Here is a 72,089-nt window from a genome sequence, read left to right on the forward strand (position 1 = left end):
TACTGCTCTGCAAAGCCTATGTCTATGGTCTACTGCGTTACAGCCTCCCTGTCCTCCAGAAGCTCCCGCCCACAAGCAGAAAGCAGCGAGATGCGGCAAGAAACAACTGCATCCGCATCTGCCTCGGCCTCCCGAAAGGGTCGTCGTGCTTAGGTACGATCGCTGAGGCTGGCTGTCTCGCCTCTGGACGTGATTCGACTCCAGGAGACTGTGCGAATACATGTGCGTTATCGGCTGCGCGCCAAAAGCCATATACTAATACGCGTGGTTGAAAATGGTGAGTGTTCATTGAAAATGAACACTCCTCCTAGTAAGCGGCTGGGTCACATGATCGAACTAAAGAGAAAAATAACAAAGAAAAGTGTCTGTTTTATGCATTACTGCGCTGATTGAAGTCCAGCTTGACGAATGAGCGAATCGGCGACATCGGTAAGCTCCGCGGTTGTCAGGCGTAGCGCTTCGCTGCCCTTACGCGTCATACAAGCGATGGCCGCGGCCGTCTTTTTCAATGATCACGCCATTAACTTGTAACCTAGCAGCAGATGATAGCGTGGCGGCGGTGGCGGCCGGGAAGGTGATAACGCAACAAAGCTTGCATTGAAGCAGCGAGCTCAACTATTCTATTAAAAACGATTGAAAGAAATAAACCGATACGGTAAAAAAAAAAGGATTGTGTGATGTTCTTTAGCTCAAAATCCCCCTTTCGTTCGGTTTTGGATCAACGTTACTCGATCGCCTTGTGGCGTTGACGCCAATTTTACCTGCAGAAATGTGTTTCCGAAACCCCAAATCTCTATAAGTGTTGAACCCGTACGATATTGTACTCTTGGAAGACCACCTTGGTCGACCCTAGTTAAGGAATATTTTCAGTATGCCGAAGGACCTTTTTTGGCAAAAGAAAAATTTTATTTAGGTTATTTTTCGTTGTGGGCGTCCAGACAAGACTGCACTAAGCTCTAGTAGTTATGAAAACTTCTTACACAGCTCTTCTACGTGCGAATTCCAGCGTACGTGAGCGGAACAAGAGACACCGAGTATTTTGTGTTCATCTACTACAGTAATGTTATGATCTTCATATAAAATCGAGGTTGCCAGTTCAACTGATTTACCTTTTGTATGAAATATAACAACTTTAGTTTTGAGGGGATTTATCTTTATTTGACTGAGGCTTGACCATAAAGACAGCTTTGAAAGTGTGTTGTTACATTTAGATACCAATTCATTTACATTCAGGCCAGAAAATAGTGTGGTGCTGTCGCCGGCGAATGTTATAAATTTCGCAGATTTATCAATATTGACGAGATCATTGATGTACAGGTTGAACAGGAGGAGACCTAAAATACTCCCTTGGGGTACACCTCTTGAAATAGGTAGAAATGACGACTGTAAAACCTGCAAACATACGTGTTGCTGGTGGTTGTTTAGATGGGATTTCTGCAGCCCCAAAGGTTTTCCGCAAACTCCGCATACGTACAATTTATAAATTGTACGCATGCGGAACCACCTGGAAACCGCCTGGCCATATAAATAAATATGGTCAGGCGGTTTTAGGGCATAAACATTTGATGAAAATTTGGAAGGAATGAGACCGCTATGAAAAGGCCGCTTTGCGAGCCGATGAGTACACGTTTCAGCAATCCGTCATGTTTATCATCAGACGAAAACGCCGCGTTCACAGAAGCGCAGCCACCGAAATCACAAACCCGTTTGCCACAGCTGGTGAACAACACTGCTCACTCGGATCGAAGCAAGTCCTACGTTGCACTTCCCAGAGATATCAGAGCGCAAGGAATGAGTCGAAGCGCTAGTTATAAGCCAAAGCTGTTAAGAGCTAAACGCGCCTTTATGCGTGATTTGGCTGTCGACAATTCCCTTAGCGGAGCACGAAGGTTGAAAGCTAAGCAACACATGCACCGAAGCACGTTTTGGCGCCCATTTCTCTCTTTTCACCGTCACTTTTGATCACTCGGAGAGCGCCGTATTGTTGAGAGTTCGAATACTATATGCTGTGGCTGGGGCCCCACGTGCGGAAGGTGCATACCCAGAGGGGCCCGACGGCCTGATGCCGAATTCCCAGGGGCGCGGACGGTTTTCATTGTTTGCATCATGGTTTACATGCCCATTGTGAGCTGTGTATGAAGTTTGCACACAACGGCTTGAGGAATCTACGGCGTTTCAGTTTCAGTAGCGTGTTCGGGAGCGAAACGTTTCGGCATCAAAGGCTGTTGGAAACGCATCCAGTGACTTTTTGCTTTTAATTGCCGAAACAGAATACTAAACATAGGGCTATTACAATATAATTCGAGCCTATTGGATAGGGGCGATGTTTGATAAAAGATCCGTTACAGAAAAGATCTCTTCAATTTAATGCAACACAAAGTTAAAATAAAAGTTTTGACTGCAGTGCACTAAAATGTATTTATAAGTAGACAGAGGAAAGAAACGAGTACAAACAGCTGGTGCACCATAAAGAGCTAATTTCGAAAAACAAATTTGCGGCTAACTTTGACAAATGTCATGTACCTCGTTGCGCGCACTTTACTCTGCGCGTGAGACACTGCCCGCAACAAAAGCCCTTTTAATTCGATTAGCATCATTGGTCAACTTCACCCTCTTTGCGGCATATCTGTCACTGTCTAGCCCCATTGCCAATGGTCCGTGGGAGCATTTCAGGGGTCCGTGAAGCCCGTCTCAACTCCTCCCCTTCTTCACTGTTCGCCAAAGCTTGCTGGCTATGAAAAAAGGTGGCTTCGCTGCATGACTTGTACGTTTCATTTCTATGCATAGCACTTGTTTTAGCGTTGGCTTTTTGCACAACACGTCAGCTATGCAAAAAAGCCAGACTCACGAAACGCCAGCATACAGATGTTTGGTGACTTTTAAACTGAAAGGGCGAATTGTTGGACAGTTTGACACGCAGAAGCATAAATGTCAGACAAAAAAAATCAGAGCTGCTTTCTTAAGAGAAAGATGGTTAGAGCACGTCACTTCCTCCCCTACAGCCTGAGTCAAAGTGAGAGACCCAAATCTAAACTGCTTCGACCGTGTCGGAATGGAGCAATCGTTACAGACGTCGGCTTCATAACACGAGGGACCCAGGTTCGATTTTGACCACGGGAAGCGTTTTTTACCGCGAAACAGTATATACCTCTAACCAACCAAGGAAATGTTCGTGTCCGCATCAGCCGGAAAACTCCCGGGCTACTACTGGCTACTGGGTAAACCCAGGCTACACAAACAAACGAAGCTTCGCTATGAATTCTTAGAAAAGAAATGCGCGACTTTGAGGCCAAGATGGAACGGGATCTCAGAAAGGAATTAAGAGATATGAAGGCGAGCTTAGATTTCTTCAACAAAGAGTGCGAGAAAGCTAAGGCTGAGCGCTTTTAACTCGCTTAAGTAAATAAAGCACTGAAAGAATCAAACGAAAAGCTTGCGGAAGAGTGCCGAGCGCTTAAAAAACAAGAAGTCTAAGCTAGAAGACAGAGTGACTGCATCAGAGCAATACTCGAGGAATCGCAACCTCGAGATAAAAGGAGTGCCTTTGACTGAAGATGACTGCATCTGTGAGATAGTGCGGCAGATGGGTGATGCCCTAGCGGTATACCTATCGAAGAAGGTGAAATTGAAGTCTGTCACCGCGTCCCTGTCAAGAATCCTAGGGCACCGCCAAACATTGTTGTGCAATTCAAGAGCCGTACCAAGAGAGATGCAGTGCTCAAGAAAGCAAAAAAGATGCGAATATCTACTGAAGACCTCGGGTTTTCACCCAACTCGCCACTGTACATTAACGAGCACCTTTGCCCAGCACTCAAGCAACTCCTAGGTATGGCTATTGAGCGAAAGAAAGCAAAGGGCTGGCGTTTCGTTTGGTCGTGTGACGGTAAAATTCTTGCCAGGAAAGAGGAGTCGTCACCAATCGTGCATATCCGCAATGCGCAGGACGTGGAAAAAATTGCATAGACATCCAGTTTCTGTAAAGTTAGTTGGTCTTTCCTGAAAATGGCTGAATGCCCGGTTGCCGTTAACAATGCATACATTTCGTCTGAAAATATAGGCCTTACCTGCGTTCACCTCAATATTTGATCAGGGCGGCATAAGGAAGAGGAACTTCTTGTTTTTCTCAATGAATGTGTTTTCAAATTCGATATAATAATGCTGACGGAAACAAGGTACTCATCGAACGAGGAAGTTTGCAGATTTGAAGGTTATCAAAGTTTCTTCATAAATAGGCAGCAGAAGCAAGGTGGTGGTATCGAAATCCTTATAAGGAATGAATTTCAATGTGAGATAATTTCAGAGCTTTCTTTCATAACAGACGATTTCGAATGTCTGGCTCTGGTGTCTAACAAAAATATTTACAGCGTCATGTACCGGCCGCCGAACAGTCAGATAAGCAATTTCATTACCCACTTTGAGCGCCTCTGAATCTACGCGACTGAAAATCATCTTGAATTAATACTTGGTGGGGACTTCAATATCGGTATACAGAAAACTGGCCCAGCGCAGGAATCGTTCCGGTTAACGATAGAACCAAACGGCTTCGCGATTTGCAGTGAAACGCCAACACGCGTCACACTTCAGACAGAAAATGTACTAGATCATTTTATTACCAATACAAATAGAACCAAAGTGTTATCTAGCGTTGTTTGCTCCAGCATAAGGGACCATTTCCCCATTTATCTTTCTTTAGAACGTCATGATAACAGGACGCATGTGCAAGCAGCAGTGACAGTAGGCTTTCAGAACATAACACAAGATAATTTGCATTCTTTCCATTCGTGCCAAATGAACGAAAGCTGGACCAACATATTATCCTGCAAAACTGCCTATGCTGCGCACGACAAGTTTTTATCAGTTTTTAAACGAGTTTGCCTAAAAAGTTATAAAAGAATAACTTTTAAAACGAACGGTAAAAATCGCAAAACTTGGATCAACGAAGAATGCTTCAGACGAACAAAACAGAAGAATAAATTATACAAGAAATTTCTTAAAACAAGGCAACTTTCAGATATAAAAAAGTTTAAGCAATATCGCAACAAATTGAACTCATTTTAAAAAAAACAAAAAGCGGCGTTACTTGCATAGTCAGTTTCAGCAAGATGCCTGCAAAGGCAGTGCAGATGTGTGGAGGAAGATTAACAAGCTACTTAATCTGAGAGTACATCCCCTCCTGTCGAGGAACTCGTTTCTCAAGGCCATCGTGTGCACGGAATAGAACTTGCCGTACAATTCAATACATTTTTCAAAGAAGTTGACAGGAGCACGCATTGCCCCCCACCTACCTGTCATGGAATACCTAAAAACCCCAAAAGCCGATTTTTTGAACCAACTGATGAAAGTGAAATTGAGACAATATTTATTTCTAGCCCGAACATTAAAACTCGTGATGTTGACGACATGCAAGTCGGTCCAGTCAAATACGTAATTAACACTGTCGCCACACTTCTAAGTTTTACCCGCCGCGGTGGCTCAGTGGCTAAGGCGTTGCGCTGCTGAGCACGAGGTCGCGGGTTCGATTCCCGGCCGCGGCGGCCGCTTTTCTGATGGAGGCGAAAAGCAAAAACGCCCGTGTGTGCGAGATTTCGGCGCACGTTAAAGATCCCCAGGTGGTCAAAATTAATCCGGAGCCCTCCACTACGGCGCGCCTCATCGCCTGCGTTGCGTCGGCGCGTTAAACCCCCACAATCAATCAATCAATCAATCAACTTCTAAGTTTTATATACAATTTAGCATTATCAACAGGTTGCTTTCCGAAGCTCATACAAGTTTCAAAGGTTGTAGTGCTTTTTAAAGGTGGTGATAAAAATGATATGTCCAACTGTAGACCCATTTCTATTTTGCCGTTTTTTTCAAAAGGATTGGGAAAAGTAATCTATAAAAGACGCGCTAGCTATTGTAACAAATTCGAACTAATAGGTCCAGCGCAGTATGGCTTTCGTCCCAAAAGGTCCACTGAAACAGCTCTGCTAATGCAAAAAGAAATAATCTTTGACGCATTTGAAAATAAACAACTGTGTATGGGTGTATTTGTAGACTTTTCGAAGGCTTTTGACCACCTAAATCATCAGACCCTCCTCCAAAAATTAGAGTTATATGGCATCCGTGGCATCGCGTCTGCTCTTCTTAAATCATATGTAGAACACAGGTTGCAATGCGTAGCAATAGGAAAGAGCCTCTCTACTCTTCAACAAATAACCACTGGTGTTCCGCAAGGAAGCATTTTAGGTCCGCTATTATTTATTCTGCACGTGAATGACATAACGTGTATTAGCGACAAACCACATACATTTTATATGCAGACGACACAACCCTCCTATTCAAAGGCACAAATATACCTTCTCTAATTTCAAATATAAATAGCGTTTTAGAAAAGTTGAACTCGTGGAGTACAGCAAATTCCTTACTCATAAACAGTAAAAAAACTAAAGCCGTGTTATTTCATTCAAGACAGAGTCTTGTTTCAGTGGACCGCAGCATAATAATGGATAACACTATTACAGAGGTCGTAGACACCGTGAAAACATTAGGAGTTATTTTCCGCAAGAATATGAGCTGGGACCATCACATAAACTCTGTCCTAAGTAGGTTAGCAAAATCTGTCGGAATACTCGCCAAAGTTCGCTCCTTTTTTCCATTATCTGTAAAACTCTTATTGTACAACGCGTTGTTCGTATCCCATGTGAATTATTGCTTCCTTGTCTGGGGCAATACAACAAACTCTAACATACAGAAAATGTACCTGCTCCAAAAGAAAGCAGTGCGTCACATAGCTAACGTTGACTACCTTGCGCACACCAGGGAGTTCACGCGTTTTAAAATTGTTCCTGTTCCTAACTTATATAATTTTTGCCTGGCGACGCGTTATAAAAAATATGTTGCTAATTGTGAAGAAAGTTTCTTACAAATGCTATCCCTTAAACCAAACGCCGTAACTTACACGTTTCGAAAGCAACAATTTTGGTACTTTCCATTTTGCCGTATTGAGCATGGACAGCAGATGATGAGGTATGCCTTACCGAGGCTGCTAAATGATTTCATTTCAGACGGTTTCTCCCTAGAAGGAGCTAGTGTTCGCGCTACACGAGAGCACTTCCTGTAACATTTCTTTTACTGTTTTCAAACTGCCACTTGTTATGACGATTTTGTTTTCATAGATATTCCTGTTGTGCATTGCTATAAATTATGCTATATTACGTTTTATTTCTTCGTTGACTCAGATCATGTATGAGTGTCTAAGTAGTGTCTAAGTAGTTGTGTAATAGGTGTTATTTTATTAAGACAGTGTTTTTAACCAATCTGTTTTAACAATTGAGTGCATGAAGCGCTTGTCACATGAAGCGCCTGCATTGCTGAGGGGGGGGGGGGGGGGAGATGTGCCCTTGATGTATGCCTTGTACACAAGGGGGGCTCGGGTTTCCTCAAGTGAAAGCTGTTCGCTTTTTGCCCGAGCCTGCCCGCATCACTGTGATGCAAAAAAACTGATTTGATTTGATTTGACTATCGCCGCCAGCGATCGAGCCTGTGCCCGAAGAGAAGCGGAGTGAGAGCCCGTCGTCTTGCCGACTAAGCTACGGCCACACGTGGAGACGGGGAGACAGGCGGGGGTTTGGATTCAGCGTCTGGGGAGGGGGAGGGCGCTTTTTGAATGCGACAAATGAGATAAAAGTGAAGGAGAGGCAGTGAGCCGCCCACTTCCTCGCCCTTCGAAAGGCGCTCCCCTGTTTTCTTTCTGCCGACGCTGCTGCGTTCGGGACACCACCGAGCGAATCCCGGGTACCGGCTGGCAGAGTACGGTTTTACTCTTCGTAGAGCCACGTGTTTGAATTCAGGTGACGCTGCATGGGTAATCGTTGTGGGTGTCGTTTACAGCTTCGCAGTCCAACAACCTTCACAGCATGGATTGGAGCCTTTTTTTTTTTTTTTTTTTTTTTGAGGCGCTCGATGTGCCTTTGCTTATAATCATCATTGTTTTGTGAAAGCCACACTGCAAAGTTGGATTTTCCGCAGTGTGGTCTGCGCGGCGAACGCGGGCGAATTGGGCTCCAGACACAAATTGTTTGACATTATGAAACGAATCAGCACAGTTCATCGTGGTGCCCGCCATAACTTTCGCAAACTCGCAGATGGTCCCCGGCACACTCATGATTTCTACGGCGAGCTTCTACGGCGAGTGTAGAAATTGAACTGCCGACAAAGAGAAATTTCAGCACAGTTACTGCCAGGAATCGACCCCACGCCTCATGCGTTCGAAACAGGAGCACTACCGATTGAGCCATTCAGGGAAATATGACCCGCAGGTAGGTGTTCACAGGAATGAAAGGTACTCTGGCTGAACGACATCGTGCAACTGCCGTCGCGCAATGAATGTATGCAGACATCTTTATTAATGAGGTGAGAAATATTGGCCTACTTCCCCCCCTTTGCGGTATTCCCGCCCGTGAGTTGAAGCCTCGGGGAAAGTGGACAAGGGGAAAGAGTGGCAAGGGCAGGCCGCCGTCAGTGCCTCTGCTCCTCTGTCCCGTCCTTCGTCAGAAAATTTTCGCGCTTTGATCAACGGTGGTTGAGCAACGGAGAGACGACGAGGGTGGAGTAAGGGGGGAGGGAGTGGAGATGCGGGAGGGTAGGGAGGGGGAAGGGCGGATGAAGTTGTTCAACACAAATCTGTCTCACATCTGGAATGGCACAGCCAGCGCAGTCTCCCCCTTCTAAGTGCCGCCGTGTGCTCAGTGCCTATTTTTAAGCATTCCTAGCGGACTGGACGAGGAAGCCAGTCTGTCCGTCAGTAACGCTTGCTGTGCCACACTTTAGCCGCATATGAAAAGGCCATGTATAAAAGGACCTAGGGCCTTCATATTTTCATCTACGACCGCTTACGTTTCCCCTAAAAATTTTTTCCCATCAACGTACTTCTGCATAGTAGTGAGGGTGGCTTTAAGGATACTCGGTGTAAAGCGCTCCATGTTGATACGATTTATGGAGGTATTTAATACAAGGAATTCTTACTTTCAAATAAAACCATTATATCACTCCTAGAAAAATGTATTCAGCAATAAATTTGTGTAAAGTAGTGAAGCTGACTTCAAGAGGGCTCAGTGTATACATGGAGTCTCGAAAAGTATTTGATAAAAGGCGCTTCATACTTTGATATCAGGCTGTTTGTATTTACCCTAAAAATTTCTCCGCAGCAATGTGAAGCCGACTATAAGGGTCCTTATTGTATAACGCACTATAGGGAAAAATGGGGTCTTATGGAGGTATTCTATAAAAAGGTCTTGGGCCATCACACTATGAAATGAAACTTCATATATTGCCTCTAGATAAACTCGCCCCACTCCCCCAAGCCCTAAGTTTATGTATAGTAGTGAAGCCGACTTTAAAAGGGCTAGGTGCATAGCAGAGCGAGTTAAGAATTTATCCGTAGTTCCCACTTGGGAGTACCCGTCATTTTTTTCTTTGCAGTAGAAATTCCACCCAGGAGTAGGTGAGGAGGGTCTCACAGAAAGCAGCAGAAATCCTCCCCTTAATCCGACGCATCTCGCAGAAGTCGGGTAGAACCTACTGCCAGCTGTACGATTGTCTGTCTCTTAGCCCGCTCCGTAATCCACCCACGACTTGTTTATCAGGCACAGTGCCAACGCATGACGCAGACGGACTGGGTTCGGCTTGAGGCCGAACAGGGTGCCAATGGGCGCCCCCATTGGCATATATCGCATACCACCAATACATCAAACAAAGGTCAATTTAATCCCATTTAATTCCTGCCTTCTAATCTATTGATAAAAACAAATATTTAAAGAAAAAATCGAGGAAAAAACCCGCACCAATAAAGCTATCGAAGGTTTAAACCAATTCAAACTAAACAAAATGGACACTAGGCCAAAAGTAGTTTGTCGAAAAAAGCCAATTTCGACGACGAAAAGCTTTTGAAAAAAGATTTTCCCCGTAAAGATTTTCAAAGATTTAGAAAGCTTTGACGAAAAAAGCCAATTTGACGAAAAGCCAATTGTTTCGGATACAGCAGCTCTCGCCTCGTATTTGGTCGAACCGCTCGGTACGATGCCAGCCTTTCCTGCCTTTAGACCGCCCTGGATCTACCATAGGGTCACCGGACAACAAGTCTCTAACGCGACTCCATGTCCGAACCTCTGGCTTTAACCCGCCTCCGGACAGACGCCTCCCACTGATTGGGAACCAACGACGCTATAGGGCAGGCTTTCAAGGACGCCGGGACAGGTTAATGCGTCATAAGTACAGCCTTGATGTGTCCAACCCACCCAACCCTAAATCAGCGCGGTTAGAACGAGATCCCCCCCCTTCATCTACCAATCATGCTAACGGAACCACAGCCATTGACGACACTCTACGGGCGCTCGTCGGCCCTGAAGTGAAGCTACACATTTTACGTGGTGACTACACATGGTGACGTCTAGAATGAAGTCATAATGGCGCGTATACAAACTTCCACTGCGCCACCCGGCTCTGCAGCCTTGATTGCCGTCAAACCTCAAAGGCGGCGCTAGCATACTCAGCACTCCTCCGTTGGTTTGTTTTTGACCGTATTTACACCTGGCTTGTTTTTGTTACGGTCGAAAGTAATCGCTCCGTGAAACATGGGGTATGCTTGACAAACAGGGTCACGTAAGGCAATTAACGTCGCTTACGCCAATCGGCCAGCGTCGTGTAAGACAACTCCGAAGCGTCGGACTGCTGTGCAGCTAAAACAAGCATAGTGCGCCCAGTACCAACCGCAGTGCGCATTGGTACTTCTATGTTTACGTGTATTTTCGTGACTTTTGTTGTTTACCGCACCATTCTTACTGCTGTAAAAGGGATATGCATTGCATTTAGGCGCAAATAGCTCGTTCGGCCAGCTTATAAGCTCTGTTTAAATTGCGTTTGCCTTTGCCGACTTCAGCCAATATCACAGCTGGGCTCATATGAAATCATAGGTTCTGTTGTGGGAAATGAGCTAGTGGTTGGCATGACCATTCCCTTTTTCCCTAATTATGTAGCTTATTTGAGCGAAGAGTACATTAAAAGTGGTGTCAGTATGATTCTAACGAGGCAACCTTTCGAATGAACCAAACTTTTGTTTTGTTTGCATGGCTCCTTTAAACAATTCCCAACATATTACTCTCCTAGCCAAGAGAAGAGCAGGAACGAGAGAAGAAACGCTAAGACTTATGCAGTCACTGGTCATGAGGCGAACAGTATTTCAGAGCCTACCTACCGTAATATAAACTATACACGCAGCGAAGAAAATCAAGTGAAGGCCATCATCAGGACAGCATATCAGGACATTGACACCAGGACGCAATTTTTAATGTGAGACGATCTGACGACTGGTGGGTCACCAGGGCTACAGAATTGGACACCTAAAAACGGGTCGAGAAGAATGGGAAGGTCTTTAACTCTATGGAGGGAGAAAATAAGAAAGTTCGGAGGCGAAGAATAGACTCGGGAAGCGCAGCACCGGGGCGGGTGAAGGTGAGTGGGATAGCCTTTGTCCTGCAGTGGACCTAGCTCGGTTGTTGATGACCATGATGATTAGGTCCTCCAGTTGCGTCTTTAAAACGCTTTTGAAGAAATCAGAGAAACCGGTCTCCTGGCACTAAGGGTGTGGCTCGGAAAACAAAATCGGGATGGCTCATCGTATGAAAGGGAAGCACCCCCTCCCCCTCCCCCTGGCAACGTATCGGTTGCATGCCATCACGGATACGTCACTGATCCAACGACTCCGCATCAAAACTCTCTACAAAAAACGGAGTACACAAGGACACGCGATATTGCAGGATCAACTTCATTCGAGGAGAGTTTCAGTCTCATGAGAACACTGTATACATTGACTCTCGGACGCACGAAAGTTGGAGACCACAATTGTCGCGTATGACCCCTCTGGCAATCTTTGTGACTGCATGACCCACCAACACACAGGAAAGACGAAGCAGAAGTTGGAGCCATCCTGTTGGCAAACCGACGAGTGGATTTATCGAATAGGAGCGTAAACACCATTTCAGGCTCTCAAAAGGCGTTAGACTATTAGCTGCAGGAAGAGTACCTAAACGCTCCGGTAAGATACTCCCATCCGCAATGAAGAAACTTCAGAAACTTCCCTGGACACTTAAACACTAGGGTCTGGAAGAGGAAGAGGCACCGACCAAAAGGCACGCGAACCCACGTGCCCTGCACATTGCGTCCACGACCACCACGCTCCCCTCCCCGAAAAACGTTAAAAACGTCTCCTCATCGTACGCGTATGAACACGACCTTTCCCCGTGCTAATAGGGGCTCTAAATGCCAAAAAATTACAAATTATGAAGCGAATAAAATAATAAAGGTATCTGCAAATAAATTTCTGTGAAGATGGCCGCCGGGAACATCAGACATAATCATATATCCGCTTTCTTCCCCGCAAACGATCCAGATTCAAGGGTATGTTCAGGGAATAGCAATTTACACAACTATCAAGATATGGCAGGGGGCTTTGACCAGCTCATTGCCTCAAAGTCAGCTGATTGAGAGGGGAAGGAAAGAAGCTGATGCATCTGGGGTCCTAGATTTCAGGTTCCACCCTTCAGTTCCCTGTCATCTCTTCAACCCTTTTTCCATTACCCGAATTCACTCTCTCTCTTAACAGAAAAGCAAAAACGGTGACTCCGTCATAGACCTTAGAGTATGAACACTTTGAAACACCTAAACTGTAGCATTCACGCTCTAATTGACCAACAGACTGCATCCGCAACCTTTCAAGCTCACATCAAACACAGAGGGTCTCTGCCTCTGCTCTGCCGCGGCGATTAAACACCTTTGTTGCTAATCTTTCTCTCTTCGTTTACCTTCAGTGTTGTGAAGCATAGATCGTAAATGCAGCAATTCCGTTTGACAAAGCTCCCTGAGAGTCGATGTAACGCTATCGCTCCGTACATCTTAAGACCAAAACTTAGATGTCACCTGCAACTTTTTTTGCCAATATTGGCCAATCTTCCTAAGTGGGTATGCGTAGCTTGACGAACGTGCGCTCGAGGCACGCGTGCACGAGCGCTCGGCATTTTCATGGTGTTTTGAACTGCGGACACCATGCACAAACCATTTGCTCAACAGCGTCACTGTTGAAAACACAAAACTGCTGCCTCCTTTTATGTGGAGCAGTGACCTGGTCCTTTTACCCAAAAATCCTCCCATGATACGCCACCCCGTGTGAAAGACTTCCGTCCGATCAGGCTACTCTCGACATACCACAAAATCCTTGCCCTTATTCTGGCCCAACGTCTCGAGACAGTCCACAGTAGCGTGATGGGCCCACATCAGACATGTGGATGTTAAAGGTCGTTCTATAAAAACCAACGTGCACCGCGTGAGAACCGTCTGTGAGGCGGCAGAGTTAATGGTTTTCTCCTTCTCGTAGTCCCGCCTCTCGGTACCCTCGGTTACTCTGGTTGTCCATTGGTTGTCAGTTGTCCATGTGTCTATCTCTTAATTTAAGCTGGTACGCATTCTACTAACGTTTGCACCTTAATCCGAAAAGATATCTTCATATCCGCAGCGTTTGGATAAAGAACGATCATTCTTCTTTCGACGGTTCGTTGGGCAAGGCCTAAGTTTTATTTCAAGGTTCTTGGTAGGTCCCAAATTTCTGTGGCATAAATTATCCCCTGTAGTACGCCTTAGCTGTACACCTTTCTATTTAGTGGCAGAGGTAGCCTACTGTAGTCCTTCTGAGTGCTTGCAGAATGCTCTCCAGCCCATTGTAATTCTGCATTTCTTTCTCATGGATTTCAAAGAAGGATAGTTATTTTTGGGTAACTCCGAGCAAATAGTTCAACGAGTTTTGCAAGATACCAGGTATGGCAAGTTGGTTATGCCGTTAGACTCACGGCTGGTGTGCGTCCCACAGTTGTTCAAATAAAGGTGACCCTCCATCAGTAACGTTTCTTGAGACGCTGGTACTGGCCCAACGTCGCGTAAAATCTCACCAGGAAAGAAAAATTTCTTAAAAGCTTCTGGGTCTGTCTTGAACGCAATAATAGAAAAAAGAAAACGGCTACCTTAACCGTCGACGGCATCGGTATTTTTGTGCATACGGGCAATTGTTTAGCCACAAAAACAATTGTTAACTGTGATATGCTTGCACACCATAACGACTTTCTTTGTATGTTGTGAACTGCTGCATGTATGTCTGACGCTGGACAAGGCTTCAGATATTTTAATACCAATCCCAGCTAGCTGTAAAGCACGCCGATTTGCTCTGGGGCGCTATTCCAGAAGGTCGGAGTTTGAGCGAAACTCGGGCAAGGCGGAGCTGTGGGGATAATAATAAGCTCATCAATATTTTAAGGTGGGGTTAAAATGCTTTAAAAATTCGATTCATGCTATTTTCTCATTATTGAGGTGACGCAACCGGTCCAGGTCAGTGCGCTACAAATGTTCATGTGTACGAGATTTCGGCGCATTTTAATGATCCCCGGGTGGTCAAAATTAACACGAAGCCCTCCACTACGGCGCGCCTCATCGCCTGTGTTGTGTCGGCGCACTAATCCCTACAATCAGTCAATCAATCAATCAAGGATGCACGACTAGGGTGTGGCGTATCTTTCAGTACGCTTACTCGCTCCACTGTTGCACCAGTGGCTACTGGGGGCAAGCAAATCCAACTACTTTACTTGATAGCACTTTTACTTTATTGATCTATATTTCACTACAATGTTCATTTATTTTTTATTCCAGGCGTTCATATGAGCTTGTTTGAAATTTTTTGTCGTAAGAAGCAGTTTCTGCCATCGGTGGCAGCCAATGCAAGCACGTGGCTAGTTTCTTAGTAAGGGTAGAGTGGACTAGAAGTCACTCTAGTAAGGGTACTAAAGAGGAAACTGTACTTGGGAATCCATGTCGTCGTGGGGAATTATGGGAATACCAGCGCGTCTGGCTTAGGCTTGGCATGACAGCTTGATCCTTAAGCGTTTTTTGTGATTTGCTTTCTTCACTATGCATTAGCACGTCTACGAGCTACGAGGAAGCCAAAATCCTTCCTGTTCTGTGGTAGCCGTAAGCCGTGGCATCGGCGTGTTCGGTGAAAGAGCAGGCAGTACCCGATAGTATACCTAACGGTGGTCATGCCAGAGTCGAAGGAACGCATGACTGAGCTGGTAATATGCCGCCGCGAAAGTTGTAGCTGACGAGAACAAAAAAAAACAACCAAACGTACTTCGACGAAGACAAGATACGACGGATACGGGTGCCTATATCCGTCCTATCTTGCCTTCGTCCACGACTGTTTAACGCCACGTTTTCTTTTTTCCATAGAGTTTCATAGTAAGTATACTAGAAAGGAAACTGCACCTGGTTATCCATGCCGTCGTGGGGCTTTATGTGAAGACCCCCGCTTTTGGCTTGCGCTTGGCACAACAATTAGATTCATGTACGCAACTTTACCCCAAAATACATTCCTAGTAGTCGATGGTAAGTGCTACAGGGCCCCTTTAATTAGTTAGAAACGTTTGAAAGAGCTCCGTCGCAGGCGACGCTGCACCTGCGGTGGATCTCGCCAACAGCCATGGAGCGGAAGGTACAGGTCCGTGCAGAAGTAAACGGAGCACGGGAGCGGAGGCCGAGCTGCATCGCTGCGCCGCGTATGGGCGCCGACAGGAACCATGGAGCGCCGGTCGAAGAGTGTGGTGGCACTGCCCCCTGATCTGATATGTTTAATCGCCGCTCTGCAGGCGTGTCATGCTCGGCGAGACGGTCTTCAAAAGGCAGCGCTGGGCTATAGAGGGGCGCTGGTTGCATTTCCGCTCGCAGGCATCAGCGGTGACCGAATTTGCTGCTCATGAGCTGGACGAAGCTGCGCGCCCGCAAACGTGCCTTGTTGCGTGCTGTAAAGGGCGGCATAAAATTGTAGGCCGCTGCGGTTTGGCATAGCATGTCATTGCGATATAATTAATTGTAAGCCGGCGAAGAAATTGACATGTACAATACAGAAATCACATTCACAGACATTTTCGTTGTTCGGAAAAAAAATCTCGCTTACGAGATTTCTTCTTTAATTTTCGGTTTATCCAAAGTTATTGCTGCCGGTCAGTCCTCGTGTGTTCTAAAAAAAGGAAAATAGAAAATGTCCATGCGATGGAAATTCTGTATTAGAGAACACCGTAAAGAATCGGTGCAATCGTTGCCTGCTATTACAGCGGGCCTCGTACGGCGCATATTTTGTTGTCGTATAAACCCTTTCGCTCCCACTGATGAGGATAGCCGTCATAAGATTTTGCACCAAATTAACCGATTAACAGTATGGTCGGCCATGACGCCTAAACTCGTCATCGGTCATTTTGGGGCATTGACAGTGCTTTTTTGCAAGACATTGAGGCCATGCGGTGAAGCCATCTTTCAATTCAATGCGTCAATTCATTTTTCAATTCATCTTTCAGTTAGAATGTGAGGGTATCCATCCAAATCTACATGAAGGAAATATTCGGCTTCCAGAAGCGCTAGGATTTAAGGGTATCACAGAGGAAGTTAACTTCAAGGCTGTCGAGGGGACGAAAAGAAGATTAGAATGCTGGTGGACGAAAAGCAGAGAGGGGAATATTGCCTACGACAGTTACCACCTGTAACAGAAAAAAAAAGTACTTTGTGCCTAATAAGCTTTTTGTGCCTGCCCTAACTAAGCAGCGCTAGTATTAAACCAAGAGTGTAAAACATAGGTATATTAGTCCTTTTTGGTAAGATGACATGTCATCACCCCGATACAAAGGCGAGACACGGCGGCAGTGTCGGGATGCCGGCTAAAAATCCGTTTCTCTTCCTCATCCAGACTTTCCTGGTGTTGCTCCGGACACCAACGGGACGATCGTCGGCAACCGGTGCGCAGCTGATGAAGATTTTGGACAACGACGGCGCAGAACGTGAATTGGTTCATCATTTTCCATCGTGGGAAGTACGCCTCGGCATCACCCATGCCGGCACCGCCCTTCAACCGGAAGATACCATTTCGTCGCCAGGGCCATCGCAACTGCCCGGTATAAAGCAAGCACCCCCAGGATTTCCCAGCAGTGGGCACGGCGGCAGTGTCGGGATGCCGGCTAAAAATCCGTTTCTCTTCCTCATCCAGACTTTCCTGGTGTTGCTCCGGACACCAACGGGACGATCGTCGGCAACCGGTGCGCAGCTGATGAAGATTTTGGACAACGACGGCGCAGAACGTGAATTGGTTCATCATTTTCCATCGTGGGAAGTACGCCTCGGCATCACCCATGCCGGCACCGCCCTTCAACCGGAAGATACCATTTCGTCGCCAGGGCCATCGCAACTGCCCGGTATAAAGCAAGCACCCCCAGGATTTCCCAGCAGTGGGCACGGCGGCAGTGTCGGGATGCCGGCTAAAAATCCGTTTCTCTTCCTCATCCAGACTTTCCTGGTGTTGCTCCGGACACCAACGGGACGATCGTCGGCAACCGGTGCGCAGCTGATGAAGATTTTGGACAACGACGGCGCAGAACGTGAATTGGTTCATCATTTTCCATCGTGGGAAGTACGCCTCGGCATCACCCATGCCGGCACCGCCCTTCAACCGGAAGATACCATTTCGTCGCCAGGGCCATCGCAACTGCCCGGTATAAAGCAAGCACCCCCAGGATTTCCCAGCAGTGGGCACGGCGGCAGTGTCGGGATGCCGGCTAAAAATCCGTTTCTCTTCCTCATCCAGGTGAGGAAAAACTTTGGTAAATGTTTCCGCTCTAATGATGTTTGCCTAATACTGCTGCCGTGCCCTCGGCCTTTGTATGAGTTGTATGAGTTGGCTTGTGACTTGAGTGTGTCTATGCGATTTTTACTCTTACTGGGTGGTGACATTGAGTCCAACCCGGGACCGACTCTTGAAGAACTTGCGCAGAAACTATCAGCAATTGCAGAGGATATCAAGGTTATTAAAGAAGGCAAAACAGCGGCCAACGAAAAACTGGATGAAATTGATAAACTAGAAAAACTTACTGGACTTGAGAAAAAAGTAACGCACTGCGTTAACAAAGTATCAGAATTGGAATGTAGCCTTGCAAGTATGGCTAAAAAACTTGACGACCTTGAAAACAGGAGTCGTCGTTCGAACCTTATAGTATATGGTGTTGACGAACAGGATAACGAGACTACGGAAGATCTCGAGAAAGCTGTTATCAAAGAAATATTTGAGGATGTGCTTAGCGTAAATATATCGGGTGTCGAGCGGATTCACCGTCTTGGTCGACCAAAGCAGGGGCCTGATCACAAACCCAGGCCTGTAATAATGAAGTTGCTTGACTTCCGAGACAAAGAACGTGTCATGAAAAACTGCCCGAAATTGAAAGGATCTGAGTTTTCAGTCAGCGAAGATTTTTCACGGGCTATCCGGGATGTCAGAAAAAAGCTGTGGCTTCGCACGAAAGAAAACCGGGACCGTAATGAAAAAGTACGCCTTGTGTACGATAAGGTCAATGTCGACGGTCATGTTTATCGTTGGGATGAAAGCCGTAACGACATGGTGGAGATAACAAAAAACGCCAACAAGAAGGCTGCGGCGAAACAACCGGCAAACGAAGTGCGCATTACGAGAAGCCGAAGTCGGCAAGTTTCCTCCTCGTGAATGCTCGCAGTCTCGCCAATAAGGTAGACCAGTTAGAAGCAATACTTTTGGGTCTAGCGCCCGATATTGTTGCTGTCACTGAAACGTGGCTACATTCTAGTATTTCTGATAATGACGCTGTCCCACCGGGCTATGCGATAGTACGAAAAGACCGAGGATCACGTGGTGGGGGTGTTGCGCTCCTTTTCAAAGAAGGAATACGGTTTTCTGTCATGCCCGATGTCACCGATGTTGAAGCATTGTGGTGTAATGTGTATCTCAAAGACAAAACCGCAAAAGTTGGTGTATTTTACAGGCCACCCAATGCTGACAATACGTATCTTCAGTCATTTTATGGCTACATCCACTCCAATGTTCATGGGGGGACAATCGTACTCGCCGGTGACTTTAACCTTCCCGAAATCGATTGGTGTTCTCTTAGCACAGAAACTAAAACGCAAAGTGTTCTAATAGATATAATGCTTACACTGAATCTTGACCAGCTTGTTCGTGCACCAACACGCGTGCAAGGAGCATCGTCTTCAATACTGGATCTAATCTTTGTAAGTAACGATGTTCCAAAAAAAGAAACAAAAATAGACATACTCGATGGGTTATCTGACCACAAAATGGTTTTATGCACACTGCCTTTGATTAAACAATCCAGGCCACACGGTCCAGTAAAACTAGTACCAGCATTTAATAGAGCTAATGATGCTGCTATAATGACATACCTTGCGCATGAGTACTATGAATTTTCTGATATGTGCCTCTCTGAAAGCCATAACATTGACGAGGTTTGGTTAAAATTCAAGTCTCATGTTGCGTATTGTATGGAAAACTTTGTTCCTACTGTGCGCAAAACAACAAAAAAGTGTAACCCTTGGATTACACGAGAAATAATCCATATTAAACGTAAACTTAAACGGCTTAGAAAAACTAATAAACACCTGAATGCTCCAGGCTACCGTTCCCAAATAAACGCTCTGACTAAATCCCTCAAAAATAAAGTTCGTTCCGCTAAGCAACATTTCTGCAAACATACACTACAGACGTTTATGACAGAATCACCACATAAATTTTGGCAATATATTAATTCAATGAGCACTTCACCAGTTTTATCAGATGGTCTAGAGGACAAAGTCAGGGCAGCGGACTTCAATGCTTATTTTTACTCAGTGTTCACTACTGATAACAGTGTCATCAGGTCATGCACTGTCAGGTACAATGAAGATGTAACGCTACCAAACGCGCCTGTCATATCAGAAGCGGGAGTACTTTCACTCCTTCTGAGCATAAACGAAAGGAAAAGCTGCGGTCCAGATGCTATTCCAAATGGTTTCCTTAAACGGTACGCCGAACCGGTTAGTAAATACTTGTGTCTTGTATATTCCAAATCAATCAAGGATTCTTGCCTTCCATCTGACTGGAAAATAGCCAAAATAACTGCAATACACAAATCAGGCGATAAATCGATCCCTGCTAATTATCGCCCTATTTCGATTACCTCTACCTGCAGCAAAATTCTTGAACACATTGTGCTAAAGTTTCTAACACATTTTGTTGAATCAAACCACATTCTCCACCCAAATCAGCATGGTTTTAGGTCCGGATTATCCACAGTTACTCAGCTTGTCGAAACAATGCATGATTTAGCCCTAGGAATAAATGAGCGTTCACAAACTGATGTAATTTTCATTGATTTCTCTAAGGCGTTTGACCGTGTCTCTCACGTTAAATTACTTTTCAAACTTAATAATTTACTGGGGGATGGGCCGGTTCTCCGTTGGATACGCAATTTTTTAACGGATCGCCACCAATTTGTACAGTGCGGCAACCATCGTTCCGATCTGGCTCCAGTTGTGTCAGGAGTACCCCAAGGATCTGTGTTAGCACCTTTGTTGTTTTTAATCTTCATCAACGACTTAGCATACCAAGTCGACGTTCCAATAAGGCTCTTTGCAGACGACTGCATTCTCTATAACCAAGTAAAGCACCGTGAAGACCAGTTGAAACTAAATAACTCGTTAAAAAAGATAGCTCAGTGGTGCGACGACTGGCAAATGAAGATCAACATCGACAAAACAGTGTGCATGTCCATTACTAAGAAAACTTCCAAATTAAATTTCTCGTACAGTTTTAACAATATGGAAATTCGAAGTGTAAACCACTATAAATACCTAGGCGTGACGATATCTTCCGATCTTGGCTGGACGGACCATGTCCGCTACGTCACAAAGAAAGCATTAAACAAATTATTTTTTATCAAAAGGGCACTTTATTTTTCCACCCACGAAACCAAACTTCTCGCATACGTCACGTTCATACGGCCTCTCTTGGAATATGCAACTGTTGTCTGGTTCCCTCACACCAGGTCTAACATTACAACTCTGGAGAGGGTTCAACGCAAAGCAGTGCGCTTTATCTACAACAGATATGGACGCACTGACTCGCCAACTGAACTATTACGTCGGGCAGGGCTACCCACCCTTTCCAGCCGCGCACATCTTCTTCGACTAAAGTTCCTATATCAAATAATCCACAAATCATTGAAAATAAACCCTGATTCCTTCTTGACCTTTCGCGACGTTAGACCAACAAGGCAACGCCATTCTTGGGAATTCGAAGAGTATTCATTTAATAACAACACTTTCAGCTATTCGTTTTTTCCACGCACTATTCGGGAATGGAATGCATTAGGGCCTGTTATTACTCAACAACCAACCATTGAAAAATTTTCGGAACTTGCTGAAAAAAGTGTACTAGGTTGTGTATCTTGATGGATGGTGTTCATACTTACCGTATACAATTGGTGTGCGTCATTACTATGTGATGTGAATTGCCTGAATACCTTAAAATCTATGTAATGTGATGCTTGTATGCATCTTGGTGTGTGCATTGTTTGAGTATGCATACTTGTTTTCTTCTTACTGTATTATTTTTGATTGTGCCTAATGTGAATGTGCACTGTAGTACTGCAATAATCCTGGTGATTTGCCTGCGCAAGTTGCGCATCTTTTCTGTAACTTTGAACCTGTATGCTAACTCCTGTAATAATCCCCCTTGGGGATCGACAGTATTGTGTAAATAAAAAAAAAAAAAAAAGGGGAAACCAATAGAAATCATCATGATCATCGGAGTTTTATTTAAACCTGCAATACTTTCTTAAATAATTAAGGCGGTCGTTAAAAATAACAACGTCGGTTTTAATGCGACAACAAAATATGCGCCGTATGAGGCCCGCTGTAATAGCGGGCAACGATTGTACCTATTCTTTACGGTGTTCTCCAATACAGAATTTCTACCGCATGGACATTTTTTTTATTTTCCTTCCTTCAGAACACACCAGGACTGACAAGGCTGCAATAACTTGGGACAAACCCAAAATTAAAGAAGAAATCTCGAGAGCGACATTTTTTTTTAAACAAGGAAAATGTCTGTGGATGCGCTTTCTGTATTTTACATGGCAAATTTGTTGCCGGCTTACAGTTAATTATATCGCAATTACATGCTGTGCCAAACCGCAGCGGCCTCCAATTTTATGCCGCCCTTCACGGCGCGCAACAAGGCACGTTTGCGGGCGCGCGCAGCTTCGTCCAGCTCATGAACAGCGGATTCGGTCACCGCTGATGCCTGCGAGCGCCAATGCAACCAGCGCCCCTCTATAACCCAGCGCTGCCTTTCGAGACCGTCTCGCCGAGCATGACACGCCAGCAGAGCGGCGATTAAACATATCAGATAGGGCGGCGGGGGCAGTGCGAACACACTCTTCGACCGGCGCGTGGCCTCCGCGATTTGCTGCCGGTGGCGTAGCCGATCGCGGAGGCCACGACCGGCGCTCCATGGTTCCCGTCGGCGCCCATACGCGGCGCAGCGATGCAGTTCGGCCTAAGTAATTTTAGGGACCTTAATTCGGCCTAACTCCCGTGCTCCGTTTACTTCTGCGCGAACCTGTACATTACGGCAGTTGCGGGCGGCCCTACGCTTTTTCCTACGGCCAGCCAGGAGAACCGGTCGAGATCGCCTGGGCGCGCTTCGACTGTGCTGCGGCAAGAGCGAAGCCAGGCGAAGCGTTGCGCGCAGGTTTTCTCCGGCCGGCCGGCCGCATGCGGCCGCTCGCTCGCCAGCTAGGCCGGCTGGAACGTCACTTCAGCCTGGCCGTAATGGCCACGCTCTTCTCTATTTCGGTTTCCAAATCTCCGATTTTAAAGGCGATAGTCTTTCTTGTGCTACTTAAACGTGGAAATTTTGCTAATTAAACGCGAAAATATGTGTCTGTTTGTCTATCTGTAAAGAGGTTTATTTGTCTATTGAAGCAGATGCACAACATGCCTAGGTGAAACTATGTGTCAGGAAACAAATACATATTACAAAAGGGAAACACACACAAAAACAATTCAAAAATGGCTGCCTCTGGCCTACACACGAGTTGTGACTACTTGTACCACGCAGAGTACGACATAGACATAGTGGTAAGGTAGGTTGTCGAAACCGCGAATGTTGGTAGCGGTGTTACAATCTTAGATCGTTACAGGCAGGTTAACACAGGTTGCAGGTTTACACATGTTTACACACATGGGATAGCGAACACTGCAGATAACTGTGTGTCGTGTTTTTAGTATGGTTGCAAGGCTAATGTTCTACAACTCGAATTTACAAACGCGCGCTGTTCACCTTGATGAAGACCAACGCAGGAGGAACGCCTCTTCCCCCAGCGTGGCGAGCTCCGCTTCCAGGTGTTCGAACAGACCCGTGCGCATGCGCAGCAGCATTGTGAACATAGCCTTGTGAGGCCGGGACCGGATTGCCGCTACACTACGTCGCCTCCATACAACCAGGGCCCCCACACATAACAAAAACGTCACTAGGGCATCGCGGAGCTGTGGAGCTGTGGCTCCTGTTGCCCGACCACTCTGCAACGCCGAACGCACCGCCGCAATAAATTTTCATTTATGTGATGCCAATGCTATACCTCCTGCTGCAGCTACGCCGAACTATATACATGCTTAATTTCTAGTCATACTGCCAAATGTTCACGTGTTCTCTCTGGAGATATCTTGCAGCAATAAACACGGCCCATGACCTGATCGAAAAGAAAAGCGCAGTCCTCAAATGTGCCAACTACAACAAAGCAGGATAGCTTACTGCAGTCACCGCGGGTTAGCCAGCGCGGCTATGCGCGTGCCTTGGAGCAGCCGTGCACCGTAAGTCAGCCGCGTAAGCACCGTAGGTCAGTTTCCCAAGGTTAGCCAATCACTATCGAAAGCCGCCGCTCTGTGCATAGGCTGGCACCCACTTCCGTGTTGCTGTTAACGCTTTTGAGAACAGTATGAATGAATGAATGAATGAACAGGCGGGAAAATGAATTCCGAACCTACCATATGTTTATTGCACCCTTTTTTAAGGGCTGGGGCTGTTGGCGTCTCCTGTCGTCGTCGTCGTAATCGTCGTCTTATGTAGTCCTAAAACACCGGAAAACTCGTTCACGCCTCGAGCTAGAACGTAAAGCGCACTAAAAAAAAAAACAGCGGGACACTCGTTTACGCCTCGCGGTAGAGGACTTCGTGCTTCAAAGACAAGAGACTTCCAGCAAAGCTGTATACCTCTAACCCCCAACGGTTTCATGTCCGTTGGCAAAAACTCCAAGGCGCCAGAATACATTTGTACTTCATGCTTCGCCCCTCCACATGTTTCGCGTTAGTGGAGATGGCCCGGGATTTTTTTCTTTTTGTATGGACGAATGGATCAGAGAAGAGAAATATACTGCATGAAATGAAGCCCGCACGTATCTCCTTCTGGAAATGATGGGCGCACGAAGGTGAGAAAACAGAAGCAAGGCTCGTTCATCCGTTCCCGTTCAGCGCCACCGCACATCGTTGGCGCTGGAACAGGCTGAGTGAGCTGGGCCACGCCAGCCATCCAGGAAGAGCTGTTTACTTTCTCGAAAAGTAAAGCCGTTCTATTTTCCCCCCTCTCCTTCTCTTGCAACCTGCTTCCTCTGCCTCCATTATCCCTTCTTTCCTTTTTCTTGCTCGGCCCTTCGCGCGGCGCAGTGCCGCAGTAATTAAAAGGTAAGAGCCCGTCGTCGTTGCTTTCCTCGTCCTCGCCATCCCCGACGGCGACCGTGAAATTTGAGCACGGGCTCGTCCATGCAGCGCTGCCGCCTTTGCGATTCTTTCCTTGCGCGTACGAGCGATGCATTCAGGACGTGGGCAGAAATAGGGCAGCCGGCCGAGGTATGCAGAAGAGCGGGCCCCTCGGAGCGCCACCAGCGCGCTGCAGGCGTGTGTGCATGTCACGACTCTCCTGCAAGGAATTGTACACCCCGGCAGCCGGTATACTGCGGCCATGCATGGGGCCGAGCAGGATGCGCGTGTTTCCCTGGCGATTAGGTCTGCGCGAGATCGCGGACCGAGTACGCGTCCGCGGTCTCAGAAGTTCAAGGGGTCAAATTGTCCAAACAGGATTCAAGCAACCGTGGCTGCCCTCGTCTTCTATTTCGAAGCCGGAAATGGTAGGGAACCGTTCATGTGTACACGACCAATGTTTCACTTAAATAACTTAAGACAAAATTACAGCACCCGCACTAGCATCTGTGTGTTAACGCTAGTATATATATATATATATATATATATATATATATATATATATATATATATATATATATGTAGCGAATCAGAATAGGAAAATGAGGGGCTCGTTGAAAGTAACACAGAAATAAGGGTTGGCAGTCGAGAAAACCTCGGAAAGCAAAGGGGAGGATGTGGTAGATCATTGAAACAGATTAAGAATTTGGAAAGAAAGAAAGAAAGTGAAGAAAAAATGCCCGCCAGGTGGGATCCGAACCCACGACCTCCAGAATACCGGTCTGGTGCGATAACCACTACGCTACCGGCGGGGCGATTTTCCCATTCACTTTCTGGGGTATTTATGTTAGGTATGTTTGTTTCCTGTGCTTGGGGGTGGTAGCCAGCGCCATTCGGACTAATCGGGGTGAAGGGGACCTTCTTTTTAACCCCCGGGTCGTGACTCGAGTGTCTACGACATGTCCAGAGTGGTCGACCAGCTTTGAACCCTCTTAAGCTCCCTTTGGCAACAAGACTGCCAGAACAGAGGCCCTCGCTATGCATGTAGCGAATCAGAATAGGAAAATGAGGGGCTCGTTGAAAGTAACACAGAAATAAGGGTTGGCAGTCGAGAAAACCTCGGAAAGCAAAGGGGAGGATGTGGTAGATCATTGAAACAGATTAAGAATTTGGAAAGAAAGAAAGAAAGTGAAGAAAAAATGCCCGCCAGGTGGGATCCGAACCCACGACCTCCAGAATACCGGTCTGGTGCGATAACCACTACGCTACCGGCGGGGCGATTTTCCCATTCACTTTCTGGGGTATTTATGTTAGGTATGTTTGTTTCCTGTGCTTGGGGGTGGTAGCCAGCGCCATTCGGACTAATCGGGGTGAAGGGGACCTTCTTTTTAACCCCCGGGTCGTGACTCGAATGTCTACGACATGTCCAGAGTGGTCGACCAGCTTTGAACCCTCTTAAGCTCCCTTTGGCAACAAGACTGCCAGAACAGAGGCCCTCGCTATGCATGTAGCGAATCAGAATAGGAAAATGAGGGGCTCGTTGAAAGTAACACAGAAATAAGGGTTGGCAGTCGAGAAAACCTCGGAAAGCAAAGGGGAGGATGTGGTAGATCATTGAAACAGATTAAGAATTTGGAAAGAAAGAAAGAAAGTGAAGAAAAAATGCCCGCCAGGTGGGATCCGAACCTACGACCTCCAGAATACCGGTCTGGTGCGATAACCACTACGCTACCGGCGGGGCGATTTTCCCATTCACTTTCTGGGGTATTTATGTTAGGTATGTTTGTTTCCTGTGCTTGGGGGTGGTAGCCACCCCCAAGCAGAGTGGGGGCGGCGCCCCCACTCTGAGGTGTTTCGGGGCGCCGCCCCCACTCTGAGTCCGTACGATTTTACCTTCATTCCTGAGGAAGACCTGTCTCAGGTCGAAACGTTGGAAATAAAGTCTCCGAAGAGCGTACTTCTACTTTGTGCGTATTCCTGCAGCAACTAAGGACTCCACTTCACGACTATATATATATATATATATATATATATATATATATATATATATATATATATATATATATATATATATATATATATATATATATATATATATATATATATATATATATATATATATATATATATATATATATATGATATATTGTTAAGAAGACAGCCGACACGCCGGTAGCCGGTTGAGGTTGTTTAATTGCAGGAGCGAAGCCGATGGATAACGCAGGTCTGAGCGTTGCGATCACCAAGCGCGTTTCTGGCGCATGCACGTCCTGGGGTTCATCGTCTTCCCTGACACCTCTTTGGCGCATATCCCCGTGTGTGGATTGGGCATAATCCTCTATGGGCTATGCTGGTGAGGCACATACCCCGATGTCTTGATGGCATGTTACGTCTATTGCATATGTTCAATATCCTCGTTACAATATATATATATATATATATATATATATATATATATATATATAGTTTGGAAATGAGGAGCTCGTTGAGGAAATACAGAAAGATACGTCGCGGCAGTCTACAACGCCAAAGGAGGCATAGGGGTGTTGTTAGGCTCTTATTTTACTACAGTTAGTGAAGCTAACATTTTTTTAAATATACTTAAGAAAGAAAGAAAGAAGAAAAGAAAGAAAAACACGCGCTCAGAGTGGGGACCGAACCCACGCCTTTCGATTTGATCTCGAATGCCTTACCAATTCGGCTATCTGGGCGACTGTGTTCTGCTTCACTGTCTGGGGTATTTATATTTACTAGAACTGTATCTGACGCTTGAGGGTGGTAGCGTGGTAGCCAGCGCCACTCTGACTACACGGGGAGAATTCTTTGCAACCCCGGGGCGTTACTATATATATATATATATATATATATATATATATATATATATATATATATATATATATATATATATATATATATATATATATATATACAGAAAGAAGGGTAGCAGTCAAGAAAGGCATGGAAAGCAAAGGGAAAATGTGGTAGGTCATTTATTTATTCTTCTTGAAACAGATATATTTTTTAAAGAAAGAAAGTGGAGAAAAAATGCCCGCCGGGTGGGATCCGAACCCACTACAGTCAAACCCGTTTATAGCGAATTGTAATATGCGCCGCGATTAGTTCGATATATTCAATAGTTCGATGTAGCCGAACGCGCCTATAATGAGTTTTTGTTACGAATTCGCAATGCTCGTGACACCCCCACGCACGTAGGACCGAACACAATAAACTTTGTCATTACCATACACAATACAATCCACATTTGTTGCGAGCTATAAAGCTACTTTCCGCCTACTTCACGAAAAATAAAAAAAAGTTTGCACCAGTTCGAGTCCGTGTCCCTCAATATCGAAGCAATATTGGCGGAGGACATCCGCTGCCGAAAGCGCTTCATTAAAGGGGTCCTGAAATACCTTCCGCCGATGCATGGATGTACATGTAACCAAATAAGACAATGTATTAGCAATCTCCTCCCGCAAGAATTTTGTTAAAGCGATGAGTATTAGCTGAGAAATCGTAAATCAAAAACCGCGCATTATCGTCGCGCCGCGTTTCCTCCTCTTTTCAACTGTTGACGGCGCGCGAGCACTCCCTCCCATGATGCTGCGCTAGTCAGCGGTGACGTACTTCCGCATTACGCTCCTCCGACTGCCGTCTGCTACGGGCAAGTTTTGTTGACACCATGAATTCCGCACTCCGCTCAAGGATGGATAAGCGAACGAAAAATCTGGCCGCATGTGTGCGGTGGCCTGGCCTTGCCCTTTCGCGGTGTGCGTTGCTGCAGTGCAGCACGTGACTTTTAATCGGCGGCGAACTCGCAGCCGCTGGGGAGGATCTTGCGCTCGGTCCCTTTCATGCACCGCGCACTGTTTATCCAAAAAGCGCCGTATCAGATGTGGTCCCGCTGATGCCGGGTCTTATTTTGCGGTGGTGGTAATTACTGCCGGCGCCATGCGAAAAAGACATTTTAAACCGATACAGAACCCGTGCACAAAACGCTTCAATCATGTGACCAGTTCAGCTTGGGGCGACGCGTGGTGGAGAGCGGCAACGTTGGCAAAACATGCTCCGGCGTGGCTCTGAGCTTTCTAGCGCTGGAGCGAGCGCCTTTCTTTGACGATCTCAAACATCGGTTGCCTTGGCAACAAGGCACAAACCGCCCCAGAAGTCAGTTACGGTTGCGTGATCCCGGTTCAGCTCGGGGCCCCACCTCGCGACATGTGGGCACTGCAGGCGTACCACTCACTTTCATTAGGAAGTGTGAGATGCGTTTGGCATTACAGGAGGCGATGGTGTGTATGTTGTGGACGCCTTTGTTTCGCGATGAAATGCGACGTTGTGCTTCTGCGGGTAGATAGTGCTTCCCATGGTCTGGATTATCTTTCTCGAGCGACGTACGACTCAACCTCGCATGGGGTATGTGCAGTGTGCGTGGCTAAAAGCCATCTCGGCTTGCGCGCCAGAGTGGTGGTGGTGGTGGTAAACTTTATTCACAAAGGTAGAAGAGGAGAGAGTGGAGTCAAGGGTGGAATCCTATTTCCAGGACTCCAGTGGCGAAAGCCCCTTGCTTAGCTCTTTCCAGCAGTTCTCTCTGACTGGAGAGGTCCGAGCTGGACAGTGCCGCTTCCCAGGACTCTATTGATGTCTTGTAGTTGTTCTGTTGCCATATGGTCGGGCAGTTCCATATAGTGTGGAAGAGGTCTGCCTTCTGATGGCATTTCTGGCATTCTTCGTTATACTTATCCGGAAACATGAGTGCTAATCTAGACTTATGTTGGTAGGTATTTGTCTTAAGTGACTTGCTGTTCGTCCCCGCAAACCGCGCGCGAGGTGAGTGCCGAATTTACGACGGGCGGGAGGAGGCAACCCATCGTCTGTCAATCGCGGTTCAGACTTGCAACACATGTTGTGGCGTTGTGTTCGTTCGAAACGCATCTCTGGATTGTTTTGAAGTGGAAAAAAATGTATCCGTCAAACCCGGGCATTCGGCTCAGGGCGTTCTCTGCGATTGCACGAAAGAAGTGCCACGGGGCTTCAACGCTTTCTTTATGGAACGTACTCCGGTAAGAGAATATCCATGTCGTGTTATGGCCGTGTTGCATTCAATACGAACGGTTAAGCGTTTGTTTACACTTGTTTCGTTTGTCGTAAAATGTTCAAGCACTCCGACACTTCCCTGGCAGATCAGCCGGCGAGTCGACGCTGAGCAGACGACTCATCTCTTTGCCGGAAGTGCGTGAAAAAGCCGCCCAATAGCAGGGTGTCTAGCTCATGACGAACATCTGGGAATCGATGATGTAGACATGTGAAGATGGCGGCGTCCAAAAACACGAAGGAAAGGGTGAGAAAAAAGCGACAAACTTTGCAACAAAAGTGTGAGCTTTCCGCTGCGCGTAAAAGAGTAATACTTGGCCCAGATGACCTTGACGACCCAATCTAACGATTGCGCTACTTCATTTAGTGTGCTCAAAATGCCTTTCAGGGCCCCTTTAAGCGTCGGACGGCTTGACATCATCCGCCTCACCGGTGCTTTCAGAATCAGCAGCACCAGCTGTCACGACATCGGCGACGGTGCCTCCGTCCTAGGGGCTCACAGTGATGGCAGCGTCATCGTCGACACTCAAGAACATCTCTAAGGACACTCCTTTTGGCACAGCATCGAGAACGTTGGCGAGATCTTCACAGTTCACCGATGCTGCCGTCTTGGTCAGGGCTCGCTGACTGGGCGGATTCCGTCGGAGTCCCGTGCGTAGAAAACAGTTACGGAAAGTGTCGGGCGTCACGTCGCTCAATGCGAGGCTCAACATTTCAATCGCGACCAATCAACATCTCAATCGCCACTCGGGACCATGCATTTCGGCGGAAATTATAGGCGCGCCGAGTTCGATATATCGCATGTGAACTTCGTTATAAGGAATGTGTTTCGCGTGTATTTTCGTAAGTGATTTGCTTTTGTTCGATATATAACATAATTAGCTCTATCCGGGTTCGTTATAATCGGGTTTAACTGTACCAGTGGGGCAGTTCGAAACGTAGATTCGAACTGCCCCACCGGTAGCGCAGTGGTCATCGCACAAGACGCGTTTTCTGGGGGTGGTGGGTTCGGATTCAACCCGGCGGGCATTTTTTCTCCACTTTCTTTCTTTTAAAAAATATATCTGTTTCAAGAAGAGTAAATAAATGACCTACCACATTTTCCCCTTCGCTTTCCATGGCTTTCTTCATTCAACGAGCCCCTCATTTCCCATTCTGATTCGCTACACACACACACACACACACACACACACACACACACACACACACACACACACACACACACACACACACACACACACACACACACACACACACGCACGCACGCACGTACGCACGCACGCACGCACACACACACGCGCGCGCGCACACGCACACGCACACGCACACACACACACACACACGCGCACACGCGCACGCACGCGCACGCACGCACGCACGCACGCACACAGTTTGGAAGAAAAAAAAACTCACAAAGAGCGCGGAAAATAAGGTAAGTAAAGACAGAGACACACGAGAAAGACATTAAAAAATGAAGTTTACTGACGTTTCAACTGGAGCACCAGAGACTGGTCCTCCCGTCGAAACGCCAGTAAACTTCATTTTGTTAATGTTTTTCTCCTGTGTCTCTGTCTTTACTTACCTTATATATATATATTATCCCGGGGCAGACAGCACATTACCTGACAGTGAATATCGCACACAGTTTTGACGCATCATATGGCGCATTATTTGCATAAACGAGGGCTGCATTGCTAACTTTCGCTTTTTTGTGAGCAGGCAAAAGCTCTCCAAGTGAGGGAAATGGGCGAGTTACAATGTGTAAGAAGGTGGGATGCTTGAAGAGTCAGGGGAGGCAGACGTACACATGAACTCACGATTCGAAGAGAAATTCGCTGTTAAAGTGAGCGATAACGAAAAAAAAATGAAGTAAAAAACAAATTGCGTTTGTATTTAACGAGTCCGGTGTAGCTTTATGAATAAAGTTTTCTGACATCAACAGTTCTCCGCAGAGAAGCGAACGTGGGAATAAAACCGCTAAAGACGTTGACTGCGATCAACAATAGAGAGTTTTAGCAGACTGTGTGGTCCGTCGTTTACGTAGTTACCGTGATTACCGGGACCCGACTGAGCCTGCGTGCGGGGAAGGGCGAGGAGGCGCACCCCACCGTGACGGATGCACAAGCATGGCGAGGGCCTGCCCGCGGAACAAATCCCCATACCGCGTCGAATGCGCAAGTGCCCAGACGGGTCCCGGTCAACACGGTAACCACGTACAACACGGAACATACGGAGTGCTAAAACTCTCTAATGACAGCAAATACTGTGCGCTGAAAGACGGAAACACGGAGATTCTGTTTCGGCATGCAACTGCTCGGGCCCGCAGAACGACGTGTCCAGGCGCCACTTTCACCCTCTGTGGTGCCCGCCGTGGGCGATATCCCAGCAGAGCAACCCTTCAGCGTCTTCCTTGCAGTCTATACCCACGTCACGATCGAATCCATTCGCAAACCCACGCGGCTGTAACTGCCGAGCATAACGGCGCACCGTGCGTGGGGTTATGGCCGATTCCTGTTCCGCGGCGGCTAAATGTAGAAGTGAGTGGGTCATTCATTTGCACGTGTTTGCGGCGCAGCGGAGGGCTTCGAAGTCACTAGTGGGCGGCACAATCACTGCTGCACCGCATACGTTACACATGTCGTTCTCGTCTACATCGCGTGTGGCTGAATGTCGCCTACACAGGCCACCTCTGGCTTAAGCTGCAAAGACCACTTCCCCACTCTGCCCACTTTATACTACGCTACGTACGTGAGGACTCAGGCCACATCATGTGTGAACGTGCGTGGTTTCTCTCTCAGTGACCTTGGCCCAGCGGCTCTCCGTGAGGCTGCAGCTGAGTGATGTATTGGGCCCCTTGTTGACTCCGAAGCGCGTATACCGTGCGATCAAAGGTGTGCAGACTTTCCTGAGAAGTACACTTTTGTGCCCCTGTGCCCCCAATCACAACGCCGAGGCAGTAGCTCTCAACCACACTCCGCAAACTCGACAACCACCCATCTACAGCACACTCAGATCATTTTAGATCGCAGGCGTTGCCCGTCCCAGTCCCAAAAGGCCTTTGTGGCCTTACTTCTTTCTAGTGAAGTACATTAATCCCTCGTTAAATCGTTAAATTAATTAATCGTTAAATCCGCTGAAAACTTCGAGTTAAACGGAGTTGCGAGTTAAGCGGAATACCGAAAATATGTGGCCAAGTCACTGAAATAAGAGCTAGTGCTGGTAACAAAAGCTCCACTGCACAGGGGAGCTTTTCTAATAAAGTCAAAATATCTCGCAGGAAACACGAATTTTTATTATTGCGGAAGAAAGAACTGCGTGATACTCGCCAGTTTCGCGTTCACATCTGGTCCCAGAAAAGCGTTCTGGAGCTGCTCAAGGCACCGCACCAATTTTTGGTAGCCACCGCTACATTCTAACTTGTTGCGAAGCAGGCTCAGTACGTTCCTTGTTTCTGCCGTTGTAGGCACTTCTAAAGGCTCCTCGTCGTCCGCATGATCAGCTGCGCCGTTCAAAACTATCTCAACGATGTTGGCGTCGGTTCCAATGTGGAGTTCCGCTACCAATGATCGATGATCTGGTTTTGTTGGTAGCGAAAAGCTCCCAGCGTTCACTCTGGGCCGACCCCAGCAAAACTTACGTTTCGCTGCAAACAATCGACACACTGTAGTTTCAGGATGACAAGTGGTCTATGTAGTAGTGACGAAGCCATCTTGCATCGAATTAGACTAAATGTGGCCTACACGAAGCGTTTGCTTTTTAAACATCGAGAGACATCCTACCCTCTCTGCCCAACTGTGCAGTTCGCGAGGACCTCCAATAAATACTCTGCGCATGTCCTCGTTTTGAACTGGAAAGAAACACCGTAAAGGCTTCTCTTGGCCTGCCTCTTTCCGTTCAGATCTCCTTACGGAGACTTCTTGGACCGTGGTCACATTCAGGAACGGCGTGTAGCGCAACAAAGGCTGTTAACGTTTCTTCATGACACTGAAATCGACAGAAAATTGTAAATTCTTGATCATAGGAGTTTGTTTCGCCTGGTCGTGTGCGCGTCGCGTGTGTTTCTGTTTTTTTTTTGTATTTATGTGAGTGTGTACGCGAATTTTTCCTGTCACTTTCACCCAAATCTGGCCCAGCAAGTCAGGCGGCTGGTCTGGCTGTTTTCGCCAGTTCAGAGTTTCCTCCTCCTCCTCCTCCTCCTCCTCCTCCTCCTCCTCCTCCTCCTCCTCTAGAAGGTCACAGGCCTGTTTGAAGGGTTGTAAGGACGTTACCAGTGTGCAGCGTCCTTCGTTCACCAATTTTGTCAGTTAACCTGCTTAGTTGCATGCCTTCCTTTCGTCCGTGGTTGTGCCGTTGCGCTTACTATTTCCACTTCCTGATCTGTGTTTTTTTCTCTCGTCATTCTCTTTTGTTACATACTGTTATTTCCCTTTCAATACTATCCATATTCCGATGTGCAGGGTAGTCATCCCAACAGGTCCCTGATTAACTTCCCTGGCTTTCCTGTACTGCTTCCTTCCTTCCTACGCGGCTGGAGCAGAGAGAGAAAGAGAGAGGCAGCGGTTTGTAAAAATAGCCTGACAATGGCGCCAGGATTGCTACGCCGGACCTGTGAAAAAAAGAAAAAAGAAAAAAAAAAAGATTAGTGGATAAATGCGGGGAAGCTATGAAGAGAAACCAAAGAACAGCTGTTTCTCTGCATGGCGGTAGCTAGAGCAACAGCAAAGCCAGGGAGACGGGGCTGACTGGCGGCAGAATAAACATGGCGTTTTAACTCACGGTCACAGGTCATTACATCTGACGCAGCCGTCAAACCTTCCGGCGTTAATGGATCCGGCCTGCAGAACGGTTCGCCATCCCAGCCATAAGCAGCAGGGACGGTCCTCAGCAGCGGGCAAGTCCTCGCAGGCCTCCCAGCCCTACCTCTCTGCGGCTTTCTGCTGTTGGCGCCAAGATTTCCGTTGGCGCTCATTTTCCGCATAGAATGGCCGACACTTCCAAAAGGGCTGTGCTACCTCTCCGAATGGCGGCCACCCGTTTGGGATCATTCAGGTCATCGCAGAGGTGCGCCAACGGCTGTGCGACTTCCCGACCAAGCCCGGAATACCCTGTCCGTCGCACCACGTCCAGCTGAAGCGGGGCGTTGATCGCTGAATTTTGGGACATGCCAAGTGTTTTCGACGACCTCTTTATGCTGATGCGCGTCAGAATGTCATCCCGTCAGTATGTCATCGACGGCTAGGTGTATCTAGTTCATTCTGCAATCTTTCCGGTGCAGTCACTGGAATCGAGCCCCGAAGCCTTCATCCATCTGGATGTACAATTACAGCAGAGAGCAACTCAGGAGATACTTGATGCGGCAGCCGCGAGACAGGCACCCAATGTTCAATCAGCGTCGTATATTCCAGAAAAAAACTGCTCGCCTCAGCCCCTTGGATGCTTTTGTGCGGTCGCCCTGGTCACTCCAGCAAGTCTAACCAGCATCACACCCGCAGATGCGCTACCAGAGACCATTCCTGCCCATGCTTCCCGTGAAATAAACGGGGCAAATGAAGTTATGGCCCTTGTTAATACTGGTGCTGAACACACTGCTCGTTCCCGACATTATGCTCAGGGTGACACCATTAAGCCCTGGGGGCGTCTACCGCTACAAGGCCCCGGGTTCAGTGACTTGCCAGTGCGAGCCCTGGACGTGAACATACGCACGGGAGCTGACAGCAAGTTCCTCACATCCGTTCCGCCCTTCGACAACCTGTCAGCAGACCTGGCTCTGCGCCCGCACTTCCTCCTTTCCAATTGCGTAGAAGTCCACATCGAACGGGGTCGCTCACTTAACCTCGAGCAACCATCCCCTGCCGCTGAAGATGCTGAGTCTACCGCTCCTGTGCGGTTCAGCAGTGGGGATTGCTTAGCATCTGAAAGCGGGGAGAGCAGTGGATGTTGTTTTCTCAGGATTTGTCTACGGCACACGGTAAAGATACCGATATCATGGCCGTGAGTGGTACCCCAACCAGCATGAGGACTGTGATTTGGGCGAGTTGATGAACGCTCATGATTGAAAATCAGGGCGGAAAACACAGCAAAAAAAAAAGGACAAGAAGTCTCGGTCCTATCCTGTATCCGGTCGAGAAGTCGCTGTCCTGCCTACTTCTGGTCCCTTTTAAAGTCAAGCTTTGTGCCTGTGCCGCCCAAGGGTTCTTTCGCGGCCATTGGTGTCAATAGAAAACTCCCGCGAACAAATAAATGAAGTGACTGGCACCGCCAGGAATCGAACCTGGAACGAATAGAGAAACGGAGTGAGAGCCCATTGTCTTACTGGTTGAGCTGCGAGCCCACGCGGCAATGAGGGAGACAGACGGTGCACTCACCGAGCACATCTGCGTGTTTACCCCTACCTATTCGCGGAAAGCCATGTGATAGGGTCACGCGACCTATCACGCCGCTGTGCGCTCCACCCACGGCACGTATAGCGGCCGTGTGCGCGCCTTGCGCGTGCCCTAGGAGTTAGTAAAAATTAAAGGAAGCTGACACCAACGCACGAAAATCGTCGCCGACGGTTTGCGTGCGTTGAAAAACACTTACGAAGTGTTTTTCAACAACTCCCTACCCTGTCTTTTTTTTTATGCATGAAGTTGTGTATTGTTGGGCTTTTTAGAAAAGAGTTTGTCGCCTGCGGTACCGCATCTTTTTTCTTTATTTTTGTTGCTGTGGAGAGTTTGGGAGGAGCAGAATGGTGCGAAAGTTTGTACGTACGTGTATAGGGCCCTCCCTTCCCTTCCCTGTATAAGAACCACGGGTCTGATCTCCGCACATGGTCAGACTTCAAGACCGAATTTGCCAAAGTGTTCGGGCGCCCAGCTGTTCGGAAACTGCGCGCTGAACAGCGTTTGCGCGAACGCGCTCAGCGCACGAACGAAACCTTTACCTCTAACATCGAGGACATCCTTGACTTGTGTAAGCGGGTAAACAACGCTACGACCGAAGAGGGAAAAATTAAGCATATCCTTAAAGGCATAGACGACGATGCCTTCCAAATGTTGCTCGCGAAAAACGGACGGTTGCTGAAGTCATAAACGCTTGCCAAGAGTCCGATGAACTCCGCAGAGAGCGGGCTCTCACTCGTAAACCCCTGGAACACGACCATCCGCTTTTCAGCTTGGCATCTGAGGATAGGGGCCTCTTCGCCCAGATTCAGCAGTTTGTTCGCGAGGAGGTGGCTCGTCAGCTTTCTCTCGTTAGCGACCATAGGTCGGCGTACTCACTCGTGAGTACACTCATTTGTACTCATTTGTACTCAAACTCACGAGTGAGTACGATGATGAGTGATCACACACCCAGAAAAAAACAGTGAGTATGATGACGAGTGAGTACAGGGGTAAGTCCACTACTCATCAGTAAAGTACTCATGAGTACACTACTCATGAGTATGAGTACTCATGAGTACAGTATTCATGAGTATGAGTACTCATGAGTTTGAGTACTAATGAATATCAGTACTCATGAGTACACAGTACTCATGAGTACACAGCACTCATGAGTACACAGCACTCGTGAGTACACAGCCCTCATGAGTACAATACTCGTGATTACTGTTTTTGCGAGTGCTTGCACTCTTGAGTATATGCACTCCTGAGTACAGTAGTGCAAACAAGAAAACGGACGACAAAAGCTGCCACCCGAAGACACACAGAAAAACGCAGTTTACGGCCACGGCTGCACCGACAACCCCCGAGCTCCCCTGAGCCCGACCCGGCCTGAGAACAAGAGGAGACGCCAGACGCAACGCGAGTGCTTACGTTCCGTTTCGCTTTCTCACATGTACTTGCCTTCGCGCAGTAAGTCGCTCAACGACAGTGCACCGCGTCAGACGTTTTCTTCCTCTGTCCTGATTTATATGTAACCTGTGTTTTTTTAATCAATTAAACAATTTATTTTTTCTACTTAGTCTTTCATTCGAGCTACGACCTAGCTAACAGTGCAGATAAGTTGATTATTCGTGAGTAATACAAACTGAGTACTCATGAGTACAGATTGAGTACTCATGAGTGCAGAATGAGTAGTACTCATGAGTGCAGAATGAGTAGTACTCATGAGTGAAAAATGAGTAGTACTCATGAGTAGTACTCACGAGCAGTAGTACTCATTGAGTACTCATGAGTACAGGTTGAGTACTCATGAGTACAGAGTGAGTACTCATGAGTACAGATTGAGTACGAATACTCGTGAGGACAAATGAGTTTGAGTACAAGTGAGTACGATTACAAATGAGTATTTGATGAGTGAGTACGAGTGATTTTGTAAACAGACGAAGTTTTTGAGTCTGAGTTTGAGTACAGCGTGAATGAAAAAAATTGTGATTGAGTTTGAGTGAGTTCTTTCTGTTTTGCCGACCTATGTTAGCGACGTAGCGAAGCCGCCTCAGTCGGATTTAGCCCCAACCCTCAGGAGCGTTATACAACAAGTCGCTGACGCACTTCCAAGCACTCGATCGTCCAATCCCGCGGTGGCTCCAGTGGCATACGCTGACATAACGCCGCAAACTACGATGGTAGCTCCTTTGACTTTCGTCGACCCAGTACCACATAGGCCTTTCACCTATGCCGAGACCGTGGCACGACCTTTTCTGGAACCATGCGGAGACCCTACTTTTCGACTGCTGCAAGCCCTGGGAGTCATACCACTGCCGAGGTTCCAAGCGTCCGGTCCACGCGGGTCAGTTCGCATCCAGCGTCTCCATTCGTGAATCCTTGGCGCACGGCTGATAATCGCCCTATTTGATATTTGTGTGGGATTGTCGGACATGTGGCACGCTACTGCCGTCATGGCATGACGGGTGCGCTCAACGGCCGTTATCCTATACGCCAACACCGCCCATCGAGCACGCTCCGACCCGGTTGCCGATGTAGCGACCGAGACCGACAACAAAACTTCTAAGCCTTATGTGCTGCTTCGCAAGTGTATTTCGCGCGGCTCGTGGAATCGTCCCAAAGCGCCCAGCAACCATTTCCACCGGGTCGGAGAGCTCCCGGGAAGCCAAGCAAGCGTCTTTCCTCGAAGCACGGGTCGAACGCTGAGAAAACACCGAGAATGCTGTAAAACAGTAAAACAACGAAAAAGAATGCACCCCTCTGGAGAGCCTGGCAGTCAAGGTCGGCACCCCTCTCCGCGTCCTTCGCCGTGACCGGAACGTGGGCCCACTTTTGCAAGACCCCGGAGAACCCCGGACCGACAGCCTGGAGACACGCCGCCTGCGCTGTGATTGGTTCATGTGTCCCCAGTGAGAGGCCCCGGAGGGCCCAGTGACAGGGGCCCTGGTTACACGGTGCCCGTGCTGTGATTGGTTCGTGCGGTTAGAGCCAGAGACCCCGTACAAGGACCTGAAACTCCATTTAAGGCCGTGCAGGCCCTTTGTTTGGCACTCGACCCTGTATCCTGACCATGTAACCCTACTTGTATATAAACCTCCTTGCTTCTCCTTGTCGCCCTGGCCCCTCAATCCTGGTCCGATGCGGTGAGCCCCGAGACCCCGGACCCCGGCTACGACACCGACACTCAGCCGTCGTTCGCTGTCTCCACGACGCCGCTCACTCTCTTCTCTTCGATGCGCCGTCGTCCTACCAATGATGACCCGGAAAACTAGACACCGCAGTTTCGGAGGCACAAGCTGCGTCAACGTCGAAATGCCTAAGTCCTCCTTAAGGAGGACTTAGGCATTAGGACTTAGGCGAGTGTGTTCTCCTTCACTGGAGAACACAGTCACTGGAGAACACTCGAGAACACAGAAGGAGAACACAGTCGCCCAGATAGACGAATTGGTAAGGCATTCGAGATCTAATCGAAAGGCGTGGGTTCGGTCCCCACTCTGGGCGCGTGTTTTTCTTTCTTTCTTTATCACGTAATTAATAAAAAATAATAATGTAACGTCACTAACGGTAAAAAATAGTCTAACCATTCCCCTATGCCTTCTTTGGCGTTGTAGACGGCCGGCATTTCTTCCTGTATTTCCTAACGAGCCCCTCATTTACAAACCATATTATCTTGCGAAAGCTTAGCGAGGGCCTCGGTTCTGGCAGCCTTGATGCCAATATAGCATAAGAGGGTTTCCGGCCAGTTACCCGCTTATGACAGGCTGTAGACGTTCGAGTCACGCCCCGGTGGTTGAAAATAAAGTCCCCTTCTCCCCGTGTTGTCTGAGTGGCGCTGGCTACCCCCCCAAGCGTCAGATGCAGTTGTAGTTAATATAAATACCCCAGAAAGTGAAGGAGAACGCAGTCGCCCAGATAGCCGAATTGGTAAGGCATTCGAGATCTAATCGAAAGGCGTGGGTTCGGTCCCCACTCTGGGCGCGTGTTTTTCTTTCTTTCTTTATCACGTAATTAATAAAAAATAATAATGTAACGTCACTAACGGTAAAAAATAGTCTAACCATTCCCCTATGCCTTCTTTGGCGTTGTAGACTGCCGGCATTTCTTTCTGTATATATATATATATATATATATATATATATATATATATATATATATATATATATATATATATATATATATATATATATATAAAGAAAACGGAGGGAGACAGAAGCGGAAAGCTCACTTGCCGTCGCCTTGCGGCTGAAATGGTTGTGTCCCAGTAATGCCGAAAAGGTGTTTTTTTCGGAGACATTCAAGTTCAAATTACGCCTAAGAAAAGGGATTGGGCAGGTCACACAATTAGAATGACGGGCAAGCGGTGGACTATCCGTGAATGGCTACCAAGGGATAACATACGAAATAGGGGAAGAGAAAGGACCCGATGGACGAATGAAGCATGAAGATTAAGGAACCACAAATTGAACTCGGAAAGCCGACGATAAGAGTTGTTGAAAATCTCTGAACGAGGCCATCGACCTGCAGTGTACATGAATGGGCTGTTGATGATCTGGGTTGGTCACGTGGGTTAGTGCAATTAGTCCCGGGTTAGTCCTGCGTTCTTTTTGGTTAGGTTGTCTGGTCGTGTCGAGGAAAGCAGGGTGGAAACGAAATACAAGTGGTGTTTTTATTTTCAGCCAGTGAGTAGGGCATCGGTGCACCGGTTTGGTGCTTCTCGCTCCAGTCGGCCCGCTTACTAGTTTCCAAGTAGTCTTTCATGTTCATTACCCAAAGTAGTTGGGTGTGGAGGTCTGTTTCACTTCTTTAGTGTGAGTAGCAAGCTGCCTGGCTGGGTCTGAAAGCTTGTTTGGGCAAAGACTCGAAGTACCGTTGAGCTGTTGGATAATATGGCGATTTTGGCGAGGATTGCATTGACCTGTACTTAGTCAAGTCGCCGAAGAGACTGTTGTGTATAGCTGGCTATAATTTGTTCCTCAGAAACGTGGAGGTCTCTCTTTACTGACCTTGGTAGTGGTAAAAATTTTATTTATCCAAAGCTGTTTAGAAAGAGGCACTGGCTGGGAGCACCGGCACACTACACTACAGTCCCCTAGTCGACGGCCAGGAGCCCGTGGGCCCTAGCGGCGGTTGGCATCTGTGAAAGTAATTGTATTTTCGTGTTGTGTTTTCTTGTAATTTCTTGCGGTGGGGACGCTGTCTTCTGGAATTTATGCATTGTCCTGAGCACTGGGTTGGCAGTAATTCTAGAGGAGGATACTGATATTCCAGGGTTGTGAGCTCGCTTGGCCAGGTTAGACTGATTGTGAACTGGCCAAGTTTTGCCTAATGTCTGTCTAGTTTTGTGGATGTTACAAGGTTTTAGTGTTGAAAGACAATTCTGTCTTCTAGTGCAGTGGTTTTCAGCCATGGGTGTGCCTGGGGCCCCATCTGGACTTGCAAAAGAGGTGGGGGTCACTTATTTCTGTTCCCATCTTTTGTGCGTTTGGCTTTCTTGCAGAACTGCAGTGTTGCGCGAAAAGCCGACTTTGAAACACATGATACGAGTTGATGCAGTATTACGTGTCATGCCGCGAAGCCTTTTAACTGCCGAGCTGTTTAAGCTTGAGCTTGGTCCGTTGGCGTTCACAAAAAAAAAAAAAAAAAAAAAAACCTTCTCTGGCGCGAGGCGCCGAGACGTCCTTCACGCGGCAGCGTAGGCGGAGCCAAGCCTCGCCTAGGTATGACCTCATCGCACGCGCCGGCACCGCTCGACCTTCGAGAACACTCTGCCCAGCGTTTGTGGCGTGATCTCTCGCATGCTGTTCTCCTCGTCAGTTCACATGCATTCCGGCCTGAAGTTGGAAGTACAAAACAGCTCGCGCTACAGCCCACAGCGTCTCGTAACTCCGCGCCTAGCACATCGTTTACACTCCCTCAAAACGTGGGTCGGCCGAAGAAGTATGTAACTCCCGAGGAAGAAGCGCAGCGCGGGCGCCGTTGTGTCGCTGTCCGACAAAGTATGAGACGGCGGCTACGAGCCAGCCCCGAGTATCGCGCCGAAGCTGCCACGCCTAAATGGTAGTGAAGAGGGGAAGATCCCGAGTGTCGCACTCGTGATGTGGAGTACAAGCGGAATCTCCGGCGAAGCGACCCCGGACTTCGAGTAATGGAGAACTTCCAACGTCAGTCATGCCCGCAAATCCATGAGTGGCGCGAACGGCCCGTTCCAGCGCGGTCAGTGTGGGGAGAAGCTAGGTCGACCCCCTGCTATGCGGTTTCTCCAGCCTTGCACCACTAGTGCTAGCTGCGCCATTTTTTTTTTCTTTCGTTTCAAAGTTTGACAAGAAGGAGAAAAATAAGAGTGTTGTGGAGGTACTCGCGAATCACCCAAGTTCCCTCACGCTTCTTGTCAAGAGGTCCAATTAGTCAAAGAGGTCCAACGAGTCAACAGGTCTGTAGTCATGTGACAGCCGAGTCAAGAGGTACAACAAGTCAAAAGGTCCAATTTGGGTCAAGAGGTACAACGCGTTACGAGGCACAACGCGTCAAACGGTACAACACGTCACGAGGTCCAACGAGCCTTGCTTTTTTTGTCTTCTCCATTTATAATTTACCCCTCAGCCATTCTTAATACATGAACCCCTTCAGCTCATTTTATAAAATGGCTCTATCCAATAACATGTCCTAGTAATATCTGGTCGTTTAAGTTATGCGGCTCTACATTGCGATTAATGGCTGCATGTGATGGTTACTGAGTGCTCTAGCTTCCGTCTCCCCTCGACCGCCAGTCTTTCCGCACGAAAAGCGACGGTGGGTTTGACTTCAAGTGCCGCAAAGAGTAAGAAAATTGCTCCCGCTGTAACTGTAGCGCTGCCTGTCCTTTGGGTGTGCTTTCAAAGCTTGCGCTAACGGTTCCTTTGACTGAATTACATAAAACAACGATGTCGGCAGGAGAGTATGGGGATAAATATAATGAGAAAAAAACTATATTATATTCACACGTACAGAAGCAACACGTCTTCTTCGTCGAGGTCACAAGGCAGAGTGTTACACGAAAAGCTTCTCTTCACGGGTGAGAGCGAAACTCTCTCCCGCCTGGGCCGACCCCCGCAGGCACTACGCGGTGCGTTTCGAGTTTCGGATTTATTGGAAAGCTTGGTTGTCTGTTCGTGGTTCTTTTACTTTACCCGGGGGTTAATTGTTACAGCTTTGACCTCTCGAATCATTGGACCTTTTGACTCGCCCCAGCCGCGTCAAGAGGTCCGCGGTGAGCCAAGAGATACAACGAGTCAAAAGATCCAAGAAATCTTTGACAAGAGATCCAATGAGTCAAGAGATCCAATATTGGACCTTTTGGCGCGTTGGATCTGCTGACTCGTTGGACCTCTTGAGTCAAAATCGTTTCCTCATGGACCCCCATTTGAGAACCACTGCTCTGGTGTGTATAAATAAAAATTGCACGCAGTGTGTCCATGGGTGCTGTATCTCGTCAGCCTGAAGACAGGTTCCCGCCATATTGCATTGAAATCTTTCAGATTTTCGCCTTGTCAGGTGCCCGTAAGGTGGGGCTCCTATAATTCCGTGCACGATTGGGACCTCAATGTTTCTATTTATCTCGTGTTGTTTACTTCTGCAGGGTCTTGGGGTCACTTATTGTGACATTGTTAAGAGCTTCTATTGTGTTGTGATGGCTTAAAGTCAAGTGTTCGCGTTGTCACCTTACTGCATGTTGTAGTCGCAAAGATACCGGGATAAGTTCTTCAATCTGTTTAGCATCTCGAAAGACGCCGTTGTAATAAAGCTGCCTTCCGGAGTTGGGTCAATTAGCGGGAGGGGGGCTAACAACGACTATGTACACGGATTTGCGTGGGCATCAAGTGAGGCCCTTTCTTGTCATGTTTATTCCCATACGCAGTATCACTTCTTGGTGAGATTTTGAGCCTCGAGGGCACCGCAGTGATACGTATGTCGTAAACGTGTTCCTAATCCTTTATTAACGATCTTCGACATAGTCTAGCTTTTTAGGCGGTCTCACAATACACATCAAACAGCAAGGGATAAAGTAGCCTTCGCCTTGAATTTAAAATGCTCATTAGACCGAATTCTCCGAGATATGGCACATGTGTAATTTTTTGCCAGGTCCATGGGGACTTTCGTTTTTGGTGCCCTGCAATGCTGTTCTTACGATGGTGGCAGCCTCGTGTGACGTGATCTGAGGGCGTCGATGCACGAGATTCATGATATTTGCACTCAATGTTATGGTTCACCTTTGGTTTTTAATAAGTACTACAATTCATGCCGCCTGGACCACAAGCGGCGTAGTGGAGCACTTGTATTACAGCCGACGGCATAATGAGCACCTGCCCTTTACCAGTGGGCCTCTTTCATTTCGTTTTCTTCAAGTCTTTATCGCACAGCAGACCAATGCCACGCTCGGCCACTCTAACCTCATCCCATCTCCAAAAAAGGGGCATAGCTTTAACGTCTATGCAAATGAAACGCTACGCGTTTTTATGGGAGCAGAAGTTCCATCCCCTTGTTGCTTGGAAAATTTATCTTCCATGGATGGTCACTTTTATGTAAGCTTACACCTCACAGCATTCGCCAACAACAACAACAAAAAAAAGAAACCAGTTGTGTTGCGGTAATTCAAGCAGAGTGACAACTGTCACGCCGGGTGTGGAAACCTATTGAAACCTTCAGTATACTTTGAGGAGACCCGTTGCTTTGGTCATTGCGTTGCCTTGTGTATCTGGCCCGTTGCGTGATCGACGATGTTGGTGATTTGCCTAGAGTGCCCCCTGAAGAATTCTTTTGTACAGAATGTAACGTCGTCTCAAACAACGTTCCGTCATGATTTTTTTTTGCAGTGCAAGGTGACCCTTTAGAACAGTAAAGGATCCTTTGAATTCCTCAGCTCACTGGAACGCTGTTCAGGAAGCACGTTTGTGCTGGCTAGCTCAATTAAAAAATAACTCTTTTCTTTCTGCACTTTTTAAAATTAATTGTGCTGTATTCAATTATTTTTTATGTAACTCGTTTTCAAAAACGTGTTTCTAGATTTTTGCTTACCCGAAAATACTGAACAGAAATTCCTGGCGTAACTGGGCTGTTCCCGCATTGGTAGCACTTGTACACCTGTGATTGGGGATCTCTGCATAGGGCTACACACACGGCTCAGTGCCGGAGTGTTAGCCCCTTGTTCATCGTTGTTCTTGCTTCCCGTAGAATAAACAACTTGAGTCACATAGAAGTACCGTGTCTGTTTATTAACATAAAAGATAAAGGAACTATCAAAGTCCCATTTCTTCTTCTCCACGTCACCCTCGTTACTGAACAAACGTTACAAACGCAAAAACAATGACCACAATATTAGCAATACAGATCGAAGGGTTTAGTTAGAACCACGTATGGCTTTATCCGCGTGTGCCAGATTAGGAAGCCATTGTCCAGGGAATGTGTCGACAGTATACGCCCCTGCCACAACAAGGCCTGCGTGGGCTGGAGTACCGTTAGCCATGCTTCTTTAAGTGCACCCTGTTACGCTGTGTACATCGCTATGCTGGCTTGATTAATGGGGCAGGCATACGCGCGCAAACTAGTTAGTCCTCTCTCAGTAGAATAAATGTAAAAAAAATCAAAATGAAGTTGCCCGTATTGAACCCCTCCACACCCTAAAAATAAAAAGAAACTTTCCCGTTTTCCCGTTTGTGCGTGACCTTATGAGCCTGGCGACGTATAGGCGGCAGAAGATATTCGATATTGTTCGTCAACTGTTAACAACCCGCTTTCGAAAAAAAAATACAAACGACCTTTGTGTGACGTCGTTGCTTTCGATACAAAACAAATCTTCAGCAAGCACGTAAGGTGGACGCGATTACCTGCGTACATCTTTTCAATAACGTTTTCTCAGAGGGTTGCAGGCACGCGCAGAGAAAAAGCCACACTATTCCCCTGTGTACGCCGGCAGCATTCCAAAAAGTAAGGGGTTAAATCCGGTTTAATAGCGTTGGAAAGGTCTATAGTCGCTCACGTAATAGTTTGCACTGGAGGGAGAAACGGAGTGTATCGGAGTCACAGAAGAAGGGAGTGACAGACGTTTCAACTTGGTCTCGGAGGAGGACGGGGCAGAAAGGTGACTGAAGGTGTTTCCCGCCAAATCGCGATGCATTTCAGCGCGATAGAACCATAATCCAAACTCGCTGGTCCTCAACGTTAGGTTGGTTGAACGAGCGGAACAGAGCTATAAGCGAGAACTGAGCGAGCAGAGATGGCCTGGAGTGTGCTTATGATACGCACAGTTGCGGACAAAAGTATATGGGCGACCGCAGTGGCGAATAAAGCGGATTTCTCTGCAAATGTGCAGCTTTGCGACGGCGTAGTGTATCCGACGGATACTCATGGGAATGAAGGTTCGACCCGCACGCGGCCGATACCTGATACAGGTGTGGCCGAAAAATTACCTTCAGTCGTCGCTTCCGTGCTCCGCTCTATTTTGTCCGCACCTGTGCGTATACATAATCCAAATTTGGTTCTTCGCATCCTTGGCCGGTACTAATCTTTTTTATTCATGTTACCGTAGGCTAGCCTTTAGCCTTTTTTTTTCTTTTCTCTCGGTTTTAGATCAGTGGCCAAACGTGTTCATTGTACTTAGCTTTCTCACAATTGCGTTGTAATTTTGCATTCGGCCCAAGTGTTAGAGTGCTTTATTCAACTCCTTCCTCTTCTCCCGGAATTTCACCTCCTCCCCAATCACCAGCTCATGGCACTGTTTCTCTCGTCAGGGAAAGAATATCCATCGTCGCAGCTTGTCGTCATGAAATGAGTACGCGTTGTCTTTTTTCTTTTTTTTACCTAACGCCCTCCGCTCCATACAGTTCTGCAAAATGTGCACAATACTGCCCATAAACAACCGTTTCTGGAATTCTCTAAGGCCTATGCGAGGCTATGGGGCCGTCCGTTAGACAGCCGTAATACTGTTGCCTTCTTTTTTGTCTCGCCAAGTGCGCGGAGAGGTAGGGTGCGATACCCTCGCTAGTTGAGCAATGCGTAGCATGTGGCCGCTGCACGTAAGCGGCGGGTCTCGCCGGTTCGCCTCGAACAGAGCTCAGCTGCTGTAGGTGAGAGCCTGTGTAAGCGCGTTCGACACCTTGGTCGGGGCGCCCGACGCAATCTGCCGCCTCGGCAACAGTAGCGCCACCATGGCCGCCGTCACCCAGGCGGCCGAGGTCAGAGGATGGATTGGCGTGTCGCCAGTTGTGTGACGATGGCAGTAATGTACAGATGACGGTCGCCTCCCAGCTTCCAGAAGCTGCGCAAGGAAAGAAGACAAAATTAAGAGCAATGCTACGGGTGGAAAATTGTCTCCAAGAGCCATTTGTGCTTCGCGTTGCGCTAGAATCATAAGGATGAACCCTCTTGCATGCGCGAAGTAGCTTCAAATGCGATCGCCTTGGTATCAATACTGGGTTCGTCACTGCTGGTGAGCAGCGGGGTATGCCTGATTTCGTTGCTTATTAATGATTTTTTTTAAAAACAGTATCCAAACAAACATGGTTATGGGCATCGAGCATCAAAGCGTTGTGGATATCTAAGGCCAACGCATTTAATAATAATGCAAGAACTTAGGCAATGGTCTGGCCCTCATCTAGTCGGCCACTTTACACCAGAAAAATGCCGCAAATAACGAACCGTTGAGAATGTCCTAAAGTTTTGTGGATCGGGCCCATGAATATTAGGGAAGCTACCCTTGCTTATCTTCTATTGTCCAGTTAGCTGGCGCGCGCGTCCCGTATGTGAACGGCTAGTACGTGGGGCGTAGTTTTTATATTAACCTTCATTTCTAACATCATTACTTTACAAAAGCACCCTAGCATCGCGCAATACAGCAATAGACCATATTGCTTACTCTCTGTGTCCTAAAGTACGAACAAACAAGGGGTCGGCGCTACGTACACTGTGTTCACTGTGACCTGCCGTAACGCAACTTGCCGACACCGGCAACTGCAGTGGAACGCATTTCTCGCGAAAGCGGCACGTCTTCTTCCGTCACAGACCCAATGGATCCGTACACAATCCCCGCCGTCCCAAAGAGGCAAGTGCCAATGAACGATTGCGGGTGTGGTGACGTATGCCGCCATGACTAAGAGTGAAGAAGGGCTTGTGTTTATTCCATCACATGTACTTCAAGCGCAGCTTTGCGGTCCTTGATCGCACCTTGACGGGCTCTGTGCACGTGACCCCCATTAATACCGAAGCCGACAAAACCTATATATAGCCAATGGATGAAAAGCACATGAGGTATCTGCCTTTCAAACGAGGCCAAACGAAAAACAACGCGCTTTTAGCCGACGTGCATAAACAAAAAATGTATAATTATATCGCGTTGATGTTCGCAACGTGTCTAAGCACTATATTAAAAATTAAGTTCACGGAAGCTTCAAGTACCCTTTGGCAGCAGATAGAAAGAACCCATCTGCTACACGAACACTTGCTGAGTCACTCTAGTTTTGAGTTCATCTTATACCTGGCCGCGCTGGCTGCATTTCTGGTGGCAACCGGATACAAAACCACCGTTATATCAATCTTTAGTGGTGCATGCAGAAACCGCAGCTGGTCTGAATAATTCTGGAATCCTTCCCTCCAATGGGCCTCTGGATCGTAGTTCAAGCTCGGCACGTTTAAAACCAAATTTTAAAAAATGGCTGGCGATTACGATACTCCCTAATGCGATATTTGGGGGCAGCAGCTGTGTGCTGAGGCAGCACTCACTCGTGGGTTCTTTCGACGGCAGCGATGATAAGCCTCTACGTCGGCGGCGCGAAGTGCGTCTCAGGAAGGGACCGCGAACTGCGTCTTAAGCGAACGCTTAAGCAAACGCCAAGCGTCGCGCCGTCGAGCGCCTCGTGCGGGCACAACATACTGCCCCCTCCCTTCCCCCACCACACACTTTCGGAGAGCGCTGGCTCGCGCCGCCACGGCGAACCCCCCTCCCCTCCCGATTTCGCGACACTCTCCTCCTTTTCTTTCTTTCATCGTTCGCTTTTTCTTTCACTCGTCGGTCTTGCCGCCAACGCGGCTCAGCCCATAGAGGGGCGCCAAAGGGCTGCGCCCTAAAAGGAACACCTTCAGAGTTTGATGCCAATCGACGGAAACAATGTAATACTTCTTAGATGCCAGGTACATCACAACCATTCAAAGTAATCCAAACACGCCAGCAGCAATACCATTCTCGGAGTTCTCCAAGCTAAAAGTCAGATGTGCTCCGGAGATGTATATGTAACACCGGGGGGAGTTACATGTGCATGTTCTTCGAGCACAGTTCTGAGAAGCGATATATTTTCTCGCGGAACTTCACCTCAAATGCTCAGCTCTCGGAGTGGAGCGGGACGAGAGGGAAGAAGGAAATCGTGCGGGAGCGTCTGCTGATCGGGTCGCTGATTCGTTCAATGAGCGTAAAGAGGCTTCGTTCAACAGGCTACACGCGGTTACCCGAAACCCCGTTCGGAATCTGCCGTTCTTGCACGTAGTCTACGCCAAAGCAAGCAGGGTCCGTGTCATAACAACTAGCGGAGGCTATTGGTGCCATCTGCATGAATTTCGTCGGCACGCTCCATTCTGAAGCATGCGGCTCAAATTCATACTTTCCCACGATTTCGCCCACACAGTGGTCACAACTTCCTGAATGACAAAGGGGACAACTCATACGAATGAAAAGGACCAGAATCTTTTTCGAGTCAAAACAAAATTTAACCTCGGTCCTTTCTTCGTAGGGTTAACTACGTTGGTCTCAAAGATTGGTTTTTCTGGAACGTTGTGGTGAAGCAAGCCCACGAAATAGTGAATATTCTCACATTCGAATGAGTGCATCCAGGGACACAAGCACGGGCACGTCTCATCGACCGGCGGCAACTGTGCCTTAGGTATATCAACCTACACTAAGTCTTTTGTAATTTGTACAATGTAGCCCCCTCTGCCGTAGCTTACCGCTCTAACGCTTACGAACAGTTGTCTGTCGATCTTCTGAAATTGCCATTAATGTCGTGCAGCAAAGCATTGCTGGTATAGAGCCCGTCCACGGCATCGTCCGCACTAAATAGAAATCACAAAGCGGTGTTGATAAGATATATTGCCAAACGAGTGAGTGAATTAGTTTTGCATTACGCCTATTGTTCTAGCGTGCTGGTGACCTTGGCCGGCAATGGGACTTGCACACACAGATTTTTTTATTTTTTGTCCTATTTACAGTGATGAGAACAAAAATAAAGCTTTAACCCGAGAAAGGCAGGGAATTCGGCAATGAGAATACACATTTAGCTTCCCACCCATTTCGGAGAAAAGGAAAGCGGAGAAAGGAGTGACCCGCCCCCCTTCCTCTGGTTAGCGATAATGCCCCGTTGGGTGTTTTAGCGTTGCAAGGAGAATGCTCTGAAGAAGTGAGGGAATACTGATGAGTGCCAATGTTTTTCCTGACTTCTCAAGGGGCGCGACTCATAGAGGTGGCCGACACAAATTGCATCTGCTGCGAAGAAGGGAAGACGAGAGCAAGTAAAATCTTTGAGATTTTCACCCCTAGACATGCGGATGCCCGTGAAGGAAGCTGTAGTAAACAGCGAAACTTTGATGCCATCTAGAGTTTCGTTAACATTCGCAGAAACATAAGGAAGTTGACAACTAAAATACCGCCGCTGAGGTCGCAGTGGTCGCTGAGGCCTCAGATCTAATTGGCGACCTTTGCTCAGCACCAGCACACATCGACAGCGGTCTAGGACGAGAAGTTCAATACAGTTAAGCTATCAAGGTCATCAATGGACAGCGAGACGGCCTCATTGGTTTCTGGTAGTCACCGTAAGCCAGCTTGAAGCGCAAACAACAGCTCACCGGGAACGCGGATGAGTGGGTTAAAGTGGCCGGTGTGTCTACCACCAGCCGTGTCCGTATCCTCCTCCGTAGCCTCCGCCGTGACCACCGCCGTAACCACCACCGTAGCCTCCTCCGTGCCCGAGGTTGATGCCGTGCCCGAGGAGACCAATGCTGATGCCGTGGCCGCCGCCATGGCCGCCGCCGTAGCCACCTCCGTAGCCGCCGCCGCCGCCGCCACCGCCGAAACGGTGCAGGAGGCCCAGGCCTATGCCACCGCCGCCACCTCCGAGGCCCACGCCCACCTTCAGCCCGCCATGCGCGATCTTGAGGCCGTGGTCGTGGCCAAAGCCGATGGTGAAGGCCGCCGGCGGAAACTTTTTGTAGATGCCGTGACCGTCGTCGGACAGCACGACGCAGACGCACGCAGCGGCGGCAAGCAAGCTCAGCTGCGGGAAACGAGACAGCAGTGCGTGGTGAGACAGGGGTCGTAGGCACGACAGACAACAAGGCGTCATCCCGTCTAGGCTATAGAGAATAAGTACATGTGTGCATACTTTTCCTGTAAGTCAGCGGCATACACTTACGCTGAAACTAAGCAATAATGTGCTCATTTAAAATACATCCTCTTCCGTAAGACATTAACTGGTAGCGATATCGACTATTCACGATGTGAGCTACGAGTTCCTGCCACTTTTTTCCGCCAATGAAGGTGGGAGCAATGCTCCGTTGCCCAAGTAAACAGGTTGGGCGCAGAGCATGCCACATTGGGTTCAATCAGTCACAAGCAATATGTTTATTTTCCTAAGACTCGGTATTCCTGAAGCTTTCACGTAACGTTGAGCTGAATTTGTTACGGATTTTCCATCCTCGTGTGGCACTTGCGTCATAAAAGCAATATTTCTTCACCACGTAACTTCAAGATACGCGGCAATTAAGTAATAAAAAAAAAATAAACCGGCAGTTGCAAAGCACTCCAGGATGTCTATGTCAAAACCGTTGGCCTTGAAAACTCCACCTGATACTGTTCGCGGAAATAGAGGGATACAAGTTCTCACACTGAGCTCTTCTTCTTGCACCAATTGAATGATTGGATTGCTCAGACATCGCTCTATTCCTAAATAACACGCTCAGAATATATCGACCCACTTTTAACGCGGAAACGTTACCTCTCAAAATACAGACACCGTGAAACGATTGACAGTCAGCGTTCCCTACCAGGGCGGGCGCTAGCCTACAGTTGCAACAGAGCCGTGGCGAAACGAAAAAGCACACAGGGCAGCCGTCCGGTGGCTATTTTTCGGCTCGCCACTCGAAGAGCCGAACAGCGCGTTCAGGCAACGGTAAGCGTCAGGGAAGTCCTCCGCATGAGCGAGGCGGACAGCCGGGGTCTACGCTTCGGGGACGTCACGGCGGCGCGACACGAGGACCGGCGGCGCGTCGCGAGTGACCGGTCGGTCACCACGTCGAGGGGGGCAGCAGCAGCACGCACACCGGCGGGGCCCGCGCGGAAAGCAGAACGCCGCCGGGTCTGGGCGCCCGAGCGCCGCGGAGTGCTGCTTTCCCTGCGGGCCACGCGCACATCCGAGCAGCACGTGGAGCCGGCACTCACCGCGGACACCATGGCCGACACTCCTCGGGTGGACTCCAAGTGAAAACGCGAGCGACTGAGCGCACTCCGGTGACCGGTTCTCCTTTATACGCGCAACGCGCGGCTAAATTTGTATCAAGACGGGCGGCAATCGAGCGGCGTACGAGAATTGGGGCATGCTCTTCACAAGTAGCCAGCCAGAGCGGCGGCGGCGGCGGCGCGCTTTTTTCCTCTTTGCGCCCTTGTAGTCTTCATGACAATCGTTTTCGCGTGCGCGGCTATTCCCCCGTGCTATATTTAAAGGTGCTCCTCGTGTCCCATAGCCGCGGGTGTTGGTGAAATGGAGTGGCGCCCTCGCCCAGCGCCTTCCCAGACTCCGGTTCAAGGCCAGCGCGGGCGAGGGCCGCGCCCGGAAGTGGCCCGTACCGCGATCGGCGATCTTTGATCTCTCTTTCATCGCCCTTTCTCCGCTCCTTCTCCTTGCAGCGGGCTTTGAGTGGAGCAACTGGTGCAGTGTGTGCGAGTAAACGCGCATCTTTGGTGGGCCGTCGTCGCTTGGTTAGCAGTAACATCCCGCGTAGGGGTACGTTTGAGACGTGATCGTTCCGTTTTGTTTTTGCCGCTTTTGTTTTCTGTGAGACTCGTATGTTTTACCGAGATCATTGCTTCGGATCTCATATGTGAGACATAAAGGGTTAATATATTTTATCATGCATGTCATTTTACGGATATGCTTAATGTATTTAGGTTCCCATTTCAACATTTAATTACTTTTAGGCAGCTATGGGTGGCAAAGACTGCGACTTCTCTCTTACTATGTGTCTGTGCGAAATCCGGACACGACGGTGTAGGGAGTTCATGCGCTCGACGTTTTGGTGTGGGCGTTTCGGTGCACGGGCTTCTCGGTTCGCGGTTATTTTAAACCAGCGCTACCTTTCAATCGCCAACACAACGTTGTTCGACGCATATTTAGTTTCCTGTATTTGTATCTTTTTCGATCAATACTTACGTTACCGCGCAGACTTCAAGGCAGGCAGTGCTCAATACATGTAAGACCGCATTATCTATGTTTTGAAAATAATGCCTATCTGGCCTTGCTTGAGAAAAATGGCTAAGATATGGGGAAGGCAGAAGGGCGGCATGAGACCCGTCCCAAGTGTTCAGTAAACGGCCCAAGCTTTGTGCGCTCGCAAAGGAATTCCAGATGACCGAAATTTATCTGTGACCATTCATTTAATAGCCAGATATGAATTGCGAATTTTGTTTCGAGGTGTAAAGGTTGCATTTGGTGCTTTTCTGGCCCAATGAACCAGAACTTGCCCTCTGGCGTGTACTTAATTGCCAAGCTTGGTAATGGAGCAAAGTTTCATGTCAATTTTACGTTACTTTAGCCAAGCCCTATTCGCAGCGTGCCTTTTTTTGTTTACGTTTAACTGGTGCTGTCTGTCATGGCCGTATGCATAATCCATTTTAGGAGGAGTAGCCACACGCAAGACGTTCGAATTTCTGTTCCCACCCCGACGGGCTCGTGTCGTTCCTCGTAGTATAACGGCTATTTTTTTTTTTTTTGGCTCTGCTAACGGCATCCAGCCAAATCCGAAGCTGGCTTTCTTTTGTCCTAAGAATCATCACTTAAAAGCCAGTTTTGACAAGTAAGATGTAGGGTCCTTGTAAATTAGGCAAATTGTCGTTTTAGATTCTCTATTGTCGCCGCCGAGAGGGATACTGAAGTGCAAATACACATGTCTTTTTTATTTGAAATAACCGGTCTTTGGTAACTTGGTTGACTCCTGTCTGGCAGCAAAGAATGTTGTACCTACTAAAAAACGTCTATAAATAACGAAAAACATTCAAATTTCGCGCCATTTGGGCAAAAGTGACACCAAGAATGATGTTATTTTCGGAATCCGGCGAAGCGGCATTTCTTACGCTAAGTGCATTCCAGAATCCAATGATGCAATCCAGCGAACCCAAGGACTTTGCGTATTATTCTGTAAACTCAATTCTATGTTCCTTTGTATAAGCGGCCAGTTGCGTTAACTAGTACCGGTGACACCACAAGTGCCAGGCTCGGAAGCCGATGGGCGGTACCACCGGCCATTTGATTAGCTTGTTATATTGCCTGGTTATGAGAATTTTGAAATAAATCTGGTGTTCTTAAAATCGGCGGGCGGAATACCGCGAAATGGCGGATCCAAGTGCACTTTAAAAACGCCATTTAAGCCCCATAAATAAACGGTACGCGCATAACTCTGCAACTTGTGTGTGTGCAGGGGGGCACGTGTGTGTTTGTATGTATGTATGTATGTATGTATGTATGTATGTATGTATGTATGTATGTATGTTGATTGATTGTGGGGGTTTAACGCGCCGACGCAACGCAGGCGACGAGGCGCGCCGTAGTGGAGGGCTCCGGATTAATTTTGACCACCTGGGGATCTTAACGTGCCCCGAAATCTCGCACACACGGGCGTTTTTGTGTATGTATGTATGTATGCATGTATGTATGAGTGTGTATGCACGTATGTATGTATGTGCGTATGTATGTATGTATGTGTGTATGTACGTATGTACAGTGCTCACGGATTGAAACGCTACAGTGCGAGCTCGTGGCCGCCGGTACATGCAGCGCCGCCCGTTGACGCCCGTGGAAGCTAGGTGTTGCATTGTGGTATACCGCGAGGATGAGAGCGTATTGACCGTAGGCTTACTGCTTCCGGTTGCCAATGAGCGGGACTGTGGTTCCCCGCAGCGACAGCGGGGCGCTGCGAGCCTGGAGCGCTGGAACGTGTTTGTGCACCGACGGTAGCAGCCCGGCTGTGCGCGCATCCGATTTCGCGACATCGTGTGCGTGCGCTCTTGTTACTTCCAATGCAGCAGAGTAATGTTCATGTAATTTACAGCCACGCTCATCTGAATAAAAGAAACTTCTGTACGAAGGAACAGCAAACTTTATTCCAGGATGTAAACTAAAAAAAAGAAAGATGCCTTTGCAGGCACGTTCGCGTGTGGTGCGGTGCATTAGTACTTCGTCGGCTCTCCTCTTTTTTAATTTATATCATGGAATGAAGTTATCTGTTCCTTCGTGCAGACGCTCGTTTTATTCAGATAAGCGTGACCGTGCCTTACATGCACATTATCTGTGTCGCATCGGAACGGCATGCGTAAGAAGAGCGCGCGAGCAGACGATGTCGCGAAATTGGCTGCGCGCGGCTACCACCGGCGCACAAACGTGCTCCTGCGCTCCGCGCTCGCAGCGCACCGCTGTCGCTGCGGGGAACCACACTCCCGCTTATTGGCAACCGGAAGCAGCAAGCCTACGTTTAAAACGCTCTCATCCTCGTGGTATACCACAATGCAACACCTAGCTTCCACGGGTGTCCACGGGCGGCGCTGCATGTACGCAGGCCACGCGCTCGCAGTGTCGCGTTTCAATCCGTGAGCACTGTACGTATGTGCGTATGTATGTATGTATGTATGTATGTATGTATGTATGTATGTATGTATGTATGTATGTATGTATGTATGTATGTATGTATGTACGTACGTACGTACGTACGTACGTACGTATGTCTGTATGTCCCTCGATTCAACATTCCAGCCAAAAGTTAAAAGAATAGTTGAACGACAGGTTTATTATGGCAAAACTTTTCCAAACCACGAAATCTGGGAACACACTTCATAGCAGTGTTCAGTGAAAATGAAACATTAGGCATACTTGAGGGAAGACATCAATACATAGGTGGTGTTTGTACCGTTATTTTAATTAAATATACATGGCGGCTTGATTTTTGCGATAGCAGATAAAAAATACGCCATCGAAAAAATTTTTGACCGGAAAGTACAAAACGCGCTGTGTTTCAAGTTCAACAGTAATGGTTCCACTAGATGCCGCGAGCAGTGGAACGCGGGAAAATTGAATAGACTTAGCTAACCTCCTCTGTGTTTATCGTGGGAGGTTTGAAAAAGAAGGGAATAGCATGAGAGGGGGGCGGGGTAGAGAAAAGAGGCATTTACGTGGCAGGGGCGGCAGATGACTATCGTCTTTCGACGACATTTGCAGCGAGGCCATTTTTTTTTTTTTTCTTGTTTGTCAAATTATGTAGAGTCTCTGCGGCCCGGGTTGTTGATGCAGCGTCACCTCCGTGAGCTGCATTAGTTTTCCGACTAAGAGGCCACGTACGTCGGCGGAGACGGAGGATGGCGGGGCACTTGAGAAGGGGACTCGCATCGTTGGGACGACGGGGAGCGGCGGCTGGATTGAGAGGGCTAAGCATCTGCATCGTCTTATAGCTGAGGGCACGGCGAAAAGCGACGAGGCCTGTCCACGGAGTACTGAGGTTTATAGCGACCATAATAGAAGTCCGAAGATGACGACACGCAGCGGCTGCGGCAGTGGCGATCCACGCGACCAACGGGAGCGCAGTGGAAGCAGATTGGCTTGTCATCAGAGGTTCGCCGGGCACTCTCCGGGATTACGCGCCCGAAAACGGTGCGGCACATAGACGCGTGGGCCGACAGTGGTAAGGGAAACACTGAGCGTATGACACAGACTGCTCATTATAAACTACGGCTGATTAAACCGCTTCGTAGTGAACCGGCAATCGTTTTTTTTTTCTGATTAAGTTCCGGTTCGGGTTCAGGGTGCTATAATAATTAACGTTCGGGTTCGGGTTCAGTTACGGCAAAAATGCCGGTTTGGCTAAGGTTTTTGGTTCGGTTCGATTACGGTTCGACACCTTGATACATACATACATACATACATATTTATTTTTTTATTTATTTATTTATTCAAGATACCTTGAAGGCCCATGCGAGGACATAGAGTAAAGGGGTGGGTGCACATGACATCAACAGAAGGAACGCAGAAATTATAGACACCGCTAGGCAAATCTAGCAACACACAATTAGTCTATTACATCAAAAACACACACACACACAGACCCAAAATCGAACATCTGCGCAAGCCTCGAAACGTCACTTCGCGTTAACAAAAATTGTGTTTGATCACCGCAGAAATCTACATATAAAATAAAAAGTACACTATATATATATATATATATATATATATATATATATATATATATATATATATATATATATATATATATATACATATATATATATATATATATATATATATATATATATATATATATATATATATATATATATATATATATATATATATATATATATATATATATATATAAGGTTAGTAGAGACAAGGACACACGAGAAGGACATTAAAAAAATAAAGGTTTACTGACGTTTCAGGGAGAGGACTCCCTTTCTTCCTTCTCGTGTGTCCTTGTCTCTACTAACCTTATTTTTTCGCGCTCTGTGTGAGTTTTTGATTCCAGACTATATATATATATATATATATATATATATATATATATATATATATATAAGAAAACTTCGAGGCTTGCCTCCGTCAGGGCCTCACGTCGCTTTGCTGACACGTTGGCAACAATCCTGGTCTGTATACCTTGTTCGAAGTTTTCTTTTCGTGAGTTCCCTACCATCTTCCAAGTTTTATTGCTCCATATATATAAGGTAAGTAAAGACCGAGCCACAAGAGAGAGAAAAAAAGGCAGTATCTCCACTCCGTGGATAATGGTTCGGAGTACGGGGACTCGAAATGACATCCAAGTTGCGCCACGAATGACATCCGATTTGCGCCCCGACCGTCATTTGATTTGAGCCGTGAGTTGCACCTTGATTATTCCCTAACTGAAACGGCAACTCACGGCTCAAATCGAATTTCGCTTGATTTTCGCTTGATGATGGTGTGCGCACGGATGGACGCGGACGGACATTGAGAGGTCCTAAGGTACTCCGCACCGTTACAGGCGGAGGAGTAAGCCGTTTGACTCTTGGTTACTAACTCACGGTCGTGGCCCAATGGGTAAGACGACTGACACAAGCTCTGTCTGGTCCGCCAGGCACAGGCTCGAATCCTGCCGGTGCCTGTGGGAATTTTTGCGAATGTAAATGCTATGCGCACGGACGCGGACGGACATTGTGCGGACCTGAGGTACTCCGCACCTAAAAATAAAAGTTTTGCTGACGTTTCAGGAAGAGGACTCCCTTTCAGGATCAGTCGACAGCAGCAGCGGCGGGGCTCTGTCGTTTCGACTAATTCCCCCTGCGCCAACTTTCCAGACTGCCTGCTGCAGTATACCGTGAATGCCAGCGGGCACTACCGGGCACGCGCAGCTATAGGTTTTATGCCCTACTTATTCTATGTCCGTTGTGTTGGCGTGAGGTTTAAACGTGACCGTCAAACAGCCCAATGCGACCTGTCCGGTGTCCTCAGTGGTAGAGTGGGTTGGGTTGGCGCGTAACACAAACAGTAAGGTGCCTACGTCGCGGGAGGAAGAGAGACAGCTCTAAGTTTGTCCGCTAGAATAAAGCTCGAGTCTTTCCAAATTTCATTCAGGTAATTGGCCAGTAAGTATGCTCAGTCGTAAATTACAAACAAAAGTGTTTTGTTTTGTGCACTCCGGGGAGGGCGTGCAGCTTCGCAGGTCATCCGTTTTCACCCAGTGGAAGATCACTAATTTTTTTCGCTCTCGCTCAAACTTACAGCGCGAACTGGGTGCTCTTGAGCTCCTGGTCTTCTAGTCTCAGAAAAAAGCCTCTTTACAATATATTTATTGTTACAGTGTGTCAGCAGCCAAAGAACGAAATGTTAGTACATAGCCCCAAGCGTTGCGGACATGTGCTAGGGCTCAGCTCGGAAGAAGAAGAGGTTCGTGCTAGGTCCAAACGCGGTGCTCGCTTCCCTGTGCATACGTGCGTGAAATACACCTTCATTTTCACGTATTCCTCTCCGTAACATCTTGGTGGAGCAGCCAAAGAACGAACTGTTAGTACATGTCCGCAAGGCTTGGGGCTATGTACTAACATTTCGTTCTTTGGCTGCTGACACACTGTAACAATACAACCTACTATTGCACTTATTTCATTATTCCAGACGCGCACCCTGTGCTTCCTGGCACGGCGCGTCGCGTGCGCACATTGCGCAACTGCGTGTTGGTGGAAAACCAACCGCGTTCTATATTGGCGGTGAGCGCGACCACGGGTGGCGCTGCGAAGCGCGCCTTCGTGACGTCGGCTTAGGGATTCTCGCATCTGTCGTCTGCTTCACTCGGGCTCGCTCTATATGCTGTTTCTTTGCACTCGGTTAACTTTTGATGTTTGTCCGCACCAGACTTTGCGTATGCGCAACTTTTTATTATAAGAAAAGACTTAAAATCGCATACACTAGCTGAGGGGGTGATTTATGGTATAGTTTTCGGCACCGCTTCGGAAGAAACATTGCCGGCGTGGCCCCTTTCCTGCGAAGCCGGTCCTGCGCGGAAAGTCGGAGCTAGGCGTCAGCTTCTGTATTCAGAAATCTTTCGGACAAGGGAACATCCCGAATCTAAAAACCGACAGCAGCGAAAATGCAATACCAAAACAAAATCCAGGCCTTCGGGGCTCTCGGCTTTGGCAGAAGGGACTACGATTCCTGGTAATCGTATGTAAAGTAAAACAGTTTTTGCAACCTTGCCGAACGCTCGAAAGTATTGTATCACATCACTTTACGTTGTCATAGCATGAAAGTGTGCCGACATGCACTATGGGGCGCAAAAAATGTAAGTCGAGTTCCAAATAACCTACGTTTGTATAGGCGCGTGCTGGTGCAGACTTTTGAGCAGTATGGAGGCTTTTAGAGCAAAACGGGAAACGTGTACGGTAAAAATACAGTAACAATATGTTACTTCAGACCTCTGAGTGACATTTCGGTACATTTCCGACAGCCATGCCTTCCCAATATTCAGATTAATAACACTGCACTCAAGAGTACGAAGAGGAGGAGGAGGGGGAGGAGGAGGAAAAACTTAAGCAGTAAAATCGAGCTCTTTGGTGGGCGGGTTCCTCAGTCCAGGACAGAGAGTAAGAATAATTTTCTTCAATTCATCGAATGTCATCCCGAGTAGGCAAGGATTTCTTCTTTGCGCCTGAAGGGGTTGGAAAAAAATAAATAGCTGCTTGGAGGTATTCATCGTTTATGATTCTTCATAATACTGAAAACCGGAACGTACATCATTTCTTGCGTTTCTCAGCGAGTATATCAAGCCTTCAACACCGTAATCATGTCATAGCTGTTCATGTTGAGATTCAGTTCGTTAGTTACGATAAAAATTGGGGGCGGAAAAGTCGCCTTCCACTACTCTGGACAACGTCGTCTGCGCCGTTTCGCGGTGGCGTAGCACAAACGTTCTCATTGCATTTGCATGTGAATAAACTCACGCTGCGAATATGTACCTTCTTGTACGCAGCCATACCGAAACCCAATTTCTGAAGATTGTAGTGTATGCCTCACAGCCTGAAGGACATATCCACACGAACTATTTGCGCCTCTCAAACATCCCCAAACCTCCTAATAAGACGTGCGTGGCGGCGCAGAAAATTTAGTGCCTTGGAAAAAACATTCACCTGATAGAACTCAACAACAACGAAAGAAATAGAAGACAACCGCTTTGTTTCCTGCTTTGCGATGCGCGTGTAGGGACGCGCTGCTTGGTGCGTACCATTGGACTGTTGAGTATCTATATGAACATATCGAAAATACTTTAGGGGAGCCTACGCATTTTGCATACTTATCGAGGAGCTCTGAGCCCTAAACCTGGCAAATAAGTTAGAAAGAAGGAGTTGCACACGATTATCTGGCCGATGCTCTGAAGAAATTTGGTCTCTCTCTCCTCATTCGTTGCAAACTTTTGCGGTATACAGCTTGAATTTATTAAGAGCTGTCAGAAGCTGGAAAAATAACTGAATTACTGGAAATACGCTTACTGATGCTCTAAAAGAATAAAGCGGGCGATTTTTAGCTTAGGTTTTGCTGCCCGTCACAAGCGGACCTCAGCGGAGCGAGTGCATCAGCGGCGCAAGTGTAGCAGACGACAGCGGCGTGAGTCCCTAAGCTGACGTCAGAGACAGGGGGCGCCACTCAAACATCTCACTGCCAATAGCGCGATCCAGGCGCCGCGCGGCTGCTGCACACTTGCAGGACTGAGACGGCGACGTTGCGTGGCTGTGCGTGATCTCATTTTAATTAGCGGTCGCTCCCCATTTGGGAAGACAAGACGCGGCGTACCCGCCGCGCGTGCGTGCCGTATGCAGAATCTCGGGGCAAAACACGAAACGCGCGGCCGGCGCTCCGTTTCCCGGTGCAGCCTCCCAGGAAGGCCGTTTAGCGGGCTCCAGCAGGGGCAGCGCAGCGGGCGAGACACGCGCCGCCTCTGCGCCCTCTGCCGCCCTCGCCGAACGCGGATCTGCCTGCTGGCTGCTGCTGCTGCTTTCGGGACGTGGAAGCTGCTTTCCTCGCGCGATCTCTCCGTGAAAATCCTGTTCACGCTCTCTGGCGCGTATACCCAGATCACGCCCCGTCTTGCTTTGCATGCTTTTTGTTTTCTGCGCGTTCGGGCGTGAATGCTTTAAAAGCGAAGTCGTGGTGCCCGTATTCGGCGTTTGGCTATAATTAAATGGGCAGAACACATCCTGAACAAAAAAAAAAAATGTAACAAAGAAGGACAGGATGCATTCTCCGAGAGAGAGCAGAAATCGGAAATCCTGAACCAGCCCGTGCCTAAGATGAAGAAACAAAAGTCATCGTCATTTTCCAAAGGTATTCCCGCAGAACACCAAAGAAGGTATGTATGTATGTATGTATGTATGTATGTATGTATGTATGTATGGATGTATGTATGTATGTATGTATGTATGTATGTATGTATGTATGTATGTATGTATGTATACAGGGTGTTTCACCTAACTTTAGCCAGAGTTTAAAATATTTTGATGCACTCTAAGATGATGCAACCAAATGCATGTTGCTACCTTTTCTATGCAGTTTCTCGCGCTATTTTTTGTATGTTGCTTAATTAGGTAATTAGTCAATTTTAATTAGACAACTTTCGAACCAACGAAGCTAGGCAAAAAATCCCAATTAGGAAGTTGCAGAGCGGTATTCAAAACCTCAGAATAAACACTTTCTGTCATTATATCCAGTAGGCGTTAGTGTTTTTCAGCGTATTGAAGATGCCCGCGAAATACAAAAAAATACCAAGTGACGTGCCGGCGTGTGCGTCTTGATAACAGCGCTTCCAAACGTTGCGCGCACAAACTACAATCGGCGCTCCGCCGTTTAAAAAGTGACAGCGCAGATGACGAACCTGTTGATTCTGGCAGATTCTGGCAGAACAAGGGATAACCGCTGCGTCTGCTTATCGCTATTGGCGATCTTTCGCGAGAGAAGCACATCGCTGGCGCAAATGGCACAGCCAACGCCTTGCCCTGTCGCCTTTTAAGCGGAGGCTCGCCTATGGTACTTCGTGAGCGCAACGTTTGGAAGCACTGTTATGAAGACGCGCGAGCCGGCACGTCACGTGGTATTCTTTTGTATTTCGCGGGCATCTTCAATACGCTAAAAAACACTAATATCTAATGAATATAATGACAGAAAGTGTTTATTCTGAGGTTTTGAATACCGCTCTGCAACTTTCTAATTGGGATTTTTCCCCTAGCTTCGTCGGTTCAAAAGTTGGCTAATAAAATTGACTAATTACCTAATTAAGCCACACACAAAAAATAGCGTTAGAAACTACATAGAAAAGGTAGCAACATGCATTTGGTTGCGTGGTCTTAGAGTGCATGGAAATATTTTTAAACTGTGGCTAAAGTTAGGTGAAACACCCTATATATATTTATTTATTTATTTAAAATACTTACAGGCCCCTGTTTAGGGCATTGAGTAAGGGGGGTAACAAAGGAAAGAGTTACAGATTATTCATCACAAAATCACGAGTTAAAAAAAACATCAGAACAACTTATGACGACAAGGTTCGCAATACACGTGCAAGTTCGAAAACGATAACAAGAAAAAGAAAAGTCAATATCATATCGCACACACGTAAACTGAGCACAAACATTGCAAGTATACTGAACGCTAACACGCTAGTAGGTAAACTGGAGAACAACCAAAGATACCCAAATATGCGCAGACGAAGTGCACCAATCAGTTTCTGCAGTCTCGAGTATGCACAACGTAAAGATAACAGGGAAAGAACGCAGAACATACTCGCACGCGTAAAGAGACATTTCCAACATGAAATGTTCGTACTCAGGCACAAAGTGCGACACTGGCAAAAAAAAAAGAAAAATAGAACGCCCAAGCTAAGACATTGTTTTGGCCTTCCAGCAGGAAAAAAAAAATTTGGAAGAATAAAAAAGGGATACAAGACATGGCAGAAAAAAAAATGCGAAAACAGTGGTAAGACCTTATTGTAAAAAGAGAGTGAGCAGTAATTGACGGAAAGTATTGTTGTCTGATACTGATGCGATGTTGTCTGGAAGATCATTCCACAAACGTATGGCGCGAGGAAGAGCAGATGAGTTGAACGAATCAGTTGAGCCATATAACCGCGTGAAACTGAGGTGATTATGCAACCTACGTGAAGTAATGGAAGGAACATGAAGGTGAAGTGGGGTTTGTCTATTGCTGTATACGTATTTGTGAAAGAGGCAGAGAAGGGAAATGTCGCTGCGAGTGCTGAGCGGTTGAAGTGAAAGGTTGTGCTTATATATATATATATATATATATATATATATATATATATATATATATATATATATAGACTGAAAAGATAAAAACTCACACAGAGCGCGACAAAAATAAGGTTTCAGGGAGAGGGGAGTCCTCTCCCTGAAACGTCAGTAAACTTATTTTTATTTTCTAAGTCTTTCTCGTTTGTCTCTGTCTCTACTAACCTTATATATATATATATATATATATATATATATATATATATATGTGTGTGTGTGTGTGTGTGTGTGTGTGTGTAGCGAATCAGAATGGGAAATGAGGGGCTCGTTGAAAATAAGACATAAATAAGAGTTGGCAGTCAGGAAAACCTCAGAAAGCCAAGGGAGGATGTGGTAGGTCATTGAAACAGATAAACAATTTGGAAAGAAAGAAAGGAAGTACGACCACTCTTGACATGTCGTAGACACTCGAGTCACGGCCCGGGGGTTAAAAAGAAGGTCCCCTTCACCCCGAGTAGTCCTAGTGGCTCTGGCTACCACCCCCAAGTGCAGGAAACAAAAATACCTTAACATAAATACCCAGAAAGTGGAGGGGAAAATCGCCCCGCCGGTAGCGTAGTGGTTATCGCACCAGACCGGTATTCTGGAGGTCGTGGGTTCGGATCACACCTGGCGGGCATTTTTTCTCCACTTTCTTTCTTTCTTTCCAAATTGTTTATCTGTTTCAATGACCTACCACATCCTCCCCTTGGCTTTCTGAGGTTTTCCTGACTGCCAACTCTTATTTCTGTCTTATATATATATATATATATATATATATATATATATATATATTGATACATACATACATACATACAGTGTGTTGCGACGGTAATTATCCTGAAAATAAATAAAAACGATTTTCGCCTATGGGAAAATGGCGGCGATTTGGACGTGTGAGCCTAAAAACCGGGTTTTCTGGTAGTCTGTTAGCACATTTCTAGGTGCATTTTCTGATCGTCTACTGCACCATTTGGCTCCGTACGTGAATCCCAAACAAGCGTTTCACTCTGCAGGTGGTTCCGTCGTTCCAACATCAACTTGCGCTGACTCGCCCGTCCAACTCAGCCGCCATTTTCCCATAGGCGAAAATTGTTTTCATTTATTTTCAGAATACACAGGTAAGTACCATCGTTGCTCCCGGTATCAAACAAAATAGACCACAAATTGCGACCTTCGTGGCAAGTTTGAGCGCGAAAAGAGCGGCGGTTCGCTCAGGAAATATTTTTAAAGTGTTCCAATTATCGTCGCAACACCCTGTACATACATACATACATACATACATACATACATACATACATACATACATACATACATACATACATACATACATACATACATACATACATACATACATACATATTGCTAGACAGTCCAGTGCTTTCCGTAGAAGGCGCTGGGCTATTCACCGTTTAGTTTATCTACGGAACTCGTGAGTAGTTGCGAAGGGCGAGAACTGTCCTGGAGACCGTTGCGGTGCCCTATCGTGTTCAGTCGGGAATCCTTTCGAGTCTATGTTGACGTTTGCAAATCATATAGAAAGCGTTGCAAGCCCTCAGCGTGCTGGTACGTCAGCAAGTGGCCAGGCTGTTCAGCAGGCAGACAGGTTCGTCGGCACGCTCGGTCAGGCGCTCATGCCAGGCAAGCTCGTGAAAACAGATACGCAGGTGAATGTGAACAGTTGGAGACACAGACTGAACTAACGAGCTTGAGAAGCACTTTGGAAACTTCTAAGAAATTGCACGAGCATGCATTTGCGATCACACTGATGAATATTTGTCAAATGGGGTTTTGCTAGGTGAGGTAAATGTCCGACTGGCTATGACGTTGCGAAAACAATGTACACTGTAAATAAACTGAACTAGACTATAACGCTAGAGAGAGAGACGAATCATGTTGCGAATGGTTTTCTATAGGTGCACACGGAGTGCTGCTACATGCTTTTATTATAGAGTACAAGCAAAGCCAAGCTAATACAGAAATTTGGACGAGATGGCTGTTTTTGTCTACTCTATCTTTCGTATCGTATTTTGATCGGTTTCCGTCCTTTATAGTGAATCCAAACTTCGTTTAACAAAAAAAAAGCGTTTAACATGTTACTTTATCCTTTGTACATCACGCTAACTCCGTCGTATGATAAATTTGCACCTCAAGAACGGAAGAAATTATATTTCTTTTCTTCCTTTCTTGACGGTGCCGCACTGTGTGCGAGTTGGTGCTTTCACATCGAGCGCGTGTACCGCTGACATATGTAGACGTGTCTTTTGGGAGACAGATTTGACACCAGCGAAAAACGATCGCCGCACCGCCCCCAGCCGACCTGGATACGCAGTTGGGCAGGGGCGCTCATGCGGCACGTCGTTTTGACGTGCATGGCCCTTGAGGTGGAATATGGTGGCCTCATGGGACGACAAGAAGGGAGGCCGGCGAAACGCGTCCGAAGAGGCGCAGTGGGGGTTCCAGCTTTCCAACGGCCGCCGCTGAACATCATCACGGAGGCGGAGCAGAAATTGCCGCGAAATTGCAGCGTTGCGCAGCTGAGAATAGCTCTTTCGCAGCCGTGCGTCGCTGCAAGAGACAATGCGTGCGTTGTGCACAACCTTTAAAGGTAGCAGTGCACTAGACGTACAATCATAACACCTAAATCGAATTGAACACGGATAACTTTCTTCTTCTTTTTAAAGATATTACTCTGGGTGGAAGAGTCGCTGTGAGACAATGGGAACCGGCCGCTGCCCGGTCCCGCGTGCATGCGCGCTTCGTGACGCCTTCCATTTCTCTGCGATTACTTTAATCGACGGCGTGCTGGAAGTGTCGTCGGCGGCGGCGACACAATCGGTCACGGCGACGAGGAAGCGGCCGCGCTGTCGTCGTCCGGCGGGTGTTGTGACCCCGCGCTCCCGAACGGCGCCTAATCAGAGCCGCTAAGTACGGGGTCAGAGCACTGGCCGGCATTGTGAACTAAGCTTAGAGCGGCGGCCCACTTGCTCCCCTGGCCCCCAGCTTTCGGCCGAGCGAGTGACAGGCCGAGGAAGCCTTCCGCGCTGCCGCGAGTTTTCGGCCGATGCGGCGGGCCAGATGTTATCGGCTGGCTGGGAAAGTGGCCAGCGTTTCCGCGTTCATGCATGCGCCTTCAAGTATAATCCCCGATTTGCGAATTCCCCAGGGGTTTTTTGTCTAAGGGCGCTCGACGGCGCCGTTTAACGCGGCCCGGTGAGCGCGTCTGGGCACAGACAGGCCGCCAGGAAAACTGCAGGCGCCGCCGGCGTGGGAGCGGGTGTTCTGCGCCGCTGCCGTGCTCACGTTCGCGCGCTCTCGTTCGCGCTCTGCTAGCGCGTGCTGGCCTGCGCGAGGGCCGCGCCGAGACGCCGAGACATTGAAATTTCTTTGTGCTGCTCGCAGGCGCTGTTGCGTGTCGCCGCTGTTGTTTCTCCGAGTGTATTGCGCCCTCCGAGCGGTAACGTCGCCCTCCACTGACGACGACGACGCGCTGGTGCTTTTTGCAACTCCGGGCCGCCGCTCAGCTGACGGGGGCTGCTTAGAAGGGTAACAGGATCCGTCGAGCGTACGGAAGAGGAACCGACACCTGCTGGGGAGCGTGAGAAAGAATAGGAAAGCTGCGCGTTGCACGATACCGGCGCTGTAAAGAAATCAAATGTGCTTCCTCTGCAGCAAGAACACGAACGCTTATTTGAACGCTGGAAGCACTGCTGGCAATGTAAAGATGGCTGGTCTGCGTTTTGCACGCTCCTCCATAACATGCTACAATTTCAGCGGCGGGATGAAATGCCAGCTCTTGTGCCTCGCAGAAGAAGACACCCCATCTCTGCCTCAGCGGTAGCACCACGTGCACTTTCCGCATCGCGTAGAATGCACGCTGCTGAGAAACATGCAGAGGCCTGCTCATTTATTTAGATGGAGGGTTTCCACGGCTCTCACGAAACTTTCAGCCTGGTAGACACTGTGGTTCTCGACTACGGTAGTGCGGTCTAAAAATACCACGCGCTCCGCACACAGCATCTGCCATGATTGATTGATTGTTTGTTTACGGCACCTCCTTTGTATCGGGAGGGGGGGTGAGATCTACGCACGTGTCCCGTGTAGCTTTGATTTATTTATTTATTTATTTATTTATTTATTTATTTATTTATTTATTTATTTATTTATTTATTTATTTATTTATTTATTTATTTATTTATTTATTTATTCTTTTTGTATCGGGGTGATGACATGCGTCGTTTCAAGCCCTGCCGCTGTGTCTCTCCGGTGTTAGTGAAGTGCGTAAGAAATATTTACTGTCTATTTTCTTGTCACGCATTCAATTCGGACCCTGCAGCGCAGAAGGCAAGAACAGAAAAAGAAAGCCCGACGAAGATGACTCAGCTATGAATGGTGCGCAGGATATGAAAACTCCCCAAAATAGAGTGTCGGCGTTTCATTTGCGCTCAAAAGCGTAAATATGAACCCCTTGCCTCGTTAACAAAGAAAGAAATAGAGCGTACATTGGCGCACATCCTTTTTTTAGGCCCGAAGAATGGCGTGCATGATTGCCATTCCTGTCGTTAAGAGTACAGAGGGGAAAAAGGAAAAATAAGACCACAGTGATTGTGTCCTGCGTATTTTACCATCCGCCCCTCTTCTGCCTTGTTGTGCGCTGTACGTGTAGTCATGATGAGGCCAGGAAGGCCCGAGGTGGCGGAATTAGGCTTCACACAGAGAATATTCACGAAAATACGCAGCCGAAACGCGACTACAACCGTCCGTAGACCGTACCACTAGCGAGCAGCGGAGAAGTATACGACCGAGTTATGGGACGTCAAAACGGTCGCCGCGCCGGTCTCAGCAGTGGTGGCCCTCGCATACAATATTAGTTGACGTAAGAAATCAAATGTGCGGTAGTCACCGCGGTGGCTCAGTGGCTAAGGTGTTGTGCTGCTGAGCCCGAAAACGCGGGTTAGGTCCTGGCCGTGGCGGCAGTTTTCATGGTGTAGGCGAAAGACGAAAACGTCCCTATGTCGACATTTTCCTAGGTGTATGAAATTAATCCGGAGCGCTAAACTACAGCGCGCCTCATAGCCCATGTGGAGCCTCGGAACGTAAAACTCCAAAATCTGAAAATTTCTTTCGAATGTACGGCGAGAACCTAAAACGGTAATTCGAAGACGCCCATAACCGTTGGAGAAGCTACAAGCAGCGACTGAGGAATCCAGCCCGAAGGGATCCAACCCGCCAAAGGAAGGACCGAATATTGTTTCCGCATTAGTTCTCATTTCTCCCTTTCCCCTCTTACCGGCACCTGTCTGATTACGTTTACGGAACGGCTGAGGATTCCTCCACCGCACACAAGTCCCAAACCTGAGCAGGGTTGGGGTCCTGGTGGAGACGCCAAATCACTATTCCTCCTTATTCTAAGTGGAAAGGAGGTCAGAAGGAAGCGCTTTCATCGTCTATATGAGTGCCATCGTATTCTGTTTTACCAATTCCTCCGACACAGAAATTAACCGCCTATTTTTGTTCGTTTATGATAGCACTCAAACGTTCGTATTCCATCCCCTTCTGTATACATCGTAATCGCTTAGATTTTGTGGGCTAGATTTCCCTGTGCTGTTAAGATCGGCGCAGCCACGGAAAGTCGTCTTGGCACTGGGCCGTTGACCCTGGCGAAATGTCGCCTCGCCGCAGCATCCCTCCCTTTCGATACTGAAGGACTTTCCCGCCCGCCTCCCTCCTCCTCCTCTACCTGTGCGGACGACGCTATTGACGGACGGGGTGGGAACTAATTACGGCGGACGCGTTCCGGATGATCCTTGGAGGGTGCTCCGGAAGGATGACTGAGCCGGGCCCCCTTTTTCTCCTGGGCTTCCCTCCACTGGAGTGAACGCGACACGAGCAACGTCGGCTTGCTACGTGCACGCCGACGGCTGTAGTCGGGATACAAACTAGTTTGCATGTGTTGCGGGGTTGAGGGGGGGGGGGGGGACTATTTTCACGGGCTGGTGAAAACACATGGAATCTGGTGAACTGTGGCGCTATAGAAGGCAGCACCTATTTTTGTTATTGTTCTCCTTTTCTCTCCTGTAAATCAACATCCCTTTCCGTCACTCTCCCCCATCCATCGTGGTTTGGGTACCGTCCCCCCTAGCAACCTGACGACGAACTCTGGCTTGGGCTACCGTAACATCGCGCTATTCAGCGCAGTGCGCAACTGTGTAGGCAGTGTTAGTATTCGCCCCGAGCGCGAACACAGTCGGCCCCTGGCGGCGGCGGGACGAACCGCTCCTAGTGTGGATGGCGCTCTCGGGTCGTCTGCTTGTTCACGTTGCGCGCGGCTCAAGACGCGTGCTGCACACGACAAAACAACCAATTAGTGTACTCGTTTGACAATAAGCAATGACATAGTTACATCTGCTTGCGCATTTCCTCTAGAACGCAATAATCAGCGGCCGTCGCGGGTTAATGCGCTGGTTTAATTCCACGAAACATCTTCGCCGTGGTCACCGCTTGAGTGTGAAACGTGTTATTTAAAGGATAAAAGTTTAGTGCGCGAAACGGGTAAGAAGCGACAAGACCTGTGCATACCCGTGCATTTGCCACACCCTTCTAAAATTACGCTGTTTCCTTATAAAAATAAGAAACAACAAAAACAATTACACTGCCCACGACCAGTGCGCTATCGCCCATACATTACCGGGGACGTATTTTACACCCGCAAGCGCCTGTGTGATCGTGTTCTTCCCGTACCTTTTCTAAAATAAATACCATTTTTGGACAGTCGTTGTTTATACTGAGTTGCTAATTTTGCGTATTATTTAAAATACGTTTCTATGGATGCGCAAGAGTATTTAGGGGGGATTTCTCGGTAAAATTAGGCAGTTGTGAGTTTGCGTCTGTCATGTGGCATTTCGTATGTCATTTTCATATATAACATTTTCAAATGCCGACATGAATCACCTTGTCCAGAAATGTGTCTCACTCAGCATAACCAAATACCTAATAAGTCACGTCTTAACCTCTTAAGGTGGACCTAAGTTTAAAGAAGAGGAAAAATCGCGTAATATAAGGCAGGTTGTTGCCCACATGTGTGAAAGGGGTGTTCCATGGCTCGCTGGTGTTTTTTGTTTTAATTTTTTCCCACAATGCTTGCTTTCAATACAATTTTGAAAAAGGCGAGCCACAATTCCTGGACAATCTCGGACCAAAAGAGGGTTCATCAGTTTTGAAAATACCTGTTGACGTAAATCTAAGGTTTGACGAAAACTCGTCTGGTCGTCTGAAAGATACATAGTTGAAGAAAGTGGTTATCGCCGACCAAAGGCTTAGTTAAAAAGGCTAAAAAGACGTTTCGGCTTCCATACGGAAGCCTTGTGAACAAGGCTTCCGCATGGAAGCCGAAACAAGGAACAAGGAAGCCGGGCAGTGAACAAGGCTCCCGTATGGAAGCCAAAACGTCTTTTTAGCCTTTTTAACGAAGCCTTTGGTCGGTGATAACCACTTTCTTCAACCTGTTGAAGTACTGCTTTTTCACCGCTACAGAACACGACGCCTAACGTACTTTTGATTGTAAGTAATACCAGGGTCTCTGGTAATACTGATAACCAACGTTTGGCTTTTCGCGTTACATGCTTTCTCTTCTCGCTGCTCTTGCAACGTTGGCACCCCCCCCCCCCAATAAAAAAACGAAATGCACAGAAAACTTTTATCCTTGAATTTTTTTAACGAATCCTCAAGAATTAAATGCCAAGACAAAGGCGAGTGAGTGAGTGAAAAACATTTTATTGAGCCGGTGAAGTGGGAGTGGTTCCTTATTCCAGGAAGTCATGCGATGAGCCGGCAGCCTTTGCTCTGGAGGCCAAAAGTGTGTGGACGTCCAGATCGCTGCTGGTCACCAG

The 72,089-nt window shown here is 47.6% G+C and overlaps 1 protein-coding gene across 1 annotated transcript; it reads right to left on the bottom strand.

The window, feature by feature from the left end:
* Positions 1-45,363: 45,363 nt before the first annotated feature.
* LOC144171383 (uncharacterized) lies at positions 45,364-52,906 on the bottom strand. The gene is made up of 3 exons (XM_077700976.1): positions 52,585-52,906; positions 50,994-51,421; positions 45,364-47,424 (listed from the first exon to the last, which is right to left on the bottom strand). Exons 1-2 carry the CDS (start codon positions 52,594-52,596, stop codon positions 51,032-51,034), a joined length of 402 nt encoding a protein of 133 aa, XP_077557102.1. The 5' UTR covers positions 52,597-52,906; the 3' UTR covers positions 45,364-47,424; positions 50,994-51,031.
* Between the last annotated feature and the right edge of the window lie 19,183 nt (positions 52,907-72,089).

Source organism: Haemaphysalis longicornis, unplaced genomic scaffold (assembly GCF_048455015.1).
Source record: "Haemaphysalis longicornis isolate Haplotype H1 unplaced genomic scaffold, Haemaphysalis longicornis Haplotype H1 scaffold_1, whole genome shotgun sequence".
NCBI classification, from domain to species: domain Eukaryota; kingdom Metazoa; phylum Arthropoda; class Arachnida; order Ixodida; family Ixodidae; genus Haemaphysalis; species Haemaphysalis longicornis.